Source organism: Meriones unguiculatus, chromosome 10 (assembly GCF_030254825.1).
Source record: "Meriones unguiculatus strain TT.TT164.6M chromosome 10, Bangor_MerUng_6.1, whole genome shotgun sequence".
NCBI lineage: Eukaryota > Metazoa > Chordata > Mammalia > Rodentia > Muridae > Meriones > Meriones unguiculatus.
The window spans coordinates 59,994,922-60,063,939 of NC_083358.1; the positions used below are offsets into that span (position 1 = coordinate 59,994,922).

General features: G+C 43.3%; 2 protein-coding genes across 2 annotated transcripts; one reads left to right on the top strand and one right to left on the bottom strand.

Annotated features, from left to right (window-relative positions):
• Window positions 1-8,677: 8,677 nt before the first annotated feature.
• Window positions 8,678-44,073, bottom strand: LOC110555015 (uricase). The gene is made up of 8 exons (XM_021647981.2): window positions 43,936-44,073; window positions 31,271-31,489; window positions 29,357-29,473; window positions 29,190-29,268; window positions 17,068-17,251; window positions 14,985-15,108; window positions 13,054-13,137; window positions 8,678-11,120 (listed from the first exon to the last, which is right to left on the bottom strand). The coding sequence occupies exons 1-8, from the start codon at window positions 43,963-43,965 to the stop codon at window positions 11,046-11,048; spliced, it is 912 nt and encodes a 303-aa protein (XP_021503656.1). The 5' UTR covers window positions 43,966-44,073; the 3' UTR covers window positions 8,678-11,045.
• Window positions 44,074-44,536: 463 nt separating this feature from the next.
• Dnase2b (deoxyribonuclease 2 beta) lies at window positions 44,537-59,802 on the top strand. The gene is made up of 6 exons (XM_060393279.1): window positions 44,537-44,832; window positions 47,767-47,944; window positions 52,330-52,411; window positions 54,938-55,099; window positions 57,196-57,393; window positions 59,198-59,802. Exons 1-6 carry the CDS (start codon window positions 44,720-44,722, stop codon window positions 59,536-59,538), a joined length of 1,074 nt encoding a protein of 357 aa, XP_060249262.1. The 5' UTR covers window positions 44,537-44,719; the 3' UTR covers window positions 59,539-59,802.
• The last annotated feature ends 9,216 nt before the right edge of the window (window positions 59,803-69,018 follow it).

Here is a 69,018-nt window from a genome sequence, read left to right on the forward strand (position 1 = left end):
GGATACTAGCTCTTCCCCACACTATTTTAATAACACACACACACACACACACAAACCCACAGAGCCTCCTTAGATTAAGTTAATTTCAGGAACTAAGGATTGCAAGCCAATTTAGTTGAAAAGAAACAAGCTGGCACCCGAGCATGCAGCAGGCATGAGCATTATTTTTAAAGAAATTTTAATTAAAATACAATTACATAATTTCCTCCTTTCTCTTTCCTCCCTCCAACTCCTCATGAGAACAATTTTTGGTAATGGATAGTTAATGGACATGAATGTGGAGAAAAAGAGGTCAATTTCTGGCATACTCTCATTTTGGTTTTAACAAATACCCTACATGAATATAGATTTTTTTTTTTTTGTCCTTGGAGTTTAGTATATGTTGTTGGGAACACAAATCATCTTTTGACTACATTAGTGAAATTTGTATTTGGGAGAATAATTTAATTTTCAAAAGTCTAATGACCCACTATTGCCCAACCGTTTCCAGATTGGAAAGCCAAAGGGAAAAAAGTCTTTACTGGTAGTGATTTATCTGCCTTCGACAATCCTTGCAAATGGGATCTTCAGGGGTCAGTTCTGGGCCTAGAGCCATGAAATACTTTTCTGTAATGATGTGGGGGGTGAAATTAAATATTCAAGGAGCTGACTGCTTCAGGGCAGAAGTGCCTCTTAGGAAAAACTTGTTCATTCTGCTTCTAAACAGGCAAAAGAAACCCTAGGAAGAAGAAGACACTCGTACACACTAATGAACAGCCTGTTCCATGAAGGAGCTCGGTGAGCAACTAAGTAACCGGGGTCCCATTTCTGCCCATTTGTAGCAGTATGATATCAGAAGATTATGAAATCTAAGTCCATTTGGTGGTCGTAACAGTGTGCCTCTTAGAATCACTTGGGGAGAGCTGAGTATAGACTAGCAGGGCTGTCCACTGGTGAAGCATCCTGCCATAATGGCACAGAAGTCTGGCTACCCACAAGCCAGGAGCGGAAGTCTGTGCCTGTTAGGTGAGGTTACTACTTTATGGTCTTCTTTAAGAGGCAACCAGGAAAGCCTGGGCTATCAAGCGGGCTCCAGCTAGAAAATGCACCCCTCTTCTGTAGAGTGAGCTCACTGGTCTCTGTCCTCAGCAACAGCAGACAGGCAAGGCTGGTAAGAATGCTGTGGGCAGAAGCCTGGATTGTACTAGTCAGGCTTGAACTGGCATCCAGCCCACCACTCACTGGACATGGGGTCCTGGGCAAGTGGTAAGTAATGCTGAGTGCATCTGTCACTTGCAGGGATTACATCGTCTGGGAAGCCAGACCCTTGCACCAGGAGCTAAGGGGGGATGTGCAGCAAGAGTGGTTATGCTTTCTCTTGAGTACCACCCATGGGGCACCTTGGGTTAGAGGCCTTTAGCTTCCAGAAAAGTGAGATTAAGCAATCAAGCAAGCTTGCCACAGGGATCTCCAGCTCTGGCAAGATGACCCGTGTTAAACAACATCTTTATAAGTCACAGGCAGCAGAGGCGGTAGGTAAATTGTGTCTCATACACTTTTCTCAATGCATTCCACTCAGCTTCTACATACTGGAAACCAACTGAGTTAAAAATACTGCAGGACTTATGGGATTATAAACATATTCTGAGGAACAGCCCACCAAGCTCAGCAAGGAGCCAGCAGATCCTGCCTGAAGAATTGGTGTTTGGGGTAGCTTCCCTTCCACCCTGGCTGAGCCCAATGGCTCCAGGTAAGATACCTGTGTGTGGGGGAGTTGTACAGGGGTTGTGCTGGGAAGACTTGGGCTTCGACTGGCAGTCCTCACACAGCCCTTTAACAGGAGCTCAGGCATTCGGCAGTGCCATCACCAAAGGAAAGGGAGAACCACAGCCTCTATTTCAGGCAGCAATGGGTCCAACTAATCCGGAGCACCAGGACAGATATTAGAGAAGACAGAAGTTCTAACACTAGTCCCATGAGGTCAGTGGGGCACTGAAGAACACCCTAAGCAGTCATTAGGCTCACACCCCAAAGTGCGCTCAAAATATTACTGAGTTTTATTAAGATCTCCCTTACTTCAAGTATACTATCATCACAAAATTAACAAGGGCTTTCTGCAGATACTGCTCCTTGAGGCTAAGAGCCGAGGTAGTTTTAATTCCTTTAGGCTATTGTATAGTTTTAAATGTTTTATTCTCATAAGGATACATAAACCAATGCAAACAAAGCCAAAAACGCATCATTTAAGTTCCTTTAAAAGGTGTTACAATCAATTAAAGGAAATATCGGGAAGGAAACTACACATAAATTTGTACTGGACTCTGGAACATAGAACGGTTAATTTGAGGCCCTGGTTATTTAACAGTATCTCATCTCCAATATGAAGTGAGCATTTAAAATGCACTTGTGAAATTAACTTTATAGTACTTCTCTGATTGTAATGAAGGTGGGCATAAGTCAACAGCAAGCAGCCAAAATGTTTTTTAAATTAAATATCTGAATAAAATGTACCCGTTAATTTGAGCCAGTTTGGTTGACAGTCGGTCTGCTTAATTGTCTGTTTGGGTGGACTTCAATAATGCATTGTAAATGCCAAGGTGACTTCTCCCCACCACCAAAACACCCACGTGTTACAAGTCTCCTATGGTATAGATGCAGAATGAAGAGCTGTAGAACACAGCCTTAAGCCATCCACAGATAAAAGGGCAAGCTTTCAGAGCTACAAGTCCCAGTGGAGGAGGAATACTGAATTAAAAGTGAGGGACCTGGGTTACGGCTTCAAGCCCACTTCTGACTTGTCTAAAGTCTACTTTGTACAAGTCTTCATGTATCTAAAATGTATCTTCATTTTCCTTCCTGTATCTAAAATAACTACAAGTTTGTTTCCACCCTCAAATTCCACTGTGTTCTAAGAATGCAATGGAGCTTGCATCTCCACATCAGTTGCCACTCAATGGCGCACCACTTGCTACAGCATCTTTTCCCTCTAATAAGAGTTCTAAGAATTTGGTTTGATTATGACTCTGAAGTATGCTAGGAACAGCTGCTTTTCTTGAAAAGTGCCAAGTCTGCTGATTGCATGACTCTATAACTTAGAGTCTCAATCACTCCTGTTATGTCCTCCGGTCAAGTGTTAGCCTGGAAACATCATACAATCTAAAACTGAGATTTGGGAAACATCATTTCCCAAATGAGTCTCTAAGAGGGAAGGTAAGTAAATTTTTTTGATTATCACCTTAAGCTACCAAACCCAAGTGTTCTTCCTGCTTGGAACAAACTTGTCTTCAGGTACCATCTCCATATTGGCAACAGTTGTACTATTGCACATGAGGCATTGTGATGGCTGCATAGATGACAAAGCTTTTGGGTCATATGGCCACTTACAGATGGTCTCATTGCCTTTACTTTAAGTGGGACCCTCCTGGTCTAAGTAGAATTCTGGAATCTCCTGGATTGTGGTACCAGCTGAGTCCCTGTGGATGGTAAATGATCAAGTATCCATTTTAGTCAAGATGAATCACTGCCCCTTTTTAAATGAAAAGAGTTCAGTGTATTTGACTTGTTGCCAAGTTAGTATTGGCCACCACATCAAAGTCCCATTCAATACTAGTCTCTACTGTGGGGAGGTTGAATATGACTATGAAGAGCCCATGCCTCTGAACTCATAGATATTGACTGTGAAATGCTCCCAGGAAATACACCCAAACTTGGGTGAGACCACTTCCTTCTGCCTAAGGCAACTTCTGCAGAGGGATTTGATAATAAGCCACTGGGGACCACAACTTGTAGCACTGGAAGGAATGGGTTCTTTGGTGGGTAACATTCCATCATCTTTAGCATGCTCTTTGTTATCCATCTTGTGGTCATGGGGTCTTATCACACTCTAAGGATGAAGATGGTAGAACAGAGCTGGATAAGCCTGAGTTTTGGCACCACCCCTGAGTCGCCAGTCAGTCTGGGACAGCCTATCTCTATGTTTATGAAGCGAACAAAATGTCCTTTATACCAAAGACACTCACAGATATCCAGCTGCATGAAATCAAAGGCATTCTAACTCAGGTGCCACCACAGATAACTCTGTTACCCTGTGTCCTGTGAGATCACTCCTATCTCAGAAATGAGAGCTCCAAAACTTAGAGTATAACTTGGTTAGGTCACACAGCTAAGTATTGGTAGAACCTATCCTGAAACTTGACACCATCTGGACTCAAAGTCCAAGCTCTTCATGAATGTACAGGTGTCTATATGATGCCTGAGCAAATGGAAAGAGGAATGGTCATTCTATGGATCTGGTGGGAATTGGAGCATCTGTGTAACAACCCACATACTCCAGAAGAGCTGCCATCATGAAGACTACTGTAGTGGGTTGGTAATCCCAAATGCAAAAGTCTACATCCTAATTGGTGGAACCTATGTGGGAAAAATAGCCTTTATAGATTTCATTGTGTTAATAATCTTAGATGGAGAGATCACACTGAATGTCTGGATGGAGAAATCTCAGACCCTCTAAAGAGAGTCATATATCCCTCAGAGAAATTTACAGGCCCAACCCCTTCCTGATAAGAAACCCAACCAGTGTGTGCCTGGGGATTCCTGGAAATACCCCACCCTATGCTATTGAGACCTTAGCTTTCAACAAATGACCTTTAATGGTACCTGGACTACTAAAGAATAATTAAGTACTGTGTTCCCCTTCTTATGATGGGACTGTACCACTATATGTAAATAAAGTAACCTTAGCACCCTTAGCCCCAGCAAATTAAGCACATTCACCCCAGAAACCCCTCCCACTGTCCAAGGTTTATAAGTCCCTGTTTCACATGTAATAAATGGGCTGCCATCATCTTTTCACCAAGACTAAGACTGAGTCATTTATTCTGGGGAAGGACGGGCTCCCCACCTCCCTGAAGAATTTGCTCTGGACACCCAGAGCTTGACTACTGGCAGGCCAGGAAGGTGAGCTGCTGACTACTGGCAGGCCAGGAAGGTGAGCTGCTGACCACCAGTGAAGCAGCAGCACTGGCATCCACCCGCATCCTCTGCTGCTGGTTAGCACTGCAGCTTTACCAAAGCACTGCTACACTGCTTTATCATCTCCATGATGGGCTTTGGAACACCCAAGTTTCTACTGCCGGCTGGTACAGGCAATCTCATTAAAAAGAGGTAACTGTAGCTGGGCAGTGGTGGTACACACCTTTAATCCCAGCACTCAGAAGCCAGAAGCAGGTGGATCTTTGTGAGCTCAAAGCCAACCTGGTCTACAGAGTGAGCTCCAGGAAAGCCAGGGCTACACAGGGAAAACCTATCTCAATAAAAACACACACAGAGAGAGACATAATGCCCTGTGGAAAACTGTTTTCCACACCCCCAGTGAGATCCAAGAGCCTTACCCATGGACTTCAGACCTTGTTCTAAGCCCTCCAGCTGCTCCTGAGAAAAGCAGAACCTGACACTGAGGTTCCACCCATTTACTGCCCAGAAGCCAGCAGAACCTGGACCATCCTGCCCTTCAGGCATGGCAGGCCAGCAGCAGCAGTGTGGAACACAGAATGACATAGGCCCCAGGGGAAAGCCTTCTACTATTGTGCTGCCAAATGGACAGAATATTAAACTTGCTCAAAATGGCTTATTATACCCACAGATGAATGAATCTCTTATTCTTTATCTGAGAAGCTTCTGTTTGCATAGATGGTAATTAATATACCACAGTGTAGAGAATAAGAGACTACCGAATTCTCATCCCTAAAAGGAATATATATATATATTACACTCCCAGGCTTCATGGATCCCTCAGATGGAAGAGACAGCAGAAAGATGGTAAGAATCTAATGTGGCAGGTAACTACCAGGAAACATTATCTTCTGAATAAAGCAGGGTGGTGTGGCAGTCACAATGCCTGTACAAAACCAGACAAAATACCAGAATGGAGAGGTAGGTAAGTTGTGCACACAATTCCACCCCATGGCACTAATGGAATTATTAGCTACTGAGGGAGGGACAATTTTTTTCTAAGAGTGTAGCCACTGGTAAGTCATCAATACCACACTGGAAGACCACATTTCTAAGAATATCGTTTTGAAGGATTTCAAAAAGACAGGATTGGGAGAGACATGACTTGGAATCGATTAGTTAGAGGAGGGGGAGGTGACCTGGATGTGTGGGTCGGTGCAGTCCCCTTCAGTGACAGTCTCAGGGGGAGGGCCAGTGAGAGAAGGTAAAGAAGGCAGACAGTTGGGACCAGGAGACCTCGTACTAGCTATGTCTTAAACTGAGCAATCTTATTGAGAAATACAGCATCTTATGCACTATTTCCAGGAGAAAATGGGACAGAGTCAGCAAGAAGCTATCGTACAATGGGTCAAAGTCAGAAGGAAGCTAATCAAGCAATGTTGTACAAAGGGAACACAGGATATCTCAAGTGTGTCACAGACCAAGCACACAGAGGCCTTGGGACTGATAGCCACAGCCCTTTAGGGTGAAAAGAGTTGGGTTCTCAGGTTCTGAAGTTCATCTCCCCAAAGGCCCTGGCCCCAGGCTATTGCTGGCCTTGTCAAGCATATTCCTGTTTTCCGAAAAGAAACTGCATTCCTTCACCACATATCAGGGCCTCAGGGATAGCCTTGGGTTGGCCCGGCTCTCAACAGAGGTATACACTCAAAAATGTTATATGAAACTCTCTAAAAAGAAACCGAAAATGAAGATAAAGCAAGCGCAAGAAAGGAAGGCCACTCTGCTCTGTGAAAGGCCAGAACAAGGCCCATGAAAAACAGAAAAGGTAGAGTTCTAAAACTGGTGGAGTTTGGAAGCCGGAGTGTGCTTGGTGGGAAGACTTGAAATACATGACTTTGGAAATATGTCTGGCTTCCTCCCAGGCACAGGCATGGAGGCAGAAGTTACAAAGGTTTGCAAAGACCTTATCAGGGCAAACGTCATGCAGCCAAGTGTTCTTCCCACAAAAAAACATTGAAGGGTTTGGAAAAGTTTCAAATTTCTACAGTTAAAACCTGTAAATGATTGACAAAAGATAAATTCTATTTCAATGACAAATATGTAAAACACTACCTCAAAAAAGTAATTCATTTAATGCAGGGCAGAAATAAAGGGGGAAGCCAGTTTATAAAAACTAAAGAATGATATGAGCTTATTACAAGATGAAAGGAACAGGATATGATTTTGCAAGTCTTTCACTATGGGGTGAGATGGTATTAAACAAGCTTCAGTCGGAATCTAGGCTGGCAGGGCCCAAAGCTCCGGATGTGAGCTGCTGCCCTGAACAGCATGGCAGCTAATCAGTCCATGGAAGTCCTGCAGGAAAGCCCTGAGTTGGGGTCAGGGAAGGATCTAGAGAGAGAATGGAGACTTTTGTGAGAGCAGTTTTGCTTAGAGGAGTACCCCTGTAGTCACCCAGAGCAAACTGATGAGCGATGTGCTACAAAAGTCTTTACAGATGATTACAGTTCAGGCCTACCCTCTTTTTCACAGCCAAAAGGAGTAGAAAAAACTCCAGGCTGGTTTTCAGTACACATCCTAACTCTAAGGATTCCTCACAAAACAAGACAGTCTGCAGACTTCATGGTCACACGTCTGGGGTAGAAAGCCCAGGCTCCTTTGCAATGCATCACTGTCGCCCTGTTGAATCCAAGGGAGGGGAAATGCGTGTGTATGTGAAACAATCAACACTTTCTGTTTCGGTCATTCTGCCCTGACATGGGCTTCTGTTTCTCAATCCCCACTCATTTGGTTATGAAGGTCTCATGGCTTTCATGAGCTTTAGAACATGAACATTCCATGTGTGGCATTTTCCTTGCCCAACTGATTGATCTTTCTTCTCCTGTGCCCTTTCCAAGAGGACACAGAAGATCTTGTGCCCAGCTCCCAGCATCTTGTAAGACCTTTCACCTCTCACCTGATTCACACAGGCTAATGCTGACTTTATACTTGGATCTCACAACAATGGAAAGAAGGCTAAACATTTATTATATTCAGCAAATACATATGTTGTAATCTCTGTGTGTCAGACACAAATATTACCATGATCTTTATAAACATGAATTCATTTACTCCTCAAAGACCTATGGAGTAGGCTCTGTTGTCAGCCTCATTTCACAGGTGAGGTCTGTCTCGGTGGTTCTCAACCTTCCTAATGCTGTGACCCTTTAACACAGTTTCTCATGCTGTGGTGACCCTGACCATACAATTATTTCATTGCTTTTCCATAACTGTGATTTTGCTTCTGTTGTGAATTGTAACATAAATATCTGATATGCAGGATATCTGATATCCCCTATGAAAGAGTCATTTGACCTCTAAAAGGGTCAAAACCCACAGGTTGAGAACCACTGTTCTAGGACAAGGTAGAGCCAGGATTTTAGCTAGTTTTCCTGTACAACAGCCACACCCTTGCTTTGGTTAGTGTTTCCAAAGCTGTTCAGCCCCCTGGGTGGTATTATTGAGAGACAATGGAGTCTTGAAGAACCGGGACCTCATGGGACATTCTTAGGTGACTAGGGCATACTGTTTAAACAAAATGGCAGGATCTCAGACACTTCTTCTGTCCCTTTGCTTCTGACCTGTGGCGTAAGTTCCTGTGTGTGTATCCCCTCACTAGGATGCGCTGCCTTTGCAAGAGGTCCAAAGCAAAATAGCCACCTGTGCTCTCTAAAACCTTGAGCCAAAATAAACCTTTTCTCTTTTAAAGTTAATTACCTCAAGTAGTTCTTTATAGTGCAAACGGCACCTAAGACAGAATTAGAATAAAGGTGAATGAGACAACTTATCAATACTAAGAGCCATATGTAAACATTTATAGGACAGTGTAGGTTTTATCATTGTAAAAGTAAAGGAGGACTGGAGAGATGGCTCAGTGGCAAAGAACACTGGATACTCTTCCAGAGGACCAGAGTTCAATTACATAGCAATTCACAACTGTCTATAACACCAATCCTGTGGATCCAATGCCTCTTTCTGGTCATCAAGTATACATAGAGATACATTCAGGCAAAACATTCATGCACATAAAGTAAAATTTAAAATAAAGGTTACAAATATAGGGAGCATTTAAAAGCATAGGAAAGTTAGTGGGTTGTTCATATACACAGATTTTAATTAAAGTTGTCACTTTTAAATTAATTTTTTATTTTTTATATTAATTACAGTTTATTCATTTTGTATACCAGCTGTAGCCCCCTTCCTCATTCCCTCCCAATCCCATCCTCCCTCCCTCATCTCCTCCCATGCCACTCTCCAAGTACACTGATAGGGGAGGTCCTCTCCCCTTCCATCTGATCCTAGCTTATCAGGTCTCATCAGGACTGGCTGCAATGTCTTCCTCTGTGGCCTGGCAAGACTGAATTCCCCCAGGGAGAGGTGATCAAAGAGCCAGCCACTGAATTCGTGTCAGAGACAGCCCCTGTTAAAGAAATGCTCAACATCCTCAGTCATCAGGGAAATACAAATCAAGACAACCCCGAGATTTCACCTTATGCCCATCAGAATGGCTAAGATCAAAAACTCAAGTGACAAAACATGCTGGAGAGGATGTGGAGAAAGGAGAACCCTCCATTGCTGATGGGAATGTAAACTTGTACAGTGACTTTGGAAATCAATCTGGCTCTTTCTCAGACAATTAGGAATAGCGCTTCCTCAAGATCTAGCTATACCACTCCTAGGCATATATCCAAAGGATGCTCAAGTACACAACAAGAACATTTGCTAAAATTGTCATTTTTAAGTTTCGTAGAGTATATGCAAAGAATAATGTCGGGAGATGATATACACCTAATCACCCCTCAAGTCTGTATCCATTTTCATCAGTTATGATTATATTCCTCTGATCATGAAAGCATTTGGGTATTCACAATTAGAAGAGTCAGGAAAGCACATGATCCAAAATAACTGTCATTCCTAGATCCTGTTGTCCAGAAGTCTTTGTTCTGGTAATTCAGAGAAGTGTGGTATAGCCTTCTGTCCATGTACATAGTCATCTGTCTATCTAATAAGTGGCTCATCACTTATTAAAAAGTGGCTCTTTACACCAGAAGAACACACATTATTCAAGGAATAACAACATATACTTAGTTTAATGTCCTAGTATGTACTAAGTATTCTCCAAGAGTTGTAAAAATCATAAAAGCAGTATCATAAGGCCATAAAAGCATTATTAGGCTAGATATAAATCAATGATATATGCCAAAGGTTTTTATTTAGAAGACACTAAGAAATGTTCTTGTCTTTGTTCATGCTAACTGATAGAGGAACCTAAAAGTGCTATGTTTAATTTTTTAAATAATGTTTTTATTTATTTGATAATTTTATACAATTTATTTTGATCATATTCGCCTCACATCCCAGGTCTTCCCAGGTCTTCCTCACTCACCAAACTGCGTGCTCTTTCTCTCTGTCCCACTGAAGGCAGTTAAGCTGACTAGGTCTGGGCGTGGAGGCTGCTGCCCTACAGTATGATTGACATACTAGGGGCCACACTCTTAAACAAAACTGACTTTCCCTCTCTCCCAGCAGCGATCAAATGCCAGTAACTCCTCAGCTAGGGTTGGAGTTGCAGGCCCACTTTCTCTCCTCTGCACTGAGCTATTGTCTAAATGCCAGGGCTTTTTAAAAACACAAACACTCCATCAGTTGAAGTCACTATGGTGATTTTTTTTCAAGGTTTTGTTATATTTTCAGCACTATCCAGACTTATCACTAAGATGACAACAGTGTTTGCTTCTTAAACTTGTGTTCAAATTAATCAATGTAGCAGCAACACTACTTCATCATTATTTTCTTATGGTCTAATTCAAAAGACTGATTCTAAGGCAGGGGATGCAAGAGCACCAAGGAGAAATCTCACTGTGATTCTAACATTGCCCAGTAATTTTTAATGAACTGCCCAAAGCCATAGAGCATGTTGGACCTGCTAATGCAGGGATCCCCAAAATGCCTTGTTGAACTAGGAACAAAGAAAGCAATGATTCATATGGAAGGAAGCAATCAGTATCCCAAGTTGAAATCTTTTGCAGGTAACCGCACAGTACTCTCCAGCAGTACAGCTGAGTGGAGCCATAATGTCACAGCCTTGAAGACAGCTTCCTCTTGACTGTCCCAGTAATTTTGCCGTAGGGATTGTCGAGAGGCAGCAAAACCTGTAGAGGAACCACAGGGTAACTTCAGAGATTTGAGGACAGCCTTCTTCTTTATATGATCCCATACTAAAGGAGAGATGTTGCCATTGTCAAAGAGAAAACAGCTCTGCAAGTCTAGCAGTGCCTGGTTTTCCTTGCAATACGTGGGTGGTGAGTTGTTTTTTAGAAAATATAGGAATTTTGAGAGTTTTGTGTGTGGTTTTGGGTTATTGTATGTATGGGTGAATATGTATAAGTGTGTGGCATATGTATGTATTTGGTGTGTGTGTGTGTGTGTGCGTGTGTGTTTGTGTGTAGGGGCTTGTGTGTCACACCACTCATGTGGAGATCAGAAAACAATTTTGTGTAGTTGCATCTCTCTTTTACCTTTATATGTGTTCCAGGGTTCTGACTCAGGTCATCAGGTTTGTGTATCAAGTACCTTTACATGCTAAGCCATCTCCCAGCCTTCTACCTTATTACCTTATTTTATTTTATTTTATTTTATTTTATTTTATTTTATTTTATTTTATTTTATTATTATTTTTTTTTTGAGACAGAGTCTCTCACAGGCCGAGAGCTTGAGTTCAGCTAGACTGGCTGGCCTATGAGGTCCAAGGTCCTATGGGCTCCAGTTCCTCAGTGCTGTAACTATTGACACATGTTACAGCAAAACATATTACAGCACTTAGCCTGTAACATAGTGCTGGGGACCCAAACTCCAGTCCTCATGCCTGCACAACAAGTGGTCAACTGACCCCACCAAGGAACATTTTGTTTGTTACTCATGTCGATACAGATGTTTCTAAATGCATTTTACAATCCTTCTTCTTAAAAGTCAGTGAATACATTTGATCTTTTTTGATAACTCATTTTGGACATCAATCATTGTCCATAGCTATAATTTGGGCATGCCCCGAAGCCTTTGAGGTCCACAGGGCTGTGAGTGCAAAGCTAAATGTTCCAGATTGCTGTGTTTTAGAGGCCTTCTGTTTTCACACCCTGTCACTTGTCACTCCCCAGCTGTCCTCACTGTGCCTCAGCTTCCTGCTTCTCCTATGTTGCCTTCACGTGGTATACATATAGGTGAGGGTCCAAATGTGTGAGACTGAAGCTATTCCTCACAGTGTGAGGGCACTTTGCTCAGGCATAGGCTTTACACACACACACACACACACACACACACACACACACACACACACGGTGGCTGTGGGGGAGAAGGAGGAAGGAAGGGAGGAAGGGATACTGTCCATCCAAATAGACAGTCTCTTCCCCATCTCTCTCCCTCACACACACTAAAAGCAGTTACCCAAAAATGATGACACAGATAGGTCAAAAGGCCTATCTCTGAAAATGTCCATGGGAGTAGGGTCAGTTCTGATCTCCCAGGAAGTGACCACAGAGGCCATCAATCAGGGCTCCAGGCAACCTACTCAGACAATTTGTCACAGCTAAAAGGAAGTCGGGTTGTAGATTTCCTTAGACAGAGTTCCCTTTGAAAACATGAATTTCTTATTCTTGCCATCTGTAACACAAACACACTTTCATCTCTCCAAAATGTACCGTATGCTACTGAAACGACTATTTAATCAAAAGGTAGGCATGATAAAGGAAAACGAAAATACAGTCTTCCCTTCTCCTCGTTGACTTCCGATGGAAGAATAATGCATCTGTGACCTTTATGACACTTTCCCAAGGAGATCTTAGAGCTGTTTCCTTGGGCTCACACTGTTCCTTCTATTTCCCTCCCCTATAATCACTCATCCACTTCCAGAGTGCTCAGCCTCAGGCACTGAAAGACCCAGAGTCAAAGAGGGAAATCAGTGGAAACTATAAATACTCCCTCACGCCAGCAGCTGCTACAGGTTTTAGGCAGTGATGTTGTCCCAAGTTGACAAGGAGACAGAGAGGAGATGGGGCAGAAATGTGCGTTCAGTGTTTTAAACTCTCTTACCTCTTCCTTGTTGATCAGCCCCATTTTGGACATGTCGATGTTAAAGTAGTGAATGTTTGGCAGACTGATCTCCATATCTTCGATCTGGAATCGACAACAGCATGTGTTACCTGAGCACTGGAGAGCCCATCTTCCTCCATCTACCTCATCCATCCTGGCCATTTTCTATGACCATGGTTGTCTCTTCAGGTACCTTCCCATGCTCCTCTGCTGCCAATCATAGTTCCCTCCACTAGTCTTCCTGTAAGACTGATGGCAGGTCCATTCCTCTCCCTTCAGTACAAAACCTTCTCTGAAGAGCTCAAGCTCCTTAAGGTGGGAATCAGGGCGATCCCTTCGACATCCAACTGGTCTCCAGAAACTGGCCTTCCTCCATCCCTCCCAGAATGGTCTCTAATATTCATAGGTCCTAGGATAAGTGTAAAATTGCCAAACCATATACATGATATAAAGGCTTAGTGGACTTGAGTCTACTTTTCTAATTGACAAAAATACTTTTATTGAACTTATAAAGTTGGGTTGTAATTTAAAACTCTGAATCTTTGTGATACTGTGCCAAACCTTAACATCATGGAAAAGGGCAGCCCATCCCTTGGGCCAGACCATCTTGTCTCTTGGATCATAAAGAAAGATATTCTTCTTGTATGTCAAGCCATATCCATTTCTCTAGTCCACTTCTACGCCTAAGAATGTGCCCCATTGGCAGGGGCCTCCTTTGATAGAATAGGTCTCTAGGACAGATTTGCCCAGGTTCTGGAAAGTAGTCTCTAGGCTATTGGGTGAAAAATTCTGGGAGAGCTGCGGGCACCTGAAGAACTTGTCGCCTTAGATTTACCACCTCTACCCAGCGGAGGCAGGCACAGGCAGAGGAAAGCAAGACGGAGGATGCTATAGGACGGGGCCAAGGCGGAGAAGTCCTTCTGGTTCAGGTGATGCTTTTCTTCATTCAGCATGGCCTTGGCCCATGCTTTCTTGGCCATGCTTCTATAAAATCATCCCGCAAGCCTCCTAGCCTGTGGTCCTTCATGCTTTTATCATACGACTACCAGTGATTACTCTAAAAAGTAAATCCAGCCATACTCAGTGGCCCCCAGTGGCTCTCAGAATAAAACATAGACTATAAATAGGCCTAAAATGTCCTCTTGACTCATTGCTACCTTATGCTCAAACACAGGAAAATACTTCCCAACTAGCATGTCATATATGGTTGGCCCTTAACTGTAAATGTCTGTATTGTGCTATCTCCTGTCTCTACATTTACCCTGTTCCTTGGCCCTTGAATATAAACCAGTTTACCCAGGTTTGTTTCTGAAGACTCAGCACACTCCTCTCCTAGAAAACCTAGCTAGTCCTACCGTTTACATCTGAGTTAGATGTTCCCCCTACTTCCATAATAACTTATTGCTGATCTTTTAAAAATTTCACTTGTTTCTTTGTCCACTTAATAATGAATTATTTGAGGATAGGGACATGTCTGGCTTATCTTTGTGTCCCTTGGGTCCCTCCAGAGGCATAATGTCCAAGAATATCAAATATTAATAGAGATGGATGGGTGGGTGGATAGAAGGAAGGATGGCTTAAATCTCTCTACATCTATCATTTCTACCTTGAAACATACAACCACTGTCCAGTTATCTCTCCATCAAGGTATGGAAGTGGCCTGAATTTGAAGTTTAAAATTGTGGTAGGTTGAAGGAACTCAAAGAATTTTTAACAACGCTGAAGCGCTGTCACAGCGGCCTGTGTTTTTAGGCTGAACAGATTTTCCCATTTTCTGCTCTCTTCTCACTTGCTATAACAAGCTTTTGAACAACAACAGATGTCACTTCTCATGTGTCTTCCACTTTCCTATTTTAACACTCCAGTCTGCCTTGGAGCTGACAGGAGACACAGTTCCTCTCAGTCCTCAGAGTGCAAGTGACAAAGCGTACCTCAGGCACCTGGTTCAGGGACAGCACTTGTATGTCATAGAGGGTCTTCTGCACCGATGGTGAGTATTCGCCTTTGTCATGGGGCCCAGCAAACTTCTTCAGGACTATGTCCCGGACAGTGCCCCTAGGACAGAGAGGCAGAGACTGAAGGAGAGCTTTTATGGTATGTTAGGGATGCCTCATAAAGCTAAGAAGCAGAGGTGCCCTAAAAAACATTTTGTAGATGGTTTCAGAAACAATTATTATTCTGTAATGCTAAAATGAAAACAAGAAAAATCCACTTCATATCTCTGCACCATTCTCACTCTCAAATACACACACACATACATACACGCACACACACACACACACATGCACACACACACACACACACACACACACACACGCACACCCACACACTGCATTAAACAAACACTAAGTATCTACCTGTCCTCATAGATCAATGCTAAGGCCAAATAGCATTGCAGCATCGATCTTCTACCATGTATCAGATGTGTAAGGTTGATTCCCTGCTCATGGACACTTCCTTAAACTATTCCCTCAGGGACTTAGTGCCATTCTGTAAGCCAAACACCTTACGCGATTGAAGTCACCGAACCTATAGTATAGTTGAAGCAGTGCCGAGATTATCCCCACCCCCTCTGGACACGATGGGCCTGAGCTCACAAGTTAAACCATCACCTCCAATTCCTTTGTCTTTAGCGGGTGAACTGGAGCTCTGAACACCAGTACAGCAGGCTTTCCCTACTCAGGGAGAGAACTTGAAAAAGTGAGGGGAAAGAGGACTGGGGTAAGGTTCTTCTTCATGCATTTAAAAGCCTCTCAAATAATAATAATAATGATGATGATGATGATAATAAAAAGAGCAGGTAAAAACTACCAGTGGGAGGATGCTTTGTAAGGGAGGAAGATTCCAGCTCATCCTAGGGCAGAAATGTCTGACAATTAGCAGTTCAGCAAAGGAATAGTGAGTGAGCGCTGAGAGTTCAGAAGCCAATTGTTTCTTGTCAGAGTTGTGATAAAACTCACAGCTGTACATGGCTTGAGCATCTGTCATTTACAGTGTGTGTGAGAGTGCTCATGTGCATTCATGCACACATGTGTGAATATTTGTGTGAATTCATATGTGCAGGCACATGCATGTGTGTGCGCCTGCATGTGTGCATGTGCATATTTGTGTGTATTCGTGTGTGCAGGTGTGTGTGTGTGTCCCTGCCGGATAAATAAACACCATCATCCCTGCTTTTCACGTATGGGTTCTGGGACTCAAATGCAGGGCCTTATGCTTGGAACTCGAACTCTTTGCTAAGTGAGCTTTCCCCGCAGCCCCATTTACAAAACACTTCTACGAATATCAGAGACCATGGAGCTTAGCCTGTGGGCGACCAGTTGTCACCATTTTCCCCCCAAAACCAAGAGGGACATGGAATTTCCTGGGATGGAAATTTTCGTATTAAAGCTAAGAAAGTCTCTCATGAACTGGGTGGGGCTGGGAACCTTAGTTTAGGCCCCTCTGCACAGCTCTAAGCTTTGTATTATCTTCATTTGATGGAGGCCAACAGCAGAAATGTCACTTGGGTGTCGTTAGAGAGCCAAACTCTGTCAGAAGCCCAGGAGTGATTGTAGTGATCTTTATCTTCACAATGCCTTGAGGTGTACGCTACTGTCTGAGAGCCACTGACAGAATTTGAAAAGGAGGGGCTGGGAAGTTAGCTTGCCCTGTGAACTTGGGGACCTCCACTGCATCTCCACATTAAAGCTACACATTCTGCCTATTTAACCCCAGCCCTGAGGAGAACACAGCCAGATCCTGGCCTAGCCAGCCATCCTAGCTGAATAAGCAAGTCTCAGGTCCCAATAAGAGGCTGGTCATAAAAGCCAAGGAGGATAACTTGTGAGAAACAGATAAGTTGCTCTCTGGCCTGCACACACACACACACACACACACACACACACACACACACACACCAGGTGTGGTCCTGAAGCATTAGGAATTTGAGTTGACAGGCCTCTGGGTTTCTCCTTTGATCCAAGATTCCATTAGCCCTCCCCAGTTCTCCGTTGTAGCCCTCGCTCGCCGTACCAGACAGCCTCGAAGTCCACATCCCGCCTCTGGTAGCGCCACTTGCAGTACACTTGCGTGGCAAAGCAGCGGTCCTTCACCTCTGGGAGAGTGGTGAACTGGTCCTTAAGGAACCCTTCAAATCCGGACTGGGTTGTTTTCAAGACCTTGAGGTCCTTGATTCCAGAGTGAATGACTGGAGGTCCTGATTCAGACAGAAGTGGGACAGGGTGAGTCTAAGCAGAGCAGTGTCCTTACTGCGGCGAAAAGCACACACACTGTGCTTCCGTCTTCTCGTCTCCAGGGATCCCTTCTCTATGAACAGCCAGACTCTGCCCTCTCCTGCTAGGCAAAATAGAAGGTCCACGCACATACCCATCTATTCTGAGACAGCTCAGATCCTCCTGGGATCTGCAACGATAGCTCAGGCAAATCATCTTATGTAACGTAAAGTACAAGTCATTCAACCAGCAGTGGTGGGATGCTGGGAGCCTCGGGAGCGCATCTTTTCTCAGCTGTCCCCTTGTGAGGGGAAGGGTGGTAGATGTTGATGGGCGCCTTTAGGAGATGCTGCTGACCTGTGCACCCCACAGCTCAAGGCCTGTGGCAATATCATATTTTTAAAACATCTCCTACATGGTAGGAAACTAGAACTTTTGCTGGACCCACAGCCAGAGTTAATACTACACCTTGAGGTCACTAAGACTTAAGGCTGCTGTCCCTCTGTGTACTCGGCTGCTTGTTTAGCCTGCCTTTAAAAGAACAGTGTCACAACCAACCTTTCTTGCCTTGGATTTCCTGTATAACCAGCTTTACAACATAAGCTAATGTATAGCTTTAATCTGAAATCAGGTCCATGTCCCTAAACCAGAGAGCAAGGTATGTGCGTTTGCATGTGTGCTATGACAACAATCACTTGCTGAAAAGAACAAACAGAGAAAAAGCATTCTTATGAAATAACCATCAGCCATAAATATTGAAGGCAGCATACCAATATCACTTGATAACGTTGTTTTCTGGGTCAGCTGGGATCATCCCCTATAAAACTCTGCTAAAGATTTTCGAAAAATATCCCTCATGCCTCCCTGTGTCATTCTTTCTGTGTCATACTCTGTTCAATAAAACCTAGGAAACCCCTTGTTATGGACACAAGGACAGACAGATTGACAAGACAGACAAGCACAGACTCAAAATCAGACAACAGACAGGCGATGACAGAAGACATGAGGAGAGAGACATAGAGAATTCAGACCTGGCATGCTCTTGGGAAAATGACTCCAGGAGGAAGCCTTTGATCCTTTTCCCTTCGTGCAACACTGAATTATCTTGGGTCCTCAGGGTTATCACTAATGCATTTAACCAGTGCAAGGACCGAGATGGTGGAGGGTCTGCAGAGTTAGGGACAAGCAGATTCCTTATCTTTCTGTTTTGAGCAAACTATAGCTCTGGCAGTGTAGACCTGGATAGGACATCATACTGACATACTAGGAAAGCCTGGGTAGACTCGACAAGAAAGACCTTTCTTCCTAGAAGATGCAGCAGTTGACAACAAAAGTCAGGCAGAGTCCTGAGGCAACACTTGCCCCCAGTGGGTACAAACTCCTTCCTGAGCATGGGAAAGGCAGCCTGAACAAGCTGTCACAAGGTGAGGGAATTTGGCTGGACACCTGGAAGTTCAGCACTGAGAAAGCTGCAGGGCCACAGACATTCAGTAATGAATGTCCCCCAACCTTATTTGTTTGCACAGGTTGGTGAGGATAGAGGATATTTACAGAGCAACTGGAAAACCACCAAAGACTCAAAGCTACTTCTTTTCAGTCTCTAAGCTGGTCCTGACAAATACCTTCCTTCGTGGCCTGCCTAGTCTAAAGACCAAAGGTCAGAGTTCCTGGGCATCACTATATTGTCTTAGTAAAAGGAAAATGTAATTCACATACACATTTACAGCCCAAGGGCCAGGCACAGAAGCCCACGTCTATGGTTTCAATACTTAGGAGGGTGGATACAGGGTGGCCACAGCAAGTTGGAAGCCAGCCTGGGCTGCAAATAGGGTTATGTAGCAAGAAGGGTTAGAAGGGCCAATGAAGCTCTGTAAAAGAAATTTTAAAAAAATTTTAAAAACATGGTTTTCCCTTATCACCTGTGTGGCTTCAGCTGCTGTGACTCACTCCAGAGCCAGATAAGCAATGCCTATATTTTGATATTTTTGAAACTCAAGTCCTTTCATCAGAGAAAGCAATGGCCAGAGGTCAGTGCTACATCTGCTGATTTACTATATTCTGATTAAATAAGACGTTCCATAGAGAATGTCCTCAGATAAACTGGCATGACAAAAAAATTTAACTTTCAGAAGTTCTCCTTGGATGCTGTACTTGAAGACAGACCAAGAGGAAGCTGCCAGCAGTGCTTTCATGCCTTCCTCTGGCCAGGTTTATTTTTTGTGCTTTTTCCTTTGGTTCCAGGTACAGAATGACCCAGCGTCTCTTGCATGCTAGGCAGGTGCTGTGCCACGACACTGCATTCTCAGCCCAGGCTCTAAATGCATAAAGACCCTGGTCCCACAAAGTTGGGATGTAACTGCAGGGTGTCTGTCTCAAGCCCAAGAGAACCACAGAGTACACAGCAGGCATCTACTGACCCAAGACAGACAAGGTTGATTGTGTCAAGGAGCAACAACAACAGCGCAATGGAGTCCCTTTCTCGCCTGGACAGCTGACTTCCTCTACTGTTACTGCTTGCCTTCCCCACCCCCTCTATCTCTCATACTCCAGGAAGCAAAAGAGAGGAAATGTGCATCAACTTTGGAGGAAACCTTCCGGTTTGCAAGCATGCTTTTGGCTGACATTTTCTTACCTAGTCCTCGGGCGTCTGCACAGTTAATGTGTTTATGCAGGAGACTTTCATTCCTGTACCCTTCCTCATGCAGCTAGGAATGGGCGGAGGTGAGCTTTAAATTCAGCCGCACACCGTGAGACTCCGTGCTGCTGTGCCCCCCTTTTAGATCATTCTCCATCTGTGCAATGTTTCTCCTTCCTTGGGCTCTCTTTGCCTCATTTCAGTACTTCAAAAGGGCTTCCCAGGAGACTCGAGGGTTGCCACCTTCCATCCACGGTGAGTTTCTGGGGCAGAGGCTCAGCCTTTAAAAAGCATCTATATCACCCGATAAATAGTGACGTGTCACTTTCTGAAATTGCTTCTGTGCCACTTTCTGAAATGGTTCCTGTGCATCTTGAAAATAGTTTATTCCTTAGAAGTTTACAGGCAATACAGAGATGGCTCAACAACTAAGAACAATTATTGTCCTTGCAGAGGCCCCAAGTTCACTTCCAAGCACCCACATGGATGCCTCACAAATACCTGTTACTCCAGCTCTGGAGGGATTTGATGCTCCAGCCTCTGTGGGTACCTCATGTACACATGCTCAACACAGATAAATACAGTACACATAATTTTTAAGAGATAAAAATAAATCTTTAGAAGAAAAAGATTTCCTATGGGTTCCCAGTAAAAAATAACTCCAGTCATTACAAACTAATATAATCTAAAATGCATTCCCCAATACCTCCTTCTGGAAAACAAAATCCCCCCCCCAAAATGAAACAGAAGGCAGCAGCCCAGAACTAAAACAAAGAGTAGAGTCCCTTGAAGGTGAATGGAAAGGCGAAGGGGGAAATCAGCTAAAGGTCCCTCCTCCATCTTTTCTAGCACATCTGCCTCTCATCCCCATCTGCTTTGCTCATCAAGCTCTAGCTCCTCCCCTAGTCTTACTTATAAAAGACTCTGTAGTGTGGTGTTGCTTATCTAGAGTCCCCTCATTTGGCATTCAAATTCAAGTCCCAGTGCCCTTCCTACCACACCTCTGCAAGGAAATCGTTTGCTTCACCTCTCCCTATCTTGATTCTCTAATCTTTGAAATGGAGATGTAGTAGCCAGGCCTGGTTTTGGAGTTGACATGTTTCTAAAGTAATGTACCTGGGGTTTCATAAAACAGCTGCTGTGTGCACTGTGAAGGTCTCTATGCTGATCTTGCTGCACCTGGCTTTTCCACACCAATGTTAACCACCTGTCAATGCTTGCTATGTCCTACAGGCTCACCGGACTCTGAAACCAAAGACCTTCACCAGCCCTGGAGTGACGTAGCGACCTTTTGGAGTTCCCACAGAACAAATGTCTTCTGTTCCATGGACAATTAACCATTGCCAATTTTGTCAGCACAGAAGCCGCCAACTCTGATGCTCTCCATCCCTCTGTGAGCAAAATCAACAAAAACTATCCTCTTTGAATGCTGAAAGAATGTTTTCTCCTCGGCACACGTTAGACATACTGGATGAAATCAGAGTGCTTATTTTATCCTCTCGATTGGCAGTGCCCCAGCCTGCTGAGCACTGGTAAAAACCTGAGGCTTTCAAATTCATGGGGCCATCAGCTAAAAATACGCTACCACACACACTCTAAAAGATCCCAGTTTAGAGCCACAAGAAGCAATTCAACCAGAAGTGGTGTCCTTCTCTGGGCGCCATCCCATGAAAGCCTGTGACCCTGCACTTCCCCGCCCCCACATCCATACCCAGCCTTCCCCCGGTACCCCACAGTGTAATGCCACAGGAAGATTTTTCACATTTTTCATTGCTAGGATGTAATCTCTTCAGCTCCTAGCGTCCTCCTACACACTTAGCAGATTGTGGTTTAGCACTCAGGGCAGTGTGCATCCACACTTTAGCTCTCACAGGGAAAGAGACTCACTTGGAATCAATAGCAAACAAGCTCAGAGCCTTACCTACGCATCAGGTGTCAAAAATGCGCAAAGCTTGACTGAGCTGAGGGAGGAAAAACGCCCTGTCATGAAGAGGATAATTGTTTCCACAGTTAACGCCTCCAAAAAGTGGACAAAAATAGCAAAAAGGAGGATATTTTAAAACTCTATTAAACCATTCTACTACAAAACTGCAAACTTGTAAAGGGCTAGAGAAAAGCAAAGAGCAACTAAATCATGGGTCTCAACCTGTGGGTCGCAACTCCCCTGAGTTGACCGAACCTTTTGTAAGGGTTGCCTAAAGCCATCAGAAAACACGGATCTTTACATTATGGTTTATAACAGTAGCAAAATTACAGTTATGAAGTAGCAATGAAAATAATGCTATGGTTGGGGTCACCGCAACATAAGTTGCTGTATTAAAGGGTTACAGCATTAGGAAGGCTGAGAACCTCTGAACTAAATAATGTTTGCCTGTGTGGATCAATTCCAAGGCCGCTCCTGCCATCTTCAAAGTCCAGGCTGTGCGTTTCTGGGGGGGAAGAGATGACGTCACCAGGCAGAGAGCTAGCGTGGCTTTACTTCAAGTGGGCGCTGAGCAAGATGAATTTAGGACCTTGTGTTTGCCAAGGACTTCTCTTATGGAAGAACCAAAAACCTTCATTCACTTCTGGTGTCAGAGGACGAAAGCAGTTTAGAAGTGGCTATCACCCCTTGGGTCTCTCTTGACCCCCTTACTTCTTCCATCTGCCTAGCTTGTCACCCCTTAAATCTACTGACCTGCTCCTGGGCTTTGACTTCATCATCTTTGCTTATCTCTGCCCTCCGGCATTCTTCATATTAGCAAGTGAGGGCTTTCTTCTCACTATTAAAATGCAGTATCTTATCCGCAAACTCTCTTTCAGCTCCCATTTCTCTTTTTAGCTATGCTTTAGCTGGTACGCTTTTGGTTTTGCTTGGCTTTTTAGTTAGAGTCAGAATGGGAGCCATTGCGTTCTTAAATAATTGTGAGTTTTGATTCAAATATTGCAGAGGTTTGGGGACTAATTTAGTTCAAATTAGTGATTCAACCAGCACAGTCTGGACTCAGCAAAGCCCCTGGTCTAGCAGAACCTCAGGGGAGAAAGCATTCACTTGGAGGATCCAATGACACCTAAACCAGAAGCCTATGCTGCCATCAGCACGTCAGGGTATGGGAAGCTACCAACAGTACAGCAGCCTGTGACCTCGGGTGGAGGGAGTTTCTCTCTCCTCCTGGTTCTCTCAGGGAACCAGCAGACTTTGAAATTTACAACATTGGCATCTGTAATGAGGCATCCGTAAAGGATCCATGAAGAAGGAGCACTATAGTGAGATCTAGAGCAACATCAGGACCCATGGCATCCAAAACTCAGCAGGTTCTCCACACTGTTTTGTTCAGATAAACAGGAAGGAGTTCCGTCCACCTGGAGAGACTCACTCATTCTCTTGGGAAGGATCCCTTCAGAAACGTACAGGGATGATTGTATGACTGAGTATAAGTACTGCTGTGATGGGAGAGGATTTTCACTGTTCTGCCCAGCCCCCAACAAACCACAGGGGCTTGTAACACCAGCCTTCACTGCAGAAATTGGAGTGTATGGATTAATGATTCTTTTTTAAACCTATACAAGGACATTTCTTTTTGTTTCATGTGTGTGTATGTGTGTGTGTGTGTGTGTGTGTGTGTGTGTGTGTGTGTGTGTGTAAATACACCTATGTGTGCGTACACCCCTGTGCATATGTCCAGTGGCCAGAACAGGACGCCAAGTTTCTTCTTCTAATGCTCTCCACCTAATTGCCTTGAGAGACAGGGTCTTTCTGGAAGCTCACTGTTTTGACTGGGTTGGCTGGCCAGCAAGCTTTTCCTCAAAGTGCTGAAGTTTCATGCATGCATCTATGCAATGGGTGCTGTGGATTCACACTCAGCTCCTCACACCTTCCCAGCAAGAGTTCTTATCCACTGAGCCCTCTCACCAACTCTCTATGGGTATTTCTCAGGAAGATGACTATAACATGAATTTGTCACAATCCATTTTAAGACTTAGGTAATGAGCAAACTAGAGATTGGGTGTTGCCACAGAAAAACAAAAACAAAACAAAACCTACAGAAAAAGCCCGTACAACCCTACTCTGAAAAGAGGGGCAGAGTAGAAGTGTTTTCCGTGCACAGCCCTGCATACACACACATTCACATCCAGTCCACGGGGAACCTGAATTTACTTACTGCACACCAGTCTCCTTTACCCCATATCCCTGCCAGCCCTGAAGGATGTCAGAGCCGCCCGAGCTCCAGATCAGTTGACTGGGCAAACGGCCACAGGTCTGCCTGTACCCAGAAGCTTTGTAGCCACCTGCAGAGACAAAAGACTTGAACTGATTCTGAGGCTGATCTTTCTACTCGGCAGCCCCAGCCTTGTGATTAGAGCTCAGGCAAGTAGATACTGACTCCTGGCATGCAGGTAGTGAGAGAAGTCAGCGTCCTGGACGCAGCCACCGTTACTTCAGCATCCACTCCCCTGCCTGAAAATACCTTTGTGAAAATCACCACGTATATTTACCAACTCCAGAGTGCCTCTTCAGCCATCTGTGGGAGATACCAAATCAATTTCCCCTTACATCTATTTATCCAACATGGCAAGTTATCAAGGTGAACCCCCAAAATAAGGAGCAGCAAGGGAAGGCTGTCTAGGATTCTGTCTAACTTCACAGCTGATGATCATCACCTCTATCCCCCCACCCCACGCCTGAACAAAATGGGCTTATAGAAAGAACACCCTGTGCTGAGCTATTGCGTTTGGGTCTCTTGGCTTTTTTGCTGCCTCTGTAACTATCCCCAATAAAAACATTTTTCTTCTGTTTCTCTAGACACCTCTCCTGTCTTTCTGACAAGTGTTCTGCCAAAGTTTTAAAATAAAGTATTTTCCCTGGGCTTTTATCTCTCCTTTTCTCACTTTACAAGATGACTGGTCTCAGTTGTCAACTAAACTGGATTTGAAAATAACTAAGACATAAGCCACGAGGCATTCCTGTGAAGGGCTTTCTTGATCCTATTATGTGAAGCAGGAAGACTCACCCAAAATGTGGGCAGTGCGTACTGGTGGCAGCGCAGATAAAAAGGCCCGGAAGACGGAAGCTTTTGCCTCTTTGCTTGCCTGCTTTCACTCTTGCTGGCATTCCTTCACTGGGATTAGAACCAGGTTGTTGGAACTGAAGACCAGCAGCTCTGCAGGAATGCTGCAGGCCTTCAGAGCCAGGTAGGGCTGCGGAGACATCAGCCTTACAGACTAAACAACCAACTACTCAATTCTTGGGATCTCCAGGGAGAGGCTGCAACTGTTGGACTACCTGGGCCATATTCTGTAAGCCAATCTACTAAGTTACCTTCATATATATTCTATCAGTTTTGTTTCTTTACAGAACCTGGCCAATGTATTTATATATTATTTCTGTTTTTTTGAAACTGTTTCTCTCCATGGGGCTTAATTCACCTATCGCGCGTCTGTTGATCCCACACTTTGGTCAGAACCACCGAACAAAGGATATTCACAACTTAAAACTGGGGTCTCAGCCCATGATGGTAGGGAGAGCAGAGCAGAGCAGAGCAGTTTGTGGTGGAAGTGTGCATGAAGCAGAACAGGCCTCGGAGAGCAGGGCCAGAACCAAGAGCCAGTCACCCACTGCTGCTGGCTAGGCCCCAACTCTTAAATATGCCAGCGGCTCCCAAAATAACCCCAGCAGCTGGGAAACAAACATTCAAAATCAGTGTCTGATGAAGACCTTACAGAGTTACACACACACACACACACACACACACACACACACACACACACACACGATCGTTAGAGACCTCTGCTTTTCAGGTGTCAAACTAAATTATGATGGCTGCTATTTAAGACCTTCTTATATGCCAGGTACTATGCTAACAGCTTTAGTGAGATAAATTTAGCAATTATCTCCTTTATTTCTCTGGACAAGTGTAGAGTGGGCCTCAGAATCCTCGTACTACAAATGAAAACCCATTGAAGAACTGTGACTCCCTTGTCATCGTCGTGGTGTTAGCTCAATTTCAAGCACAGCTTATTCTGATCCCAAGGCCTCTGGCTGTGACTAGGAATTCATTTGATAGGAATTCTAATGTAGTCAGTGGTTTATCATGCAAACTGCCTTTAAGTTAGACTACGCGTGCGGGTTTAGCACAAAGAGCCACTCAGGGCCCTGGAGGAATCAGCCTCACTGAGCTTAGCACTGTTCTACAAATGTTTTGCCCCTTCAATAATTTAATAAACACCTGTCTGATGTGGGCCCAGCATGAGGCAGGCACTCAGAATGCCCACGCCTTTCAGTCCTTTCTGCAACCTGCCTCTCTGAATACCACTGCTCCTCAGTGCAGACACTTCCTCGTGCATGACCAGCAGAATGAAAATCATTTTGCAAATGTCAATAGGAACATTTCCTCCTCCCTGCTCGAACCTTCTACACCACCTTGGGAAGAAGTAGGTTTTGGACCATCTCTGTTCCCTTAGGATGCCTTTAATCCCTCCACTGTGGCCCTTAGCCCTTCTTGCAAATGCATTTGTTTAGGAGTCTTGTCTCCTATAGCGAAATGTACCACAGATTCTCTGAGATTAGGGAAAGTTCTGCACATCTCCCCACCCTACCATCTCCTGTGCTAGTATGTCTTCAGCGTCTACTAGATCAGTGCTTGAATGAATCACACCAGCACTTCGATAAATGTGTTTAGTTTTAATCAGCTCTCCTCAAGTCGCCTTCTGGTCATTTCAAGTCTTCAAAAGTGAGATGAGAATGGGATAAAGGATGTGCTAAGTTCCCAAATGTTTATGAAAATCAGTTGAGAGCTAGGCCGCCCCATACACTGGCCTCCAGCCACCTGCTGCCAGGCAGTACTTGAAACACGGCTAATGTGAGTCAAGCTGTAAAGACTGAATATCTATGTGACTGTAGAGACAACACTTCAAAGAATGAAAATTAGTTAATTAACATTTATCCTAAATGTTAATTATTCTAACTCTATTATTTGGAATTTTTTTCTCATTTGTTTGGTTTCCTAACGTGACTACTAAAAAACTTTAAAATTATATACAAAGTTAAACAGAGCTGGCCTAGATTGGCGAGGGCAAGCAGCCTGAAGGCCTGTGCCTGGACGTCCTGAACTGACCCTTCCCTGCCCTTGGTGGATGTTTCTTACTGTTAAGGGCCTCTCTCCAAAGGCTAGAGTTAGGATAAAGTAACAAAAGATGGTGTTGATACAAATATAGAGGAAAACTAATGGTGGTTTCCTGGGAAAAACAGCTATGCAGAAGATGGGTTCCCTAGAATCTATTTAGACTGACTTTTAGATTATTAATAAATGATATTAGTAAGCATGAGATAGAGGACCTGAAAAAAATATTAAAGAAGAAAAACAGGGAAAATTTGGAAGCTGACAAGCTGTAACTGAATCACTAGGCTTTAATGTTCAGCTTCAGAAAAAAAAACAAAACAAAAACTAGCATGGACAGGAAGAGATTTTGATCTGGCTGTAATTGATAGACCTTGTTAATAAAGTAAACAGCTTTAGGAATCCTGATGTTCTCCTATCCTTTACAGGATGACAACAAGAAATCTTATTGAAACAAGGGTTCATGACTAAGGCGTGAAGAAAAGCATTTTGTCTCAGTGAACTGCCTGCCTTTTCGAGCAGACTTGTCAGATCAGGATTTTTTCTGATGTTGTACCATTTTAAGAATCCAAAAAAAGGATGATGGTTTTATTTTAAATATAAAAGAAAAACAGAGTAAAAACTCAAATAGAGTCATTCTGTCTAACATTTTTGTAACCACAAGCCTTTATGACACCAATCTTAGGGAAGAAAACTTTGAGTTAAAAGAAAACTGATTTTATTATAATGTTAATTTTTAGTGCTTATGAAATTTGCTAGCTTTGTTTCTCTTGTTCCTATAAACTTACATAACCAAGAAAGAGTTAAAGCTACATAATCAATGATTTAAAGTTTCTGAGGAAATTATTTTGTGTATCAAACTTGCAAGAGACACAGGTTGTCAGAGCAGGTCAAGCCAGATTCACTTCTCTCTGTCCAGTCTCGTGAAACGAAACTGATGTGACAAGCTCTCCCACCCACCCTTCTTCATGCCCGCCCTCATTCAGGGCTGGACCCTGGCACTAGACTTTATGTCAATAGTCCGTGTAGCTTAGGAAGGAAAATGTTGCCTGCGAGTTAGGAAATGCTTCTCCTTTTTGTCTCTAAAATCACACATAAGGAAAGAGAAAGGAAAGAGGAGAGAGGCTGGGGTTGAATAAAAAGAAAAAGAAGGCAGGGAGGGAGAAAAGATAGAGAGTAAGTCAGTGTGTTTCTAGAGAACAGCTCAGTGACAAAGTGTTACCCCTTACTAAGCGTCTAGTAATCAGTATTGTCTGAAAAGGTTAATATGACTTTTTTATTTCTCCTATAATAATAATGTTAGAGCTGTTATTCAAACACTGAAACAACCTTAGCTATATCTAGACTTAATCCAAATAGTTAGAAACATTAAGGGATAAAGAAGGAAGAAAGGAAATAAAAACAGGCAAAATTTAACATCAACACTGAATCTATAATGATCCCTAAAGCGTCTCTTACTAAGATAGAAATGTTTCTGTCATCTTTGCCTCTATGCTGTGAAGTGCTTTGCTCCAAATCTGAATGGATTAGTTAATTCTGCTCCTCATGACCTCAACAAATCAAGAGAATACCAGCTATAGGAACAGTATTTGCTCAGATTAATTATTAGTGCTAATAAAGTTTATATTATAATAATGTTTCATAATTTTAAATTTTAAATTTCTTACTAAATAGATTTATTAAATAGTCATTACTTTTTTAAATGAGACTCATTTTAAAGAGATTATGATAGTCTTAGTATTTTATTATGCAAATAAAATGTCAGGGAAACATTAGTAATTTCGTATATTAGTTACTATCATTATATCTTGATATTATGCCAAAACCATTGGTCTGGAAATTTGGGAATTTGTATTCTTGTCATTTTCAGTGTTTGCTATTTATTTTCTTGTTTCATTTCAAAACTAGGTAATACAAAATTTCCACCACTCAATCTCCAGATTTTGCAATAGAAAGTTACCTCATTTGTTCTTTCAGCCAGAAATAGATAACCTTGTAACATAAAATTCAAAGTCATAATTTTAGATTTAAAAGATTTACAAATCCTCTACTTTCCTCCATGTTAATAAAAAGAATTTTGTAGGGCCAAAAACAAAAACAAAACAAAACAAAATGAAAAACGAATGAAAGAACACACAAACAAAAACCCAAAAAAGGACTCCTGCTGTCTCTTGAAGAATGGTGTCTTACCGTTCCTCATCTGCTCCACTTCACAGAAGTGTGTTCCGGTAGGGGTGTGGATGAAGGCATGGACGTGCTTGACTCCGTTCTGAAAGGAGGACAGAGTTGTTTCCGGTCACATTCCAGCACAAACCATGATAGCAGTTTCTCTAAACTGGGAGCATAAATGATATCACCTTCTCAAAGCGTTTCCAGGGGGCCTCTTCCACGTAGACATGGGCTCTGGTGACATGGTTAAAAGAAGAAAGGAAGTGCTCGCAGATGTTCATAGCAAAGGTCTCTATGCTTTTTATCTGTAAAGAAGACATACTGCTGATCAAAAACACCTCATTTAAAACACTCAGCAGATTCGCTTTTTTCCTTTATTCTGAGGTAGGGGCTCACTGACTACACAGCCCAGTTTGACCTTGAACCCATGAACCTTCTGTCTACACCTAATTCTGGGATTTAAGCCTCTGTATCTGGCTTAAGGTACTTGTGTTTGTTTAAGATAAGGCTCGAAGGTTAGCCCAGGCAAGCATCAAACTCAGGGCAGTCCTTCTGCACCAGCCCCCGAGGGCTGGGATTACAGGCATCCATGCTGAATCCAGCCCAGAGCAAATGCTGAGCACTCGCCGGTGCCCTTTCCTGAGCACTTGTTTCTCCCAACGAGAGAAACAAGGAACTAGGATCTCAGGAGATGAAGAGCCCCATCCTGTTCTTTTCTCTACAGTCCCTGGGTGTGGTTCACAGACTTCTATCACCAAGGAGACTATCCTGTTATCATTTTTAAAAAAACGTTTTGTTATTTTTTATTTTATGTGTATGAGTGTCTTGCCTGCATGCATGTCTGTGCACCATGCTCGTGTCTGGTGCCATGGAAACCAGAAGAGGGTGATGGATCTTGTGGAACTGGTGTTACAGGTGGTTGTGAGCCACCATGTGGGTGCTAGAGCAGCCAGTCTCTTAACTGCTGAGCCATTTCATTAGCCCCATCCTGTGTTTATAAAGAAACCAGCTTTGCATGCAAGAAGGTATCAGGAGATAAACAAAAAGTAACTGTGTTCCAGAATCTTTTCTCAATGTGTTTGTAATCCTTGGTCTTTTCATGAGGCTTGCAAATGGGCTCCAGTGTTCCCAAAGAGTAAGTTAGTCTTTGGTTGTGTCTGAGCATTTCCATGGTGGGAAGACACGCCCTGAATGTGGGCGGGGTCAGCCCATCTCCTGGATCCCAAAATAGATAGAAAGGCGGAAAGCAAGTTGAGCACCAGCATTCATCTGTCTGTTTCCTAACTATGTACACAATGTGACTAAGTGCCTCACACTCCTGTTGCCAACACGACCCTACCAGGACGGACTATGGCAGCGGTTCTCACCCTGGGGGTGATGACATCTTTGGGGTTCACATATTAGATGTTTACATTACAATTTCATAAAAGTAGCAAAATTACAGTTATGAAGTAGCTACAAAATAATTTTATAGTTGGGGTCTTCACAACATGAGGGACTGCATTAAAGGGTTGAAGCATTAGGAAGGTTGAGGACCAGGAAACTATACCCTTAAACCATGAGCCAGAATAAACACTTCCTGCCCTATGTGGTCCCCCTCCATGCCCTGAAGTATGGGGCATTTTGTTATAGCAATCAAAAAACCAAAACAGGAGACACAAATTTTTGGACACAAATTTTTAGATTTTTCCAATAAGTAGAGAATCTTATAATCAAAATTCTCTTCTGTTGTACAACAATGGCACTTTCTGCTACAAATGCACATTCTAAAGGTGATAGAACTTAAAGAAATGCGAAAATGAGTTAAATTTAGTCTGAAATCCTCCCATGACCTTGACTTGCCCATAGTTCCTATGTGAGGTAACAAATTAATTTGCCAGGAGCTTCCCTTCCTAACTAACGAGGTAAATCAAAAGAATGAAATGAAGCAAGCTTTTCTGTAAGCCTGAGAATTTTAGGGCAGAAAGGAAAAATTTAAAAATGGCATATATGTAAAAATAGGTTAAAAGGAAATGAGAACTTAAAATAAGCAAGTTCCGCCCCCACGTGAGCTTGTACTGAATTTGCATCAAGAGGCAGCAAGCATCTAGGGATGCTTATACCCCTTTGAGCTTCGCCAGGACATGCACTGTGTTCTTGATGGTGTCTGTTGGAATGATGTCAGAGTTGTCACCGTGGAGGTAATCCTTCTTGGATCTCAGGGTCAGCTGCACTGAAGTCGCCACCTCTTTGATGCTGTGGTATTTTCCATCCCTCTGAATATGGAGAACCTTGACCATGTCCTTCCCATAGCCAGTTCTGACAAATTCCACTTCATCATTCTGTAACGAAAATATAACCATCTGATTGAAGAAGGCTAACTGAGTTAACAATGGCAGCTGCAGTCTTCTCTAGATTTCCATTTTGTTAGGCAACTGTAACATGTGAGACCCAGAGCGCTTATGAAAGCAGTGTCATTCCCGACCTTTGAAGATTGGTCTTTCACAGGGAAAAGAAAAAAAAAGGCTCCCATGAAGCAAAAATATATCAGATTACCCTGAGGACAGACAGGCAGATGGTTCTCCTGATAGCAATTTTAAACATTTACTGAGTTTTATTTATGTGTATGAGAGTGCAGGTGCCCATAAAATCCAGAGCTGTCAGAAACCCTGGAGCTGGAGTTACAGGCAGTTATGAGCCACCCGATGTGGGTGTGAGGATTTAAACTCAGGTCCTCTGCGAGAGCAGGATGTGCTCTTAACCACTGAGCCTCTCTCCAGGCCCTCTTGATAAGAATTATGAGCCTCCTGGGTCAAAGCTACAGCCTCACTACAATATGCAACCTGTTTCTGTAACAGCTGTGGGAATCGGTATCTTACAAATGGTGGACAAAGATGCAGTGGCCTGCCCTCCTTCACGTGCAGGGGCAGAGTTATAAACATACCCAGGTCTGTTGACTCCAAACTCTATAATGGCCACCATGGAAACCAGCTTTCTTCTAGAAAATTCCATGACTATGTTAACTGGAAATCATTCCATGCCTCCACCCCCTTCCATTTTTAGAAAAGCGATATTTCTGAGAAAAGGCTGTATGATGATGGAAACCATTTAAAAACTGCCTTTTCTGTTTGCTGCCAGAATGCAGAAGGGTAGTTGGTGAAAGGGTGCAGAATATCTTCAGGAATGCCGAGGTGGGGCATCTGACTGCAGGGAAAGCCAAGCCCCTAATGGAGAGACGCTTAAGGAAGGGATGGCCATCATTCATTAAGACCTGTGTCTGGAGACGGAGCCTTAGCTAGTAAACACATCCATTTCTAAGCTGGCATCCACCAGGCTTGTTGCTGGGTGTTTGAGATGAGCAAAGAGTCATAAAGCTGTATAGATTTTTAGCGTGGATACTGAACATTAAAGCGATGATGGAGGTGGTAAAAATGAAAGCAAATGACAAACAACATACAGTGCACACACAGTGCAAGTCTGGGTAGGAAGTCAAGAAGTCTCTCTTGTTGCTCTCATTTAGGATGCCCAAGATTGCCCAACAGTCTCTGTGTGAGAAGTCACCATTTCCCCTGAGGAGAATTTAAAGATACTAACCAACATCAAAAATGGTTGTCCTTTCCTTAAAGAACATGAGGAACGAGAGGCCATCTTGCACCTTGGAGATGCAGCCAGCTGGGGCAAGCTCTTGTTCATTTAACATATACAAAAGTTCGGGGTGTCTGGATTAAATCCTGCCTATCCAGGAGGGAGAGTCTCAAAGACGCACCCCCAAAATCTTTGATCCAACCTTTGGGAGCATCTTAAAAACTATGATCAATAAGGCCCTCGGGGTGGATCTCACTCGGCAGACTACCCTGTGTTTCCTTCTCAGCACCACAGAAACTGGTGTGGGGGTGCATCCTGCAGTCGTACTTGCGAAGTGGAAGCAGTAAGATCAGGAGTTCAAGGTCATTCCAGGCTGTCTAGGCAGGTCAAGGTCAGCCTGAGATACATGACCCTGTTAAAGGAGCTTTCACATGGAGAAGAGGATGCCAGTAAAAAATATGACAAAGCCGAGCTAACGGTTCTTCAAATGGCTGTGATGGTAGCGGAGAAAGAGAAGCTGTTGTGTTGTGACTGTACTTTGGGATCGGTCCAGGCCCCAATTCCACCTTGCCGCTTGCAGCCTGATGGCTTGTGACAAGTGGTTGAATGTCACTGGGCTTCAGTGGCACCTGCACCAGTGGGGATAACCACCAGCACCATTTGGGGTGGCTGGTGATGACGGAAGCTCCAGCTTTGTTTCTAGAAGCAACATCGCCATGCCAGGCAGTTGGCTATAGCTGCAGCAGAGACAATGCTTTTGAGAACACGGGGTATCCAGCAGACATGCAGTAATCATATGATACCATGCCCATACTCCACATACCACCCCCAGTGGTATGCCTGTGCCCACTTAAACTCAGCTGTTGCTATTCTGAATTCATGTGGGTCAGATACTTTCTCTGCCTGTACGCCTTGCATCTTTCTCAAACTTCCTCTTCCTTCTCACACTCTGACTACCAACATCTTATTTCTCCCAGCCCCCCTTCATGTCTCTGGTGTAACTTCCTCCAGGTAATCTGTCTTAGCCCTTCAAACATGGAGTAGGTGGCTCCTTTGATGTATTCTCAAGATATTTAATATTACCTCAGAATATTCATCAAATTGTATTGCAAGTGCCTCTTCATGTGTGATTCATTCTGAAGCAGTAAACTATGAATGCAGAAGAAAGTTCTATGTTGGTCACCATGGCAACTTCAGCACTCAACACCTTGCCCGGATCTTAAATAGGAGCTTGATAAATGTGTCGTGAATGAATGGATAGTGCTACTAGCCACCTCCTCTGCTTGCCTGATGACACAGAACAGTTAATGAAAACATAGGAAGCATTCCAGTACAGGAAGAGTGGGTTCAGTTCTATTGCCATCCAAAAAGTCCCTTCCTGAGAAAACAGGAACAGGAAGGTGGGCCTTCTGATGTCACAGCCTAAGATCACAGGCATAGCTGGCCTGTGAAGAGCGGCCCATGGCTGGTAAGATGGCTCAAGCAAGTAAAGGTGCCTGTCATCAATAGCGGTGGCCTCAGGACTCACATGGTGAAGGAAAGAACCTTCACAAGCTGTCCTTTGACCATCACACGCAATAGCATGCTTATCTATACACAGAGAGAAAGAGAGAGAGAAAGAGAGACCAAATAACAGAAGATAGACAGATAGATAGATAGATAGATAGATAGATAGATAGATAGATAGATAGATGGGGGGGCAAATCCCAGAATGACAAAACTGAGTGTAAAGACAGAGACAATACAAAGTATTTAAACTGATAATTAAACAGCATCCAACTAGAGTGTAGCTACCCTGAGCCAGCAATCCCTCAAGGCACATGAGAGAGAGGTCAGAGCTCTGGAAAGAGATCCTAAGCCAGGTGTCAGAGGGCATGCATGTAATCTCAGCTAAGAAAGGATGACCATTAATTCAAGCCAGCTGGGGATACACACCAAGGACTTTGCTTCCTAAAACTGGACACCTACGCAAGCTTGAGTTGGCAAGTTTGCTGAGAAGTGAATTAGATTCAAAGGACCTAATCACTTACGTTAGTTACCTTTCTATTGCTGTACCAAAACACCATGAGCAAGAAAACTTAAGAGGAAAGAGCTTATTTGTGTTTATGGTCCGGAGGACTAGAGTCCATGATGGTAAGCAAACACATGGTGGCAGGAGGCAGCTGAGGGCTCACAGCTTGAACAGCATGAAAAAGAGAGAGTGAATTCAGAATGGCATGAGTGCTCGAACTTCTGAAGGCCGCCTGCACTGACATGCTTACTCCAGCAAGGCCACACCTCAATAGGCTTCCCAACAGCACCAGCAACCAGGAACTGAACAGTCAAATGCTCAAGATTATGAGGGACATCTCATTCAAACAACAACAGCCTTTGAACCTGAACAGGAGCACCAAGTCCAGCATGGAAGACCCAAAAGAGTCAGTACATAGTAGCCTGCCCAGTGGAGGCCATCCTCCTCAGGTCTGTAGCCAAAGAGTAGGAAGTCATTGTCAGAACCCTACTGTGTACAATGAGTGTAGAGATCTACAGCCACGGCAACTGTTGGCTGTGTATAAATGGCATTATGTGGCGATGGCAGGCTTTGATGGAGGCAGCCCTGGTGGGGTCTTTGTTCAGCTGCTGTAAATTCTAAATGAATGTAAATTTATCCATCTATACAACTAGTATAACAGTGTCCCCTCCTGGAATTCTAGAGAGGTACAAAGTTAAAAGCATTAAAGCACCCAGCAAAGTGCCCGGCAAACATGTGCTCAATACGTGTTACTTATAATTATCACCGATAAATAACAAACCACTTGCCCAGTTTTGCATGAAGGGATCCTATGGACGGAGATAAATAGTTAGAGAATGCACACCAAAGCTGAACACAAGCGGGTAGAATCAAGGAACATCTGCTCAGAGAGGGTCTGCCTCCAACTGTCCCTCCCTTGGGTACAATTGCCTGATTGGAATTTCCATCATCACCGATACCCATACCTTGGGTGTCCTCCCTCAGGGTCGTATGACTTAAGAGGCACAGTCATGAATGGAGAGACTGTTCCTACAGTAACATCCTGATCAAATCCTGACCAGGCTCTGTACAAGACACATCTCCTTTCCTGGAAATGTTTTGAAATGTACTGGGGTTCAGACTTGTGAATTATCTACAAACAATGTTGGCAAGACTCCTGAGGTTTTGAAGGATTCTTATGAATGTCCATGTCAAAAATTGGTTCGTAACTGTTACTTCTGGCTGCACTGAAGTGGGTGTGGTTGCCATAGCAGCTTTAGGATGCCATAGCCTCCAGTCTGTTGAACTCCTCAGGACCCGGCGGATACGTTTTAAGCATAACTATGTATTTCATGAAGTTGTAAATAAATTTTTATGTATTTATGAGGTGGGGTATGGATTTTTCTAGGGCACACACATGGATTTTATTCTATTACAAAAGAGTCGATGACTCACGAAAAGTTAAGAACCATTTCTCTGTATAACTGGGGCCCAAACAGTTAAGATGTTTTTGCTCAGTCTACCCTTCTAGGGTCTAATCACCACCCCTGAGACAGCATGAAAAAGACGATTTGTCATTCTGAGTATATGGCCTTCTGGATCAGGGAAGCGGCAGGGTGGGGATAAGAACACACAGCCTTGAGTGAGATGATCTGTACCAACAGCCGGCTACAGAGACCTTGAGGTCTGTTTGCTTGCTTTTTCCATTCCCTTTTCCATCTATAAGGTGGGATAGCAATAGCACCTATTATCTATAATTGCGAGGTTGCAGGTAACTGCTCAGAACAACGGCCGGCACGTAGTCGTCAGAGAACGTCAGACGGCACCGTTATCCAGCAGCCAATTAGAGCAGAGGTAATAGCTACAATGTTTTGGTATCAGCTCCATTACTGAGCAGCTCTGTGTCCCTTTGTGATTGAGACAACGATGGGACTCACGTCACACGGGTGCACCGTGGAGTGGAGCTGTTCCCATCTACAGACAAATCCTCGTCAGCATAAACTGAATTTTGAGTGAATCCTAACTGAATAGACACACTGAAGGAAAACATTTATATGAAGTGAATATTCTCCTTCGCCCAAATACTATGCATTCTCTCTGCACATTTGTCTGTGCTTTCTTTTAATATTAACATTTACATATTAGTACTGACATGGACCAGATACCCAGTGAATTCTTTCTACTTTCTAGATTTGGAACCAGGCAGAAACAGGTTCATTTCTCTAGCTACACAACTAGGAATTAATGTCAAGTTTCCGTGATTTTAACTGCCTATCATTGCCATCCCCTCTTCCTCAAGTGGCCTGTCTTCATCAGTCACTGCTCTGTCCACACAGTCCTCACCCTAAGCATGGCTCTTCTCTTTGAACTCACGGGGCTCTGTGTTCAACAAGCACCAGCCCTGACCTCCCGCTTACCCTTCCTTCTCCTCCTCTGCACACATCTCATGGCTCCCGATGCTGGCATACTGAAGGTTAAAGCAGACCATCTCTACATCTGGCCCAACAGTCAGCTGTGCTTGTACCTGCCATGAGCCATTTGTCCACGACACAAGATTTCTCACTTTGCAGACTATTTTAGCAAATTTTAGGTCATTTTTAGTTCAAATTGTTTTGAGTTCTAAGACACTGACAATTCAGCTTCGAGTTCTTCTCAAGTTACAAGAGGAGGGAGAGGAAGAGCTCGCCACGTGAGTCTGTGTTTTCCTGACAGGGGTTTTAGTCAGGGCAGGAGAGATGACTGAGGAGTTACAAGCATTTGCTGCTCTTTCAGAAGAACCAGGTTCAGTTTCCAGCACCCATGTGATGGGTCACAACTGTCTGTAACTTAATTCCAGGGGCCCTAATGCCCTCTTCTGACCTCTGCAAGCACCAGACACATACACATGCTGCATAAAAATATATGCACACAAAACGTTCATACACACACACACACACACACACACACTATTTTTAAAATAAGAATCCTTACAGGGGAAAAAATGAGATTGGCTTATGGAACTTAGGAGTTCAGATCATTTTCAGACCACAAAGAAAAGAAAGGCCCTCGTGGCACTTATCACAAGCTCTCTCTTATTAGATGTTATCTGAAGTTACAATAGTCTGGTAAAATTCATAACAACAGAGCTCCCTAATACACACACCCTTTTTTCCACAGAGCCCTATTTTAGCAGCCTCTTCCAGATCTCTGTCCCCCATGGTTTTTCCCACTATGCCCCATACTTCATTCTCTGAACCTCTTTACTCAGCTGGCAAAGGAGGACACATTACTTTAGCTTGTTGCTATTGTTGTTCATTTTAGCTCTTTCCAATATTTAAAAGCAAAGGTTGATGAAGCATTCGCGTCTGTTTACATCTTTATAGAAATAGATTTAATGATAGGGAAACTACTGGGAGAATGTAGACAAAAAGAGAAGAGATTTTTATCTATTTAAAGCAACTAGAGTTTTCTCGCCAGCCTTAGAGCTAATATAAGAATCATTTCTACCTTCAACAAGAAAGATTTAAAAATCTTAGCTGTTTTGTATTTAAATACCATAATTCAATTATAGTGTGGCAGGTAATTGTGGATAAGAAAACCTATTTCTATTTATCTGTCTCTCCTCCTCTTCCCCCTTCCTTCCTACTCATCCCTCCCTTCCTCTGTCTCTTTCTTTCCTTGAAATCTCTCAAGGAGGGTCTTCAAATTCTCCTTCCTTGGATGTTTTCTTGGGCATTTATGAATATGAATCTTCAAGGAGGGGAAGTAATGCTGACCTAATAGAAAAACAAGTGCTCATGATCCACGTCAGGGTCACCTTCGTAGACCTTAATGCACACTAATGATAAGAACAGGAATAACGAGTTATAATCTTAGAAGCAGACAGTGATGTGGAGTGTGTGTGTGTGTGTGTGTGTGTGTGTGTGTGTGTGTGCTTGCTGTATGTTTGCTTTGTTGCCTGGGATCTGCTAACTGTGCAATGAGGCCATACTGATGTTGAGCGAACCTGACCCGTTGTTTAACACTCATGAGGGGCATGTGCACTCTGCTCAGAGTCGATGCTAATGTATGTTTTGAGCACATACTTCGAGAGAAGAATAAAATTTCCCTGTATATTCATGGTGCAAAGAAAGTGTAACCAGTTGCCTCATTGAGACTCCAACTGTGAGTCTTTTACTCATCTTGAAAAATGCCAAGAGAAATTCAGATTTCCCTGCCAGCCCCGTCACCAAAAGCTTCAGGAGAGGAAGTTGGGAAGAAGGTACCCGGGAACCTCTAGGGTAAGGACGGGAAACCTCACAATGCAGCACTGGTGGAGGCATCTGTCACAGACCGGAAGATGTTCCTGAACTGTATTCATGGAAACGGTCTGTGTCCCAGTGACCATGCGTGAAAGTGAACATAAGAACAGTAGCCATGCATTCGTGGCTTCATATGTGTCAGGAAACATGCATGTTTGATTTCCTCTGGCCTTCACTCCAGCCCTGTGACGTACACCTTGCAACCCATTGTTGAGTAACGAACGCACCAGGACCAGTCAGGTCGCCTTCTCAGGACACAGCTGGGGGTTACACAGGCAAAAGGAGAGCCATGTAACACCAAGTGTGTTTAACCCTGTGTCACAGTCCCTTCAGTCTGCTTAACAACTCCCTCTTCAGTCATACTCAGGAGCGAGAGGAAGGACACACTGACCCTGGCAGAGGGAAGGAATTGGCCACACTACCACTCACAATTACCCTGCATTCTGTCATCTAACTTCCCACCCACTGAGAGTGATGTCATCATCTGTCCTACTCCCCACAACAACTCTGGAAGTTGAAAAAAAAAAAAACCACCACAATTTTTTAAAGAATCAGTAGCTTAAAATAGGCAGGCTCACAGATATGAAAGGAACTTCCCAAAGTCACCCAGAGGACAGACTGGGGATGGAAACTTAGGCAGAAATTTACCAACTCCAAGATGTGTCTTTTTCCACACCATCCCTCTTCATTGTGGGGATTCTGACAACAGATGGGTTCTCTGTTGACATGGGTGTGTGTAAGCTGTCAGCATGAGGAGAGTTGAAAGGCATCAGTCTCTGGAGCAGATGAGGTGTGTGCCTTCAGCAATAGGCACTAACCATTTGAAATGAACCATGCCTTCAACCTGGTAAGGCCCACTGAAAGCAAGAGTGATGTGGCCTTACCGGTGGCCATTTGACACCATCTCTCCAAGGAGCTGGCTTTAGTCTGTGTGTAAGAGAAAGGGCATATCTGTCCTGAAAGAAATGGAAAGAAGGTGGGGAGGGACAGCAGTCACTGCCACGGTTACACTCATCTCTGAGAGACCTCTGTAAAGGGAGAAATGAGTCCCATCTCCAGAAAAGAAAGCAGATATTCCTTGACTGGAAAGCTATACAGAACGATAGTGGGATGCAGGCTGCCCCCCTCTCTCTGCTGCAGCTGCCTCCCGGCCACGGGAATGAAATCCCTTGTGGTGGGTCTTTCCCTGCTATTGCACCTGCTCCACACCCACTTTCATCAGCTTCTCTCCATGGCTTTCACTCATCCTGCTTTTTCAGATTTATTTATTTGATTTTGTACATATGGATGTTTTCCTTGCATGTAGCTATGTTCATTACATGCCTGCCTGCCACAGAGGTCAAAAGGAGGCATCAGATCTCCTACAGCTGGAGTTACAGAGTGTTGTGAGCCATTATGTGGGTGCTGGTAACTGAATCCAGGTCGTCTGTAAACGCAACAAGTGCTCTTAACCGCTGAGCCGCCTAACCAAGCACATCATTCTAAGTTTCTTATAACTCCAAATAGAAGTTCGTAAGTCCATTTCATCCACTCCTCGCATTCGTACAACTCTATTGACTTAGCTCCATGTAGCTGACAAGCAGTGTGACATGCTTGGAGATAGAAGGGGCGACAAGGCAGACAACGCTCTGCCCTTGTAGAAATGCTATAGTAGAACATACTTCTCCCACGAAGAATCAAATCATCGGTAATCTGGGCTTTTCAGGCTGTGTTTCAGTGATTCAGTGCTGCCATTCTTGCATGTAAGAAAAACTGAATGCAATACATACATCAATGGGTACAGCTGTGTGCAAATAAAACTTTATTCATAAAAACAGCCAATGGGCCAGATTTAGGAGTTCCCCACCACTTTCTAGGAGATGACTAAAAAAAGAAATAATTATGTTAATTACTGTAAATATTAATCACTCCACTGACCTAATCATTCCACTGCCACAGCAGAGGCTCTAGGGACACCAAAGCCAGATTAAGGAAGACTTCCAGAGAGAACTGGCATTCCAACACAGCCTGGATAAAGCTTTCCACTCATATCCTTTCTCTAACCATGTCCCTTGGGAGTGTCTTGCCTCTTTTTAAATCAGCAATCAAAGGCTCTCCCTTTGCTCATACAACAGGCACATCAGCGTTTCCTTCCATCTGTCCATTCTAGATTCCTCTCAGTCTACAAACAGACTGGCGAAATCTGCTCAGAGAGAAAGCTGTGCCTACAGAGGTACATCATATGGAATGTAAGTTACACTTCAGAGACATAAATAGAGCCAGCAGCTGGACTCACAGGAGTCCTCAGGGACCACTGTACTGCCACGAAGTCAGCAGCTTCCAGAGGCTCAAAACCTCAACTTCATCTTTGTCTTTTAAAAAATTTCTCAGGCAAATTTCCAAGGAACATAAACTACAGCCAGAAGCGCGATGTGCACAATAAGAAAGTATCAACAATGTGTGACAGATAAAAACACAATCTAATCTGTAAATACAGAAACTATTAGAATCAGATGCAATGTGCAAAATAATGCATTTAATATTTTGAAGGCAGCAGATGATTGAGCATGGAGCAAATAAGCAGATATTTAAAACTAAGGGGCTGAGGAAGTGGCTTAGAAGTGCTCCTCATACAAGCAGGATGCTAGAGTCAGATCCCCTCCATTTGTGCACACACACAAACACACACACACAGAGGCCTACACAAGTGCATGCATACCCCACACAGATGTACGAAGAAAAGTAACATTCTAGCAATGGATTAATAATCAGGTAAGAATCAGTTGAACACATTCAAGAAGGAATTGCCTATTTTGGAGCTAGGCTAAGTAACAGGCTAATCCTCTAAAGAGAACTAGAGAATGGAAAAAGCCAGAGAAGGAATCAAGCGCTACAGCTAGAAAATGGCTCCGCGGTAAGAGCTCTCAGAGTTCCTTTCCCAGCACCCGTGGCTAGTTGGCTGTAATCACCTGTCACCTCCAGCTGCAAGGGGATCAGAGCTTCTGTGCTCTGAGGGCACTGCACACACGTGCACACACAAATACATACAATTGAGAATACAATGCGTTTAAGAGGAATCGGGTGTTAATGCGGACACACAGGAGCTGAAATACATGAAAGATGCAAAACATACGAAGGGTGTGAGAAAGACCACACAAGAAAGAGGCACTCTTCAAAGAAATCAGGACGAATCTTTTCTAGAATTTCTGGGTGGGTGAACACAAAGTCAGGCTACTTCCAAGCAGTGAATCCTTCCCTGCTTACTCTACTTGGTCAGGTTAACAAGAAAGCAATTTCTACTGTTTTTACAGATCCTTAGGCTGTGAAAGACCATGGTATTTACATGCTTTTGCACAATGTGGTTTCAAAAGCAAGAGGCATCATGAAAAGCATTCTGTCTTGTTTGCATTGTACACACTAACCAAACTTCTACGTTACTTTCTATACTATCACTTCATTGGTTTTAGTAAAAAGAAAAGCTAAAAAGGGGAGGGGCATATTAGAATCTAGGAGTTGGGCCATGCTGGAATCCCTGGAAACTCAACAGCTGGTTACAGTGTTTGACAGTGAAACAATTGCATAAAAACCTTTTGTTAACTGACAAGCCACATGGTAGAGTCAGCTACGGCAGAAAAGAAAGTTTATGAGAAGCATCTTCCCAGACCAAGAAATGAAAGTGAATTTAGCACATACACCCAAAAAAACAGACATCCTTCAGCCCCCCTCACAGGAAGGTAAGCATAGGCCTGGCTAACGCTTAAGGGTCATTTGTTAAAATGTCCCCAGCTTTGGGCTATAAGGAAAAGCAGCGGTCATTCCCTACCCTAATCAGCAAAGCTGCCTTTAGGTGACAAACACGAAAATGAGCTGCATGTGTTCTCTAAGAGACTCAACAATCCCTAGGCTTCGTGTGCTCAATGTGTGCATTCCTTAAGATAAAGAAGGTAAATGATATTTTTTTTTTCATTTTAAAATAAATTAAACTTCATGCCATGGACATTTTATTGTTTGCTGCTATTGAAATTGTTTTTCTAAACACAGTTATAACCTACAAAGAAAAATGCAGAAATGGTAAGAAAAACGTTTATTGGTTTAGTTGATTCTGGCAGCTCTCTTGTAGAACACTATTGATTAACCAGCTATCAGCCAGGCCTCGGGGCAGTGGGTTGAAAGTTTAGGAAAGGCCTGCATTTCCTGTAAGCTTATTTAAAATATAGGTTCTGGGAGCCGGGAGAACTGGCTCAGTCCAAAAGGCAGTTACCACCCAAGCATAAGGATCCGAGTTCAGTCCTCCAGAGCCCACATTAAAAGGCTGGCCGGGTAAGCACTGCAATCCCAGCGCTGAAGAAGATTCCTAAGACTTACTGGCTAGCCAGCTCAACCAGGTTAGTGAGCCCCAAGCCAGTGAGAACCCTTACCTCAAACAAATAGGTCAAAGTGATTGAGAAAAACAGCCAACATGTTACTCACATACATGCCCACACTACTTTACACACACTACTGAACACACATACCAAGGACCCCAGCTGGAGTGACTCTGATTCTGCAGGCTTGAGATGAAGCCTGGAATTCTGCCCTTTTGCAGGGAACACAGATAATGCGAGTTTTGTTGGTGGGTCTATAGCAAGCCTCAGTCCTCCATCTTGGGAGAAATATATCACAAACCCTTTCTTTCCTACAAACTTGAGAATCCTGGAGAACACTAGCTAGGCTAGCCCACAGGAGTGACCTGAGCTTCAAGGCCCTGGTTTGGTCTTTGTCTTCAAGATGATTCTGATCTGAAACCATCATCAAGGAGATGGACAGAGCAGAGCCACCAGTTTCTCTAGGCATCAAGTTAACTGCTGCTTTGCAATGACAGCTAAATGCGGATTCAAGAGCATGTAAAGAAAGCCTTGCAGATGTGTGTGCATCTGTCTACCCTTTCCCTCTTCTTAAGAGCAGGGTGGCTCACCTTTCCATAGTCGCCATAGTAATGGGCCATTTTCCCTCAGCCTCAACTTCAGATTCAGTTTTGAGAGCGAGAACAAATGGTGTGAGATGAAGAGAGGTTGCTCAGGTTTTTATTTAGCCCCAAAGAGTAGGCGGTCAATATTGACCTGATTGCGCAGTGGATAGCGAGACACCGAGGCCTTTGAAAGCGAAGTGCCCTCCTGAGTGGTCAGAACGGGAGGGGGGAAGGGTGTGTGTGAACGATCCGTCAACATTTTTGCTAAAACACAATTGTATTTGCTCTTAATTTGAAGCATCCTTCAGAGTAGCGTTTAGAAATTACTCCCTTAAAGACGGGGTTATTATAGGTGATCGGTCCTAATTATTGATAAGGCACAAGGTTTTGTCCTTTCCATCTAATGTATGAAGCACATGCGTTTATGCTCACAGACAGTCAATCATAAGAGAAAAGAAACACGAAATACACCTCATTCAACATCTACTTCTCAGGAGTTCCTGTTCCCATGCATGTCACAGTATTTAATTCCCTCCGAAGAGTTGACTACATAGGTAGCTGGATAAAGCCCCTTTTCCCCTCCAGATTTTTCCATGACTTTGCAAACTCATCAACAATTGAGCACAAAGACAGGCAGAGTCACACTGGAATGCTGTGACAGAACCATCAGATGACATGGGACTCAGCCTCTTCTGTTTGTGCCCGAACAGTGAACAGCAAAAGTGAACAGAATTCACATCCAAGCCGGCGTGGCCTGAGAGAGACTTGACACTCAGACAACTGATAGAAAATGCCAATGAAACATCTAACAACAGCTGTTTCTTTGCTCTTCTTTGCCCTCTCTGGGGTCCTGGGGATACCAGAGATCTCATGCAAAAATGGAAAAGGTCAACCTGTGGACTGGTAGGTAAACAAAGCCAGGCAATTGGTGTGTGCAAATAGAAAGCCGGGGTACGTCTGTGATGACGCTAAGGAAAACTTTGGATGGGTTGGCAGGGTGCTTCATGCATCCATGAAGTTCTAGGCTCAGACCCCAGCACCACATAAACTGGGCAGGATGGCAATGTAATCTCAGTAGGAAGGTGGAGAGTTCAAGGCCATCCTTGGCAACAAAGTGAGTTCTAGCTTAGCCAGGCTTATAGGAGACCTTGTCTTAAATAAATCAATAGATAAATTAATTAACTAAAAAGAAGGGGACTTAAAGTGTGCCTGTGGGCTCAGTTCCCAGGCAGAACTGGCTGTTGAGCGTGTGAGTTACCCCTGAAAAGGCGGCAAATAGCTTTCTGGAGCCTGAGTCAGTGCTCCTGGCAGCTGGGGGGGGGGGGGGAGAAGGCTGGGAGGCAGAGTGGGGCTCAGCTGATAACAGTCACTGGTAATTTCTTTCATTGCATGTACCCTTCCTGAGATACCAAGCTGAGAAAGCATATGTTTTGTTTTTGTTTTTGTTTTTGTTTTCTAAAACTGAGGCATTCTTCTAATGGGGACAAGAAGTATTTGATGGAGCCCAGCATCGTTTGGTTTACTTTTGTTCACAAGACAGCCCAAACAGCAGGCAGGAGCATGTCAGAGGTTACTGGTCTCTGTCGCAGTGTCAAGCATGAACCTTACTATGTGATTGTGGGGAGATGTACCTTGGAACTTTGGCCATTTTTCCAGTCTCTAACTCTGCTGTTTCGGTCTGTCATGGAGGTTAACATGATTGTGTGACTCTCAAGCCAAAGAGCATCAATCAGTTCAGTCTTTCAGCATTTATGAGCTCTTACTAGGCTCGGCCCTGGGTTTTAAAGACAGAGATATGAACAAAACATAATTCCTACCTTCAAGGATCTCAGATCTGTGGGATGGACATGGGGCATTAGAAATCACATAGTCTGGAAGGCTTCTTTGAAGAAATAACTTCAAGCTAAGTTTTAAGAATAATTATGACGTTGTTTTAAAAATAAGAGGAAGACTAGCCAGGCACGGTGGTGCATGCCTTTAGTCCCAGCACTCAGGAGGCAGAGGTAGGAACATCTCTGAGTTTGAGGCCAGTCAGGTCTATAGAGCAAATTCCAAAACAACCAGGGCTACACAGAGAAACCCTGTCTTAAAAAAACCACCAAACAAAGACAATGATAATAATAATAATAATAATAATAATAATAATAATAATAAACATGCCATGACAGCCTGGGAAAATAGAGGATCAAAGAATTAGTGCAGAAGTGAGAGATCAAGAGGCAGCATGGAAAGTGTGGCACTTGGAGTGATGCCTGTGCAAAGGTGTCTACAGACGAAACTGCAATGGGAGGAGTAGGCCAAGTCATGATGGGCTTTGTGGGCTGTGCTTTGGAATTTGAACCTGATGTTGAAAAGGAACTACTGAAGGACTTGGAGCAAGACTGAGATACAATCACCCAGGAAGAATGACCGATAGTACTGCTGTCACCTAGGGACAGTGGCGAAGTAACAGTCTTCAGGTGCTCTTTGATAGAAATTTTTCTTTGTCACAACTGAATATGAATATTACTTAGCAACAAATGTCCAAAAAAAAAGCATAGCTGCTCAGCAGAAAAGTTGCTGAAGTGTCACAGAGTCAGCGTGTTTCCTGCCACACGTGAGGAACTGGCCTTGTGAATAAGAAGGCAGGACGCAGCGACAGAAGTGTAGGTCTACAGAGAGCCAAGCAGGTGACGCTCTTGGGCAGGCTGTTGCATTGTGACGGTGTGTAGTATACCATGCTTGGCTCACTGAGTCTCTTGGGGGTTAATTACAGGGTTTTGTGCCTTTATAATGCATTTGGCTAGACCAGCAGTTTTTAAATTAGGGAGAATTACCTTGGGCAGCTTTTGACAAGGTCTAGAGACAGCTTTGACTGTCACAACTTTGACATGCTATCGGCATCTAAAAAGTAGAGGGTCAGACACCCTACAGGACACAAGCCAGCTCAGTAGAAATTAACTTGATCAAAATGGGGCTAGAGCACAAAAAAAGCCAGGCTGGTGATCCAAGGCAGGCTGAATGTGACACAGGCCCAACATTTGTCCTCACTGTGAAATATTCAACAGAGATAGCAAGCATAAAACAACAGATACAGGAAGAAATGGCCTGATTCAAATACTTAATGAGCAAATCCTGAGTCCAGAGCATTCTGAGAAACTGAGCTGAAGAGTGTTGCTGAGGACCAAGCCTCAAGGAAGCCCCCACCTCTTCTAAAGCTTACACACAAGGCCCACACCTACCTGACTAGCCCCAAGGAGACCAGGCACTAAGCAGCGTGAGGAGAGCGAGCCCAAGACTCCTCCGGTGCAGCCTAGACCTTGACCTTCTCTCTCCTGTGACCACTGAGACTGTGGGACAACAGAGCTCTCAATACACATGAGCTTTCATTTCAGCAGCCCCAGCCACCAGGCTGGCTAATGTCGTAGAACAGACCATCCACACCAAGCTTGTCTTCCCCAGAAAAAGGCAAAAAGAAGAGAGAGAGAAATAGGCAGAAGCCTTGAGTATTTCCTTTCCTTAGAGGCCTCCTATAAAATACTGTGAATCCTGTATTTAAGTGTTTGGCACAGAGCGACATCAGAGAAGCAGTCAATGAATGACAGCAATTCCTAACTATTTTCTTTTTCTTTTTTTTTTTTTTCTGTAAAAGCACTTATACAAATACTCAATATTTTTATTCAGAAAAAAAGAAAAAAAAAAACTGAAAGCAACAGAAAAACGTCCAGGTCACTTGCAGTATCGGTCAGCTTTCAATTCGGCTCTCCTGTCCAGAAGCGTCTCATGCAAAAGTCCATCTTTCCGAGCCTTTTTAAGAATTTTACTATCTTCTTTGCTCCTAACTATTTTCTGTGTTAGGTTTACCTTTTATAAGCTACCCAAAAGATACGGCAAAGAAGACACAGAGACCGGGCTGGAGTACATGTACCTGGACTCCACAAAGACAATGTGGCAGAAGGGCTGGCACCTGATAGACAGCAACAGGAGTGCCTTGGGAATTACCTTAGAGCAGCTGTATGAAGCGTATACCTCCAAGGTAGGTTACAGTCAATCATTTGTGGAGATCATAAAAAGTATGTGAACAGTAGCTAAACCTTCAGCTGAAAAGCATCTTCTAAACATATATACGTATATATATGTAAATATATATGATTTTTTTTTTACACATTACATATTAACCCCAGAAACTTGAGATAGACTCATTGTGAACTAGGCTAGGGCAGCTGAATAAATCTGACCAAGGCTTTACTAATTAAACCAAGGCTTTAATCATAATCTACACCAATGTCAAACTGTTGGTTCGCTTTGTTAAAACAAACAAACAAAGAAGAAGCCCCAGGACATTCAAAAGAACACATGAACCAAGCAAAGAGCATCCAATTCTGTTCGCAATTCCTTTTACACAAAGGATGTGCCTAGCCGACATACCTGGCCAGGAGGGCTTCCATCTTTTAATCCCAGACTAACCAAGAACTGTCTCATCCCACTGCTGGGCACTCAACTCCACAAACTGACGCAATGAGTTAATCATCGCAAAGGGAACCAAGAGGGGTTGGGATATATAAGTCATTGATATAACAACCTTTGATTAAAACAAAACAAAAATCAAAACAAAACAAAAAATAAAAATTCCTCACAGTCTGGCACCAAGTACAGCAGCAGCACTGGGCAAGATGTGACTTGATTGCTTACTGAAGTCTACAGGCTGTCAGACCTTTGCCAAGTCACTCACCTGGGTAAGCGCGCTCTCCTGCCGCCAGGCACTACAGATCTGAGAGCACTGCGCCGTGAGTTATAGATATTTGAGTGCTGGTGACTTAAGTAAAAGTTCCTTGGAGTCCCCCTTTTAATTAATTCTTTTCAGCAGAGGAGGCAGACCGCTAAGGCTTTAGCTTCAGACCTGGCTGATACCCAAGTGAAGATGAAGCCTGCAACCTGGACTTAGGTAATAAACTGACTGAAGACCCAAGTCAGCAGGCCTGCTGCCTCAGGGTGGCCAGCCCTGCGGCATTACAGGAGCCATCTGCTTCACAGTGACTGCTTTCCAAACAGGATGACAAGGAAGACCGGGCAGTAAATGACACACAGCTCCACTCCACAAGTGCGTCCCCTGACAGTAACTGCGGACATGTTTGAAATGACTGTCTATGCTCCGCTAGGTCCATGCTGGGCTTTCTGTCTGTTTTATATCGTAGTGTTGAGCACGGGACTGCCTTAGCTCGTAGTTCCACGGCAAGCCTACCTGAACATTCAATCGGGGCTGTCACTGTGTGTGGTGACGTTCATGTTACCCATCTGCCACTAAAAGCAAACTCGAAGCAAAATTCCACAGTTAAAATGATTCCGTAGGCTGTGAATACAGGTGATGTGCCAAGCACTGTTTTAGGTGTTTTCTTCAAGGTTGTTTAATCTCAACAACAAGCCTGTTTTGAATAACCAGACTATTATGTAAAATAAAAACTGACTGAGCAGCTTCTGCTTCCAAGGTCGTTGGTGGGAACTCATTAGTGAGGAAATAAACCCCTACACTGTTCTCATCTCTGTCCCAGGGACTCCTGGAGCAGACAAGAGAAAAGGATAACATCACCAAGCCACTGTCATTCACCTCAGTTGGAGTAGCTGACCATTAGATTCTTAGGCTAACAGATACCAATAATGACCTGGGGCATTTCTTTCACCTGCTTAGCAAAACAGAAACAAGCGCAAGAGTCAGGTGTAGTTCACGCTTATAATCCTTAACATCAAGGAGGACAGTTGAGGCAGGAGGATTACCATGAGTTCAAGGCCTGCTTGGGATATATGTGACTTCCAGGCTCATCTGAGTTAGACTAACAACTTACCCACCCTCACCCTAAAACTAAGCAGAGTGTGTGAGAAATGAAAGGGAAGTTAGGACACAGCGTAATGACAATGGAAAAGCACCGGTGTTTGAATGAAAACGCGCACACACACGGTGCTTGGAGCGCTTGCTTCTAGGAAGGAGAATATCAGGAAAGGGCTGCTTTCCACGCCTGGTTGGCTCAGAGAAGACAACAACGTAGCAAACGGCACGTACGTGTGACTGGGTGTTCACTGGAAGGCAGAACTATCTGCCCCCAGTGACAGAGAACTGTCTACTCTACCCTTTGACCTCGTATTGATCCTCTAATGGCAGAGGGATGTAAGACCAGATCAACTAATTTTGCATCACAAATGTCAAGGTGACTGGGTCCAACAGCCTGGTTACACCTGAATCGTTTTTTATTCTTTTACTTTGGCAAGTAAGGCCCCTCCAGTCTTTAATAACCCAATCACTTTGCGCTGGCTTGCCCTTGCCTAACTCTATCTCCTGATAGACTATGGTCAGAAAACAACCCCCTCTGTCCAGCACCAATAATCAAGACAGTGGTTGGCTGCTTGACATGTGGGCTCAAGGAATAGCGCTGGGCCTCGGGACATGGTTCAGAGCGTCATGTGCTTGCCGTGTGAGCATGAGGAGGTCAGAGCCAAATTCGACGCCATGCCAGCACCATCAGCACTATGCAGTACAGACAACAGACCTCCGGGATTTGATGGCAGCCGCCTTAGCTGTGCCAGTAAGATCCTGGTTCAGTCGGAGAACCTATCTCAAAGTAAGATGGAGAAGTAATGGAAGACCCCCAACATTGCCTTCTGACGTTCAACATGCGCCTGCTCTGTCAAATGCACCCACAGAGACACACACCATCTATGAGAAAAAGCCTCCTTGTGTAGCCTAGGCCGGTCAGCTAGTCTCCAACTCATGACACGCACACCTTGATAATGCTATGATTACAGCTATATGCCACCAGGCCTACCCTTGCCCACTCTGTAATCGTTCCCAGTTATCAGGAGCATCTTTTCCTACCAAGGCTGCAACCAATTTAGCCATAGCTGTCTGCTACATTCCCATGTGTAATAATAAACATCATCTACTGTGAAATAAATCTCCTCACCAGATCATCCTTCTGTGTGGCACCTAGAAGGCACACATATAGCCTTGTTGCCATAGTCAAAGCCAGCTCACAGTAACTGTCAGAAGTCCAAGGAGAAGGATGCATTACCATTCTGCAGCTGTGGTTGATTTTTTTAAAAAATGAGGCTAAGAAAACAGTGTACTTTCCTGGGAATGCCAAAACTGAGCATCTAAAACTATACTACACATGTTTAAGTGGGTTTAGATTACCTCAAATAATTAACTTCAAGACATCCATTATTGACTTTTCTATCTGAGGAAATGACAGGATTTTTTTTTTAAAGGAACCCATTTTCCCTTACTGCTTTTAGTATGTCACTGAGGCTTTTTTTTTTTTCAATGTCAGCATCATTGGATTCAATAAAAGTCACTGCATCATGATACAGATGAAATGGAACCATCCAGAACAAATATAAGAAGTTCCCATAACATGACAAAAAGACGCTGTCAAAATAATAGCTTTCCTTTGACTTAGAGATTAAGTGATGCGCTTGGAGAATCTTACCAGAAAAAATCCAATAGCACACATTAAATGTTACCACTTTCTCTAAACAGGAAAGTATTGGGGTAGGAAAGTGATATGGCACTGAGAAATGGTTTGAGGGGGAAAAAACAATTCTCATATGAGAGAGGAAGGGAGCAGGTAACGAGGAATCCTGATTAAATCCAAAGCCATGAGAAGGCAGTAAGGCTTGACACAGGCAGAGAAAATCAGGTCCAGAGAGCCTGCTCCACACTGCGCCTGTAACACCAGTAGAAAAAAACCCAGATGTAATCATTGGCTGGTTATTCCAACTTCATTTCCTGAACAAATAATTGAGCACTCTCTTATCACACACTGGTTGCTTAATCAGAAACCTGCTTCCAAAACAACTAAGAAGAAAATGGAAGTCTCATCCTCACTCACAGATCCCATAGGGCTTGTGCCACCTGTGGCTAAACTGTGTGCAGGAGCTGAGGAGACAACTTGGCCATGAAAGCACTTGCCGTTCATGCAGGAGGATCTGAGTTTGAGCCCCGGTACCCAGGGGGGAAAAAAGCCAGGAAAATGCCAGTAATCCCAGAGCTGAGGAAGTGGGGTGGACCCTGAGGGTTGTTGGCAAGTCAGCCTATTCCATTTGGCTAGTTTGAGGACAGGAAAAATAGCCAAGGTTGTTCTCTAGACCACACACACACACACACACACACAGAGAGAGAGAGAGAGAGAGAGAGAGAGAGAGAGAGAGAGAGAGAGAGAGCACAGACATGCATACAAACATGCACGCACACATACACACATGAAATCTTCATGGTTGAAATAGACTGCCCCCTTCCATCTTGCATGTCATGGAATCCATGCTCCTGTGGGTGATTTCTCACATGTATTAATGAAAGCTCTACGCTGCAGGCTGGATAGTTGATAGAAAGAGTGAGACTTGTGCCATTATAACCCTTACACGTTCTTGCAGAGCAATGCCACAGCCTATCTACTATACAACGACGGTGTCCCTAAGTCTGTGACTTACAGCAAGAAGTATGGACACACCAAAGGTACGTCCATGGCTCTTGGCTTCTCTTTTCCATTGGGAACCAACATTTTCTTAAACCTTTCTTCTTTAATATCCTCATATTCCACATTAAAAAGACGACTTTTGTTTCTTATGGCTTATTCTGACTTACTGAGATATGGTTTCTATATGGCAGGTTACAAAATAATTACATGACTTTACATGCCAATGCCCTTTTCAGAAATTCCATTTTTTTTCATTTTTTAAATTTATTTAATTTATTCACTTTTTATTCCAGCTGTAGCTTCCTCATCGCCTCCCAATCCCTCCCTCGCTCCCTCATCTCCTCCCATGCCACTCGCCAAGTCCACTGATAGGGGAGGTCCTCCTCCCCTTCCCTCTGACCCTAGCTTATCAGGTCTCATCAGGACTGGCTGCACTGTTTTCCTCTGTGGCCTGGTAAGGCTGCCCCCCCCAGGGGGAGGTGATCAAAGAGCCAGCCACTGAGTTCATGTCAGAGACAGTCCCTGTTCCCCTTACTGTGGAACCCACTTGGACACTGAATTGCCATGTGCTACATCTGTGCAGGGGTTCTAGGTTATCCCCATGCATGGTCCTTGGTTGGAATACCAGTCTCAGAAAAGACCCCTAGGCTCAGATTTTTTGGTTTCCAATTTATTTTTTTATATTTAAAAAAAATGTGCTTTAAAGCAAGCACCCAAGTACTGATTGCTCAAATATCAGCTATAAACACACACACTCATACACACACACACACACACACACACAATCTATCTCTCTATCTATCTATCTATCTATCTATCTATCTATCTTTGTTTCTAGCTTTAAAGTTTTTATAGAAATTTAACATATACATTGTTATATATTGTTGCTTTGTACAGTAATTCTTATCATATTTATTTTTGTTATTTTCTATTAACAAACTGTATGTAAGTATATGTGTTATAGAAAAATTTTAAATGTAGCTAAACAAAAAAACCCGGTAATCCTGATGCTCAGTAGATTATAAAACCATTATACTTACTATTTTTCAACTTAGTATATGACAAATAACTTCCATGGTAATTAATGTCCTCCATAATGTTCCAAACCCCAGGATCTTCAAAGAAGCCACCAAGAACAGCAGGCGACTGCAAAGTACATATAGTGTCTAATAAAGACATCCACTACCCTGAAATGAGTGGATGAAATTTTTCAGAAGATACTGAAAATTAGTATTTTAGAAAATATTTTGAAATGTAACGGTTGGCAGTGAATAAATTTAGGTTTATCAATACACAGCAAACCTAACATATCATCAAGGTGCACTTTGCCATAAGGCAGCTAATTTGCAATCTCTGATTAGGAATGGTCACAAACACCAATAATTCCAGCACTGCAGAGGCTGAGGCAGGGACACTGTCGTGAGTGTAAGGCCAGCCTGGGCTACAGTATGAGGCTCTGTCTACTCCTGACCCCCCCCCCCACATAGATCATTCATGAAGCCTGGAAACTTTGTGAGCATTGGAAGCTTTCGCTCTCGTTGCTGCCCTTGGGTACCCTTGCTGGCATGGAACCCAGTTGCATTTAGAACATGCCAGAGTTTTCACCCTCAACTCCAAGTGGCCTCTGATCCTCCCCACTCCAACCCGTTAGTTGCAGCAAGGGTTTAGGGAAATAAAAGAGAAGTTGGGGCTCCATTTTGTCCACGGGCACCTAATACCCAGGAGGCTGTGATGCCACGGTCATGAGACCCAGCAGGCAACAGAATGGCCACGGTCTCCACACAGTGTGCTTTCTCACAGTGGACTCTGAAAAAGCAAGTCAACAGGCATTTGAGTGATTTGCCGGAGTGTTCGTATGCGAACTAGAAAGTCTTGCTAACCCACTGTACATTCATAAACACCAAAAATGTACTGGACTGAGGTCTTTCTGCCATGTCACAAGCTGATGACAATCTATTTTCTTCTTTTGTGGCTTTCATCTTAGTAGGCTCTCTGGATTTTTTTAAAAACACACTCAACAAGGATGCTTTTGGGTGTCCACCTGTTTTGCTTTGTTTTGTTTTATTTTGTTTTGTTTGTCTCTTTTAAATCAGATCTGTAGAAACTGGGTTACCCTTCTCCAATAAATGAGCTGCGGTCTCTTAAAACAGAGCTGCCAGGTCCTCCTTTGTTTGCTACTGTGTCCCTTAACTGGCTTTTAGCAGCCCTTTGAAAGTAACTCAGCTGCGCAGCAGTGAAGACTGTAGCTGAAGCCTGCCAGGTGACTACATGTTTAACACAATCAAATTTCAATTTAGAGACTTTGCCAAGCTAGTTTCAACATGGAATCACTCTTACCTCTTCATGAAGGGTCAGCCATGGCTCCCCTTCTTCAGTGGGGGTTCACCATGATATGTAACTGAGTTGTTACTGAAGTCCTTGAAAAATGAGCATGATAATTATCTCAAGGGCCTAAGAAAACATTAGCCTAGAGTGTAAGCAGGCTTCAGTAGCACAGCTTTGAACTGTATTTGAGAGGGAATCTGTTTTCTAATTTGTCCAAATCAAATGTGTTTCTTTGGTAGGTGTACTGGTATGGAACAGACTGCAGGGGTTCTGGCTGATTCATTCTGTTCCTTGGTTTCCTCCAGTTCCAGAAGACGGCTATAGTTATCCAAGCTCAGGGAGACGAAACGCACAAAATGGCATCTGCATCACTTTCAAATATGACCAATTCGAAGAAATAGGTAATGCTGGCCTACGTCACAGAGGCAGCGTGGGAAAGGGGGAAGCAGGAGCCATGTAAATGAGTGTGCCACGCCACCTGTTAAGCTAGCCACAGACGCACAGACGCTCTGATGCCTGGCTCCTCAGACGGTCTGTGCAGTTCCGGGTCTATAAATGACATTGTTGAACTTGACCAGGGGTAATAGTTTCGAATTAATTCAGGGGACAGATGAGTAACAATGAATGGATGGGGCAGGTGGATGGTCCGTGAGTACCAGGAACAATGACAAACGTGGGTGTTGACTTTCCCTTGGCTGCCTTCAGAGGCCTCAACACCACCTTAAATGCACAGAAATACAAGACTACCTGATCAGAGGTCTCTGTTTCATGGGAAACTAGAAACCGTGTGTGTGTGTGTAAGACACAACCCCTTATTTTGAATGTAAGTTCAGTGTTAGTTTTTTCAGACCAAACATTGCTTTCATACCATCAACATCATACCTCAGCACCATATGAATTTCTAAGATCTCACTCACACTCAAATAGCCCAAAATGCTTCTATTTGGCAAACTGTGGTGTAAAAGTAAGAAAAGACAGTGTGTTTGACCTCCAGGTATAGGAAGCTTAGAAAATGTTTATCACCTAATTTTCACCTTAAGCCTTTGTAATTAGTCAGGGTTCTCTAGAGGAACAAAACTGATTGTGTGTGTGTGTGTGTGTGTGTGTGAGAGAGAGAGAGAGAGAGAGAGAGAGAGAGAGAGAGAAACAGAGAGAGAGAAACAGAGAGAGACAGGGAGAGAGAGCTTTATTAAAGTGGCTTACAGCTAATCCAACGATGGCTGTCTACCAACACAAAGTCTACAAATGCAGTAGTTGGCCCTAGCTATCTCGGCTGGCCTTCTACATATGCGCGAACCCCAAAGTAAGCTCTAATTTCAGTGGAGGATTGAACTTGACACTGAGAGTGAAGAAGGCAAGCAGGCAAAGAGAGAAGCTTCCTTCTTTCAAGTCCTTCATATAGGAGGCCCCCAGGAAGTGTGGCCAGATTGAAGGTAGATTGTCCCCTTCCAAAAGATCCAAATTAAAGGTGAGTGTCCCCATCTCAAATGACTATGAAAGATCCCTCACAGGTGAACGCAACTGCTGGGGATTTGGTTGATTCTAGATGTACTCACATTGACAGCTGAGAATAGCCATCACACCCCTCATTTAAGTAGTTGGGTTCTTCCTCTAATGCGAGCGCTGAACGGTACAGAGGGGAGATGTAGAATGAGTTGGTTATTCTTCTAGCTAAAAGATTTCTACAAGGAATTCTCTACTCTTATATATGTACATGTAGAAAAGAAAACGCAGACCTCTGAGGCAGGGTTATCTAAGGATGAGTTTTAGCTGTAGCATCTACAAGCCTTGTAATTGTAGTATTGTGGCACAGAGTGTCAGTTAATTCATGTCAAAAATGAGGATGTTGGCAACAACAGAATTTACCGAATAATGTTATTGTGAGGATTACATGGGGAAAACATAAAACTCAGCCTTCAGAGAGGGAGGGCTTGGGTAAACTGCTTGCCAGGACCTGAGTTTGGATCCCCAGAATCCAAGTAAAGCCAAACACAGGAGCAGTGTTTCCGTAACCCCAACACTCCTACCATGAGAAGGGAGGTGGAGACAGAAACTCATGGGCCACCAGCCTCGCGTGTGCAGCAGCAACAGCAGAGAGACCACATCTTACATAAGGTAGAAGACAAGGACAAACACCTGAAGTTGTCCTATGCATGTGTCTGGCACATGCCCACAGTCACACACATATATGCATACCCATCATATATGCCTACATATACAAAAGTGTTATCTACCCTCACCCCCGAAAAGACTAAAAAATACATAAAACCATAAAAAAATACGTGGAAAGTAGGAATGTTCAACAGGCTTTAATTACTTTAAAGGCATTTCAAGGCTGTTACTTTAAAAAAAGGGGGGGGTGGCAGGGAGGCACAATTGGTGAGTCTTTTGTTTCTGTATTTTAATTCACACACACACAGAAAAAAAACCATAATATGAGTAAGCATTTTCATTTGAGTTTAAGTTCTCAGCTTTTCTTTATTGTCTCTTGATTTAGATTCTCAGCTCTTGGTCTCCCAACCGAACATCTACAGTTGTTTCATCCCAACCACCTTTCACTGGGAACTCATCTACATGCCCAAGCTGTGTGCCAAGTCCAGCTCCTCATCGATCCCTCGCCGGCGCCTCACCATACTTCAGTCAGTGCACGGACATGATTTCCTCCATTTTGCGAAGTCTGGTTCTTATAGTGACGGTATGAAGAACTATCGCCAAAGGGCATGTCCATTGGAATCGTTGTGCGTCACCTCAAGAAAACACTCTGTTTGCTTGGGATAGAGAAGTGGAAAGAGGAGGAAGGAAATGGGAGAGAGGCTCTAGGCATCAACTCATGCATTTCCTTGCTCATGTGACTGGCAGCAGTTGCTGATTCAACTACAGAAGCAGCTCATACACATCCAACTCAAGGCCCCTGGAAAGTCAGCTCTAGATCTTCCCGGGTGTGGAGCCACAGCTATTCCTGAAATCCGCTGAAGTGATTGTTCCCTTACACAATCCCATAGTGAGAACAAAGATCATAAAGGAACAATCACTTCAGTATTGCATCCCCTCACTCTTAATCATCTTTATGCTTTTGTACCTGGCTTTGTACACATTCCAATCGCTACCACACACCCTCTCTATAACCCATCCTGGCCTCAAAAATACCTTCATTTTTTTCTACTGGATCTTCTCTGCCTTTCAAGCTTCCCACTCTCAGAGGCTCTTTCATTGTAGCTCACAGGCTTATTTAAAAACCATCCCTAGAATCTAAACTGCCCATCTCTCTGATTTTTTTTCCACCCAACTATCTTTTGAAACGATCTCAGAGCTTTCATTGGCTTGATTCTCTTCACTGTGAGTCTTGCTTCCTGTCCATAAACAGTCTGTCCCAGCCATGAATGCTTGTCTTATAAACCTTGTGGTCTACCATGCTTTTTGCTTTCTTTCTCCTTTTATATAGTACAGAGAATTTACTGCATATCTACAGCTTATGCCAGATATTAGAGAGCCAGAAACTAACAGAACAGAAAAGGACATTGCAGGTCATAACACTGACGAAAATATTCCCTTCCTAAAATGCTCTCCTTCACTGATGTTGGGAGGATAGCCTCTTGGTCTTCCTTCTGATTGAAGTCCCTTGTACCAGACCTTCTTCCATAGGAGATGAGATTGCTACATGGTTTTCTACCCCTCCTTATATCACTCTGTGTTTCATGTGCCCTCAGATGATTTCCAAGGCTGGATCTCCATCCAGACTTCTACATGAAGAGATGTACTCAGTGAATGGCCCTTTCCACGTGGAGAAAGGAGAGCCACACCAAATGCAATGTGCAATCTAATCCCCATCATCCCCACTTCCCCACTCTTTCCTTTTTTACAGTCTCCAAGACATTCCAGATTCCCTCTTTTCTATTCTTCCTCAAATCATCAAATGCATCCAGTTTCAGGTCCTTAATAACTTTCCCTTTGACCATAGTCTCTCCAACCCTATACTGCCACCATAGTCCACACCACTGTTTTAACTGAAAATCTGGTGTTTTCTACCTCGGCTGGAAGCCACCCTTCCAAGTTCATGCTAGACAGTGTCTTTCAATTGACACTTATGGCCATAAATTAATTTCCCTTCATTCTCAATTAACATTTTTTAAAAATTTTCCTAACTGACTTCAAGAAAGTCCAATCATAGTAGTATGGCTTACAAACATCCTTGAGATTGCCTCTAATTCTCCAGCCTTATTATTTCCACAAGTCTTTTCATAGCTAAAACATATATTGCTTTTTTGTGTGTGGGAGAGAAGACATTTGCAGACTACAACAATATGAAAACAATAACTTTTGTTTGCACATTGCTTTAGGATTTAGAAAATGTTTTCCCATCTACTATGTGATAATGTGGTCATGCTGTTACTGATACCAAATGCAAAGAGCAAGGCTGAATGAAAGTTTCTGCTCCCTGGGGACTTTTCAGGGATTATCTGGTTTACCTCATTCACTGTTTCTCTCCTCTTTGCCTCTAGACATCTTTACAGCCTGGATGGCTCAACAACTGAAGACGCATTTGCTAGTCCAAACCTGGCAGCGAAAGAGACAGGAGCTTCCTTCAAACTGTTCCCTCCCTTACCATGTGTACAATGTCAAGATCATTCAGACAGCTTCCAAGTATTACTTCAGTTCTCACCTTGACCACTCTAAATGGTGTGTTTCTACAAAGGACTCCAAAAATCACTGGACCTGTATTGGAGACCTAAATCGGAGCCCAACCCAAGCCTCCAGAAGTGGAGGGTTCATCTGTACCAGGAATCCGTATCTTTACCAATCATTTCATAAATTAGTTTTCGGCTATGAGTTCTGTAACTAAGCATGGAGAAAGGGTGCCTGCCCCATCCTTGAAAACACTGGCTTTGGAACTCCTTGCCTTGGATCCATTTTCCATATGTTAAAGGCAACTGAGTTCGCACAACATTTGTCCAATAAAACACCGTGGGTCTACAGTGGCCATTTTATGTTTAAATCAGTAGAAATTTGCCTCTTTTGTATTCATGGAATTAGAAGCTCAAATGATGATATGTAAATAATAATAATGAGGGGAGGAAAGAAAATATGCTCTTTCAGTTTAATCATCTTCAGTGGTCTATCTTGTGGATTAAATTTCATCTCATTCACAAAGCCCCTGACTCTTCTGTTTGTGTGTGTGCTCTCTCTCTTCCTCCTTCTCTCTCCCTGTCTCCCTCCCTCCCCTTTCATACTATTTGGCCATATGGTCATATTACCCATTAAGCCCTTCCCACTGCTTTAGAGTTTAGTCTTGTCACCTTTACAAATACTATTTACTGCTAATATATTCTTGACCTACTCACTTGAATTCTTTGTGCCTTTTTATTCTTTTTTTTGTTTTTTTCTTCATTTTTTTAATTTTAATCTATAATGGGGGGAATTATATCTGCTGATGTGCAGGTACCTACTACTGAGCTCGGCATCATGTAGCTAGCAACTGAAAGACTGGAGGAAGCCAAGCCTATAATCCCAGATATTCAGGATAGGAGACTGAGGCAGAAAGCTTGAGCACAGGTTCAAGGCAAGCTTAGACCTCGAATAAGTTCAAAGCTAGCCTGGGCAACCTAGTGAGAACTTAAGTGATAAAAGGTACAAACTCGGCTGCGGGTGCAGCTCAGTGGTAGAGCTTGGTAGAGCACATGCAAGGCCCTGAGCTGCACTCCACTTTCCCCAAAATACAGCGTAGAATGTAAAATACTGGAGCAATTTGAATTTGACCTCCAACCAATAAAAGATGACCCAAAGAAATCTTATGAATGAATTTTAGGGAGGGGGGAATTAGGTGAAGGAATAGAATGAAAACAAGGTAAGCACAGACACATGAATTCAAAGGAAATAAATGTAAACCAAGAAGCAAACACCAAGTGTAGGAATCTTAGTTTCAATATTTCTTTTTCTGGACTTCTCACCATGAAATTCATGTTATCTGAAGGGATAATAAGAAAATCACAAGATTTAGCTGCTTAATAAACTGTGAGGTGTGGGCTTTAAGATCAAAAGCTGAGAGTCAAGCCAAAGCCATCAAACACGGAGGCTACATCCAGAATTTACCGGTTGCATAGCATGCAGTCCACATTCACTACCCATTTTCTTATTTAATCTTAGAGCAATTCTCAGCAGTTTTTTTCACTATCCCCATTTTACTGACAAGTCAGCAGAGGCTTACAGAACTTCAAAAAACTTGCCTAGTATAATAGAGGTCTATTTGGCCTCTGAAGCTGTACTCTTCACTGAGATTCAAGAAGACAATAAAGGAAGTGAATAAATACAGGATTGTAATTGTCTTGGAATCTCAATATGAACCAAAGTTTGTAGGACCTAATGGTCCATGACAGGTTGTGAAAAAGTTACTTGTTTTCTTGTCAAAAACAAGTACAAGAGACAAGTATTTTGGAGGCTGTCTACCAACGTGGGAATATGAAAAGGCCTGGGGAAACAATGTTTTGATCTCACAGAAAACACCCAAGTATAGTCTCCATGAAATGGCATTGTTACTGGGAAAATTTCAAGTACAAAATGATGACTCACAGGTGGAGAGGGTCAAAACTTGATCCAGTTATACAAAGAAGGATGAGTAAAATGAATAAAAAAAAAAAACAAACCATCAGGAAGGCTAAAATGAAGAAATTCTATACATTAGGTCATTGTCCCTCAAATGATAACCCCAGAGAGTCTAGAAAGTGATACATCCCACTCTCACAAAAATAAATAAATAAAAACATAAAGACACGATAGAGTCAGATTACACAGAAACCAGAATATAGAAGCAGGAGAAGAAAGGAGGGTGCTGGCCCCTGCACACACACAGCTGAATGGTATGTTGTTTCTTCTTCTTCTTTTTCTTTTTCTTCTTCTTCTTCTTCTTCTTCTTCTTCTTCTTCTTCTTCTTCTTCTTCTTCTTCTTCTTCTTCTTCTTCCCCCTCCTCCTCCTCCTCCTTCTGTTCCCCCTCCTCCTCCTCCTCCTCTCCTTCTCCTCTTCTTCTTCTAACTTTTTATTGATTCTTTATGAATTTCACATCATGCACCCCAATCCCACACATCTCCTGGTCCCTTCATAACCACCTTTCACCCTTGAAACCTCTCCCCAAGAACAAAACAAAAACAAAACAAAACAAGCAGACAAAGCATCTCACCATGGAAGCTGTGGTGCCACCATGTGTCACACTGTATACTCTTTTACCCAAACCACTTTACTTACAAATGTTCGTTGCAATGAGCCATTGGTCTGGTTCGAAGCCTCTGGCTTCTGATACACCTAGATCCTCACCAGGACTCCTCTTGGCTATCCTATTGCTGCCCTGTGTCATGAAGATCCTGCAGCTTTGGATCTGCAGGCCCAGCCCCTGCACAGGCTCCAGCAATTCATAGATGGAATGGACATTAGGGTGGACCAACTCAGAGCCCTGGAGCTGAGCCTGGTTTGAAGCTGAGTTGGTCAGCTCACCAGCTCCCCTGAACCCAGGATCACCAGGACCAGTTCTCCTGCTTTGCCCAAGAGAGTGGGCTAGCTCTCCCACTCTCCTGCCATTTGGAGTCCAACTCTCCCAAGGCCACACCATCAGGGCCAGCTCTACTCTGCTGCCCAGGCAAGTTGCTGGGCCCCACTTCCAGGGTGCTGAAACTCTGCTGTTCCCCCACCCTCAGGGTCAATGGCATGGCTTCTGATCAAGGAGAGATGGAAATATTCAACCTCCCTAAAGAAAGGAAGAAAGTAGACATCTTATTGGTCCCAGTCCTGGGAGGAGGAAACATGTCTGTATTTCTTTGTGTTGGTAGGGTATGTGATGGAGTTTAATGCCAGATGTAATGAAACAATGCTCTCTCTCAAGCACATCCTACAGGAAGTTTTGAGAAATGTCTTCAAAGGATGACATCATTAGAAGGAATCTGAAATACTTCAGACTACCAGGAACATTTCCATTAATTTCTCTTTGGAAGAAAGGGGGAATATAGGACATAATAATGAATTAAATTTGAGTCTTAAACCATGGTTTAAATATTGGGATGAGGGGCAGTGGGACGGCGCAGCAGATAAAAGTGCCTATATAGCAAGCTCAGCAACCTGAGCTCAGTTTCCACAGCTGGAGGAGAGAACCAGCTCCCAGACATTACTGAATGTGTACACATGCACGCACGCACACACACACACACACAGAGAGAGAGAGAGAGAGAGAGAGAGAGAGAGAGAGAGAGAGAGAGAGAAATAAAGTAAAAATTAAAATAAGGGACTAGAAAGATAACTCGGAAATTAAGAACACTGACTGCTCGCACAGGAGACCTGGGTTTACTCCCCAGCACCACATAGCAGCTCACAACAGTCTGCAACTCCAGTTTTAGAGGATCCTATACCCTCTTCTGGGCTTCAAGGACACCCGCCACACACATGGTACACAGTCATTTTTGCAGCCATGCAGCAATACAACTGGCATTTGACAAGCTCACTTAGGACCTGAGTGACCGGAATAGCGACTGTTCACTGAAAGTTATGATTAAAAAATCCTTCGTGGGGCTAGGAAGATGACTCAGCAGGTCAAAGCCTTTGTTGTGGGCCTGACAACCTAAGTTTTGAGCCCATTTGCTTGTAATCCTAGTACTCCTGTAATGAAATAATAAGATGGGAGGCAGAGACAGTAGAATCTAACCGGAGCTTGTAGGCTAGCTAGCCTGAGGTAGAGCACACAGTTGTCAGCAAAGAAGCCCTGACTCAAAGTAGAAGGATACCAAAAACGGGTGCTGTGGCAGAAATGTACTCTCAGATACAAACACATATATACACAACAAACACACATGCATGTACAAAATAACAAAATTAATATCTAAAAATACTTTATATTTGAATTTTTATCAGAAACTGCCACTGACTTACAAAATCTCGACTGGATACAGTTCAGTCAAGATTGCTATAAAACAACTTTAGGACATGCTCCCTACAATTAGGTTACTGTCCCGGGACAACAAATGAAAGCAAGGACTTCTTAAAGTGTAATGGTCTTTGAGGAACACAGAAGGTAGATAAATGGCATCTTAATTTTCAAAGCTGGATAGAAAAGATGGTATGTCTCAAGTACATGTCACAATTTGAATCTTCAGTGGATTTTTCAGGAGCCGGATTATACGTATGGAGAAAACTATAATCCAGAGAGCCTACAGCATGGACCAGCTTGTCTGAGAATCAGGCATCTCAGAGGCGATGGAGATGGACCCCACAGACTCACACAAGCTAGGTAAGAACACAACCTCTGAGCTATATCCACATCCTGAAACATCTCCAGATACCTCATTTCTGTTTATGACAAGTGTTTTAACACTGCTATGTTATGAAATTGTCAAAGGTATAGTCTCCTTAGATGGCAAAACTCAAAAGCCTTTCTTGGTATCTTTATGATCAACACAATATCACTGGGTGAATGAGAGCTCATTTCAGTGAATGCACACATTATTCAGAGGGTAGCAACAGTGGGCTTCTGTCAGTTTCAAAAGAGAGTCTAAATGCTTTTCCAGTTTAATGCACTTAATATTTCCTGTCTCAGGAACTCTAGCATGCAGAAAAAAACAACAAAAGGTCTCTGTTCTGATCTCACCGTTTACCCTGTCCTTTGTATTTTCAAAAAATGTTTTTAACTCATTGCTACACTTTGAATTTAAGTGTCTCCCAACGTGAGTTCATATGTTAAAGACCTGCTCCCGGGGTAGCTGTCCTGGGAGGAACTTCTAAGAAGTGGGGTGTAGAGGTCTTCACATCATTAGAGCCATGTCTGAAAGTGACTCTGGCATCTTATACAGCCTCCCACCCACCTTGCTCTCTTTGTCTCTCCCCCACCTTCTATCCCTCTCTCCTACCCCTCTCTTCTGTCTGTCTGTCTGTCTATCTATCTATCGTTCTTTCTTTCTTTTTTCTATCTATATACCTATGTCTCTCTCTTTTCTGCATCCTGGCCACAAGAGGAATAATTTTGCTCTACAATATGCCCCTACCGAGATACGCATGGTCACAGAAACAAAATCAATGAGTGAAACCATCACTTACCTGAGCTCCCAAACCTGTGAGCCAGAGTAAGCCTGTTTTCTGAGGTATAAAAAGGTGTTATCTTTTTATCCCCTTATTGTTAAAATAGTGGAGCGTTGACTTTTGAAAATACTTTTACTGCCCTGACAAATGGATACGAGGACTAGCAGATCCAGAGATAATGACTTGAGACGCCATGCTGCGATGGGTTAAATCAATATGTTAAGGGTAGATGTAATATTCTTTCTCCACATCAAAAGAGAACACAGTGATCACCAGAGAGATACAGGCTCACGAGGTGCGTGATTTAGCAGCAACAGAAAAATGGCCTAGAGGTTCTGGCGGAGACTTCAGCAGGACTAAGTAAAGTGAGATGCTGGCGAGAAGAAACAGAGAAAGAAAAAGTCATCACAAGAAAATATTCGACTCTCTCCTGTGTTGGTCTAAGTGTATATTTTATAAGAAATATAGAAAACTCAGGGAGCATATGGAAAACTTTACTGAGAATAGCCAGCTCTTAAGGTGATAGAAAGGACAATGGGAAGAGATGAAAATGTTGGTTCTGAATAGTCTCCTATGGATAAGACAGGGGTCTTCTCCTGTGGAAAAGACTGATGGAATGGAGTGTACACTTGTCTGATATGCTGCCTAGAAGCTGGGATAAAGAAATAGAAAGCTGAAATAAATCTACTTCAAAGCACAAATTGCACTGTGCAAAACCTCTTGTGACAGTTGTGAACTCTAGATCTGTCTCTGGCTTTCCCTATGTCATCCTTCCCACCTGTCTCCTGCCTAATGAGAACATGGCATCTACCGTCCTCCTTCCTACACTTCAGACACAACAAATGTAGCCACCCCTGAAGAATGCACTTGTTTTTCCAGTTGTCTAAATATTTCCCTCCAGATGTGAACACATGGCTGGATCTTTCTTATCATGAAAGCCTACAATATTAAATAAGTTTTTTTTTTTCCCAGTGATCTAATTACTGAAACAAACTGTTCATGTGCTGTGGCTTCTCTCTTTTCTATACTTATGTTTGCTTCATAAAGTTGATGCCCTGATAATAGGTACATTTGCAATTATTGTGATTTCCTGGTGAATTCATCATTCAATGGTGACCTTTTCTGTCTCTTTCTACAGTTTTGATAACATCGGTCTCAGTGCATCTGCTGCTTCTCATTAATTATCATTTTAAGAGAATAGCATTTTTGATCCCATCACTTTCAGTCTATGGGTCATCATGAGATGAGATGACAAGCGAATACTATGACAAGAGTCATAACCTAAGGTAGAAACTCTAAAAAGGCAACCCTGACACGAGAGGGCGATGTCCTGACCCCAAACCAAAACCGATGAGACAAGACAAGCTTAACATGCAAGATATTTAAATGAAAGTGTCCAGATGTTACGTCCAAATTAAAAATGACCACATTTCCATACTAAGAACCCAAGCTATGGCAAGTATTTAAGAATATTTGCTTCTATGTCGTCACACAGCTCACTAAACACTGACAAAGTATCTTCACGCCTTTATGTAGGTGTACCGCCCTCATTCATTCAGATTTCTTTGCCAACACTGTCCCAGAGGTACTGAGCGATCACGCTGGGCAGAACAGATGTCCCGTGCTATAAACACAGAGTCCCCGAGGCCTACATGAGGAGACCTCATTAGAACTGTGTTCCACTCAGGCCATTGGGCATCCCTTGATGTAGCCAGACTGAGTCTCTGTAAAAATGATTTCCTATCCATCCTGCCAGCACTTGTGTGAATACAGTTCTTCCTAATTAATCACTTTCATAGCCAGGCCTGTTAATGAAGGCCTAGAATATAGGTTGAGGCAGTAAGGTCATGAGTTCAAGGCCTGACTAGGATACAGAGTAGGTTCTATGCCAGCCTTGGCAGCTTACTGAGACTGTCTCAAAGTAAAAAATAAATAAAATAAAAAGGCTGTATATGTAACTCAGTGATAGAGTGCTTGCCTAGCATGTACAAGGCCCTGAGTTCAATACCCAAAACTACAAAATAAACACACACACACACACACACACACACACACACACACACACTCAATTGGGTATTTTTAGAGCTTATCCCTTCCTTTCTTCCGTCCACCCTTACTGCCACTTTTCTTTAGAAAATATTTATAGAAGCTAACCACCAGCCAAACAATGAAATCGCCTCATCTTTCTGTACCACTGACCCATGTCCTGTGACTCTGCCAAACACCCTTCAAAGCAGCAGCCTGGCTCCCCGCCTTAGGCTGTCTCGGGTAGAGAGCAAGGTCAACTATCTCTCACTCCACTTCCCCCTCCCTTGTTAACTGGCTCTTGCTTTCATGTCTCTCCGCTCAGCCCTTTCCGTTTGGCCCATTTATTTGTTTGTTTGTTTTTTAATACTTTGTTTGTTTGTTTCCAGAAAGGGTTTCTCTGTGTAGACTTGGCTGTCCTGGACACACTTTGTACACCAGGCTGGTCTTGAACTTACAGCGATCCTCCTACCTCTGCCTCCAGAGCACTGGGTTTACAGGTGTGCAACACTGTATCCATTTATTTCTATCACTACTTGATTTGTTGCTGCTGTGGCTTGCCCATGTTTTATTCCGAACTCTTTGAACGAAATGTTAAATATATTTGTATTACTTGAACCAATTAAAATGCAACCCATGAGGACCCAGATGAATTTGGGAGACATCATAGCACTATAACATCCTTAAGAGTTTGGAATCACCTACACTTGTTCTCAAACTCAACTCTAATGACCTAGAAATTACTAGTTGTATGACCTCGAACAAATTACATAACCTCTCTACGCCAGTTTTCAAATGGAAAAACCAATCATACTCGTAAAAGGGATGAGGTAATTTAAGTAGTTCAGGGCTCAACATTTAGTATCTTTTCTCTATCTTCAATTTCAACTGCCAGGAAAACAATCAATATGAAAGATACTAATTAATCATGTTAATGCAGAGGTTTGAGGGAACAAATTCTCTGTCTGAGCTGCATTTTTGTTTTGTTTTGTTTTGTTTTCTGAGCTGCATTTTAACTACTCGACTGCATGAAGAAATCCATTGCCTTACTTGGAATAAAGGCATTGCAACTGCCATTTGAATTGTCCCTCTTTCTATGCTGATGGGGTTTTCTCAGTAACAAGGGAAGAGACCCTGCTGGTTCTACTTTCTCTATACTGGAAGAGTCAAGTATAGAGGATTTCAACTGGACCACACGTGTTAAGTCTTACAAAAATCCATAAAACCTCTTTCCAAAAGCCTTCTGCACACACCTTCCCAACATGGCAGTAACAGCCCGACTAAAGAACAAGGCTGCCGTTATTTGCAGAGTAAACAAGCATGAGGTCATGACAGCAAGGGGGGCCTTCGATTCCAGGTCTGCCACTACCCAGTTCTACGTGATTTACTTACACCCTCAAGGACTTGATTTTATATTCTTAATGAAGACGATTAAGGGAAACCAATGCATGTAAAGTTCCACAAGTGTATGAACTCCTTCTCTTCTGTGGGAAAAGTTAAGCTGAATCAAAGTATGTGTTCTGACCGCGTTGCTAAGCTACACCATCTCAGTCCACGTCAGTCCACGCGCTGTTTGAGTACAAAGAGGGACTTTGTATCTGGATGTTCGGCAGGCGGGTGATGTTCAACAAATAACTGATAGTTTGTTTTGGCTCCCGTAGAAGTACGTTGTGTACCCAACATCAAGCCTAGGTTCATCTTCATAACCTTTGCAGGTAGCGAAGCTCTGGGTTTGCTGCGTCTCCAGGGTCCTAATCTAATTCCAAGGTCCCATCTCATTCAGCACCGTTTTTCTTCATTTCCTGAGGTACAGAGCTCTCTGCAGAGGGCAAACACTTTGATGCATTTGGATTTTTGTTAAAATTGGCTGTAGGATGATAAGGAATTTGAGACAGAATTGAAAGAAGAGGAGTAATGCAATGATTATCTTAAATTGGCATCAATACCCTAATTATATATTTATATATAATCTAAAACTTGATCTGTGTCTCCTTTTTCTGTTTGGAACAGGAGGTTGGGATAATCTTTAGAGACCACTGACTCATAAGGAAGCTCAGAGCTTTGGACTTTGGAGACAGGGCTGATCTAAGGGATTGGGTGAGCCAAATGACTGGACAATGACAGAGGAAATCAAGAAAGTAAAAAGCCCATCTGCATTTTTAAGACTTACTTTATTTTTATTTTGGTGTATGTGTGTGTATCTGTGTGAATAACGCATGTGTATGCAAATGTTGCCCTGGAGCTAGAGTT

What these genes read in the sequence shown, in the direction of transcription:
- LOC110555015 (XM_021647981.2), bottom strand. Translation starts at nt 43,965, where the DNA reads ATGGCCCATTACTATGGCGACTATGGAAAG. An exon ending in AGTGGAGCAGATGAGGAACG is followed by an intron (nt 17,252 to 29,189) that starts GTAAGACACCAT and finishes TGTCTGAATCAG; the next exon opens with GACCTCCAGTCATTCACTCT. An exon ending in GGCTGATCAACAAGGAAGAG is followed by an intron (nt 11,121 to 13,053) that starts GTAAGAGAGTTT and finishes GTTCCTCTACAG; the next exon opens with GTTTTGCTGCCTCTCGACAA.
- Dnase2b (XM_060393279.1), top strand. Translation starts at nt 44,720, where the DNA reads ATGCCAATGAAACATCTAACAACAGCTGTTTCTTTGCTCTTCTTTGCC. An exon ending in GAAGTATGGACACACCAAAG is followed by an intron (nt 52,412 to 54,937) that starts GTACGTCCATGG and finishes TTTCTTTGGTAG; the next exon opens with GTGTACTGGTATGGAACAGA. An exon ending in GTCTGGTTCTTATAGTGACG is followed by an intron (nt 57,394 to 59,197) that starts GTATGAAGAACT and finishes CTTTGCCTCTAG; the next exon opens with ACATCTTTACAGCCTGGATG.